At 38.6% G+C, this 61,148-nt stretch overlaps 3 protein-coding genes and 3 pseudogenes across 3 annotated transcripts; 2 read left to right on the top strand and 4 right to left on the bottom strand.

Annotated features, from left to right (window-relative positions):
* Positions 1 to 1,574: 1,574 nt before the first annotated feature.
* LOC113681383 (G protein-coupled receptor 83) lies at positions 1,575 to 7,043 on the bottom strand. The gene is made up of 3 exons (XM_089198265.1): positions 6,799 to 7,043; positions 3,779 to 3,835; positions 1,575 to 2,929 (listed from the first exon to the last, which is right to left on the bottom strand). Exon 3 carries the CDS (start codon positions 2,903 to 2,905, stop codon positions 1,898 to 1,900), a length of 1,008 nt encoding a protein of 335 aa, XP_089054391.1. The 5' UTR covers positions 2,906 to 2,929; positions 3,779 to 3,835; positions 6,799 to 7,043; the 3' UTR covers positions 1,575 to 1,897.
* A 12,064-nt stretch (positions 7,044 to 19,107) lies between these two features.
* LOC113667808 (uncharacterized) lies at positions 19,108 to 20,819 on the bottom strand (annotated as a pseudogene).
* Positions 20,820 to 20,922: 103 nt separating this feature from the next.
* Positions 20,923 to 23,621, bottom strand: LOC149050709 (uncharacterized; annotated as a pseudogene).
* A 2,561-nt stretch (positions 23,622 to 26,182) lies between these two features.
* On the top strand, positions 26,183 to 26,878 carry LOC149050708 (uncharacterized; annotated as a pseudogene).
* Positions 26,879 to 28,042: 1,164 nt separating this feature from the next.
* LOC149050707 (uncharacterized) lies at positions 28,043 to 35,320 on the top strand. Its single transcript, XM_089193066.1, has 3 exons — positions 28,043 to 28,328; positions 28,433 to 29,403; positions 35,259 to 35,320. The coding sequence occupies exons 2-3, from the start codon at positions 28,788 to 28,790 to the stop codon at positions 35,318 to 35,320; spliced, it is 678 nt and encodes a 225-aa protein (XP_089049192.1). The 5' UTR covers positions 28,043 to 28,328; positions 28,433 to 28,787.
* A 1,477-nt stretch (positions 35,321 to 36,797) lies between these two features.
* Positions 36,798 to 45,735, bottom strand: LOC113681247 (uncharacterized). The gene is made up of 11 exons (XM_089198262.1): positions 45,683 to 45,735; positions 44,925 to 44,990; positions 43,779 to 43,850; positions 42,974 to 43,045; positions 42,768 to 42,842; positions 41,586 to 41,657; positions 40,373 to 41,393; positions 39,884 to 39,965; positions 39,500 to 39,538; positions 37,725 to 38,756; positions 36,798 to 37,554 (listed from the first exon to the last, which is right to left on the bottom strand). The coding sequence occupies exons 1-11, from the start codon at positions 45,718 to 45,720 to the stop codon at positions 37,511 to 37,513; spliced, it is 2,613 nt and encodes an 870-aa protein (XP_089054388.1). The 5' UTR covers positions 45,721 to 45,735; the 3' UTR covers positions 36,798 to 37,510.
* Between the last annotated feature and the right edge of the window lie 15,413 nt (positions 45,736 to 61,148).

Genomic DNA, 61,148 nt, shown 5'->3' with positions numbered 1-61,148 from the left:
AATGTACGAGAGCGGCTTTCAAAACATAGCGATCGGGAACTACGAAGGCAATGACGTTCTGTGTATCGCAAAGAAATTAACTAAACTGGTACCTTTAGCTAGTGTGTTTGGGACTGTAAAATATACAACTAAATGAGACATAAAACCTATATTAAGCTCTCCAAGATAACACTTAATTAGACCTAAAAGCCTTGATGACTACTTCTACAAGAAACAATAACAAGGTGATACCAGAAAAACCAAATGTGCCTTTGTCCCAGAGGTACGTCAGCGAGGGTTTGCGGACACATTTACAGGTTATATTGTTGCTGCCATCCTCGGAAAAGTAATATTCCCAATCATCCTTTCCTGCTATAATAATAAACTGCCCGGCTGGAGGTTAAAAATGAAAGCGACATTTTCAAAATCAGCTCCATCCTCATTTTCCAGAGGTATGCAATTGATGGCCTCTTCTAGGAATTTGATACTCGTTTCGTCGTGTTCACTGAGACGTTCCTTGTTTTGTTTTTTTTTTTCAACCTCTTCTCCAAGAGCAATCGCGGTTATTTTCTTCGCGGGAATTCTTATTTTTTCTGGATAATCCAAAAATTATATAGATGTTATCAATATTGGGAGAAAAATTAAGATGGCGAAAGAGAAATAAAACAGTTACCAAGTCAACCCACAAGTATCGCCAGAATCACTGAGGAGTCGAACTCAAGCCACAACTACATATGAGGAGACGAGTGCTCCCACTCCACCTACGAAGGGTCACAGAGTCTCCCCCATCTCCTCGAAAGTTTTCGATGAATATTCAAGCAAATACTGATTTCCGATCTTATCAGTATGCTGGACTGCCTTGTAACGCAGCTCCGTAATTTGAGGCACCATGGGAAGGTCTGATGTTCAAATTCTTAACGAAGTCTCAGATTATTTTTTCATGTTCCCAGCTGCTTGCTCGTTTTTAAATAAAGTGCATATTTTCTTACTGTACTCTGTCGAGGGATTGCCGAGCTCCCCTTGAAAATCTCATTTTTTCCTATTGTCCCCATTTTGTCCCTATGACACTTGAAACCTAAAAAACAAAATTAACGCCCCGTTACACAGAGCTCTTACTTGGATTTCAGCTGAAACTATCAGAATTCTATGCTACAGAATTTAAGAAAACTGTGAGGAACGATTGGTTAGTATCGATGAGAAAATTATGAATGAACAAACCAAATTACTATATAGCAGACAAGTGAATTGCGCTTTTCGCGCGCGCTAATTAGCTAGATCGCCGGTAATGACTGTGAAATACCTTGTTTGACAACGCCTATTTTCTCAATATTATTAAAATTAAAAAATTTGCTAGATAGTTGTGAAAATTGAACTATATTTCTCTATACTCTTCTGAGATGTCCTCTGAGATGTCCAAGCCCCTGAATATTAGCTTCATTTTCCCTTTTCTTTTTTTCAGTTGTTCAAGATTGTATTATTTCAGAACAAATTCAGACGAAAAAGAAAGAACAAATATTGCAACCTTAAGGGAGATAGTGTGGCCGAGTGGTTAGCGCGCTCCACTCTAAACGGAATAAGACGATTCTTGGTCCATAAGCATTTCTTTTGCTTTAATTGTGTATGTCATAGCCGAAGGCTCTTACAAATCTCCTTTCAAAACAGTTAATTATAATCTGAATTAGTCAAAATTAAATTATTATCACGGAAACGGTTTGCATATACACGGAACGGTTCTTAGAAATAAGTTGCAATTATCATTTTCTCATGAAATTACTCGGATTACTACAGTAACTTTTATGAAACCGTATATAGGTGTTTGTATTATATTATATAATTAGAAATAAGCAAATCCGTTTTAAGCGAGTGTCTATCTTACAGTTACCAAATTGGTAATAAACGTTTCATGTTATGAGAGAGATTACATTCTTGATTCTTTCTGGATTGCTTCATCTTCAGGTGGTAAGACGGCATCTGATGTTTTGATGGCGAGACTTGAAGGCAACCAGCCGCTTTTTCTACTGACGATCCTTGTAAATGCCGTATTTATCTTGGTACTCAGAAAAATGTACAGCCATGGGTTAACGGCACTGTTAGCGTGTCCAAACCAAAAACACACAAAGCTGACAATCGGCTGTATATGTAGGTAAGCCTTAGATGCGTGAATGACGTACATGATGTGGACCACTTGTGGTGGGAGCCAACAAAGGGCAAAGGCACAGGTAACAATAATGAGCATCCGAACCACTCTTCTCTTGGAAGTTTCTAGTTGCGCTCGATTTCCTCTCAAAGTGTTCACTCCAGGTGCATCATGGAACCATAAGTTCCATGCAGTGATGGTATACAGAAAAGAAATAACGACCAAGGGGATGAGATAGTTGACGACGAAAAGGAGGAGGTATATTCCTTGAAGAGCCCTATCTGGATCACCCAAGATGTAAACAGATAGCGTGCAATGGGGAGAATTATTGTAGTCCTCCACAGTTTGAATAACAAGGAAAATGGACATGGAGACCAGTGACCCGATCCAAATAAATGGTATGGTTAGTTTAGGCTTTCGAAACCAAAGATGGCGGCGGAGAGGATGAACGATGGCATAGTACCTGTCGATCGCCATGAACATCAGGCAGAGGACGGATGCTGTTAAAGTGACATAGGCAATGTATACAGCACCTTTGCACATGACTTTTCCAAATACTCCCGGGATCATCCACAAACCGTCTGTATATATTGTGGAAATCGACCAGGGCATCACTACCAAGGTTACCAGCAAATCAGCGATGGCCATGTTGACGAACATAAAGCTTGTCAGTGATCTGACTTCAGGTTTCTTCCACACGATGTAGATGAGGAAACTATTCCCTGCAAACGCTACGAGCATCGTGATGGCGTAGAGGACTGTGATGATCCATTCGGCTTCTGGTTTCATCTTTAGTCCCTGTTTTTTCTGTTGCTAAAGTTGAATAGGATAAAACTGTTATTACTGAATAAATAATCAGTAAAGGGAACACCCATGGCCTCCTAAGATCTTATTTGATACCAACCTGGGGTGTGATGTGAGGAATCGATTGTGAATTCAAAGGAAACAAAATAATTTTTTTTACATTTTTTTAAATTTTATTTGAAATTTAGTTCACTTTGGTTGAGTCGATGATATTTCAGGACGTCACTGAAGCTGTGAACAGGAACAGAAATACTGGAAACAGGAAAAGGAATGCAGCAGGAAATTTTAATTTTCTCCGTAAATAACCCTAGTGAAAAAATCTTAGTATCACTTGGTTAAGCATTTCTGCATAGAAGTATTAAGTATTCCCATCCTAAAATATATAAATACTGGTCATCGTTGTTGGTTTGTCTTTATGACGAAAGTGTTTCTTATTTGTCATCTTCTCAATTGTCGTTTTCCGTCCCGATGGATAAAGATAACTTTCAGAAAGAGTTTTTTCTTATTAGTATTTTCAAATTTTCCGTACGGTTCCTACATTTGTTCGTATAATACCAATAATGAAAATTATCAGAAACAAACGATAAAAATAACATAATATTCGTTATAACTAACCTTTTATTCTCGGTTCAATATCCGTTAGAATAAAAAATAACACCAAAGATAATGTATGATATCTCATTGAAGACACCGTTGGCGCAGGTATATAACTATTTTTGATGGACTGTAACGTTATAAGTATTAGTTTGAAAACAGGAAATCAATCTGCCTATATATTCGCCTAACAAAGTCAACTTGTTTCCCTCCAAGTTATTATGAGTTAAGAAGCGTTGAACGTCTCATGGCAATTCAACGTACCTGCGATAGAATGCACTGAAGTCCGCTGTAAGCAAACAGACTTGTAGCCTCTTAGTACTAAAGGAAGATTGAAAAAAAGGAAAAATTAACATTTCAACCGCACTGATCCAAGCGTTTTTTCAGGTTGATCTAACATAAGAAACACGGTATACCTTTGGAGATCGATAATGTTGCCACCCTTTTCCAACGGTTTGAGAATTCAGTTGCCCGAGACTGATGAACTAAAGAGCTCATTTCTGATCCCTTCGTTTTTCAACCATTTTAAAATGATTTCCTATGAATATTAATCTCGGTCGCATCTCTTCTTGACAGCTGGACAGGAATATCGGACATAAATGTTTGCGTGTGGGAGTCCTCAAATTGATCTCAAATCCAACATGCCTCATATCAATTTTCAAGACACGTACAACACGGGCCTTGTCTTCCGCTTTGAAAGTCACAAAAAAAAACTACTTAAAGCTCAGTCAAGAGGTCAAACTTATGAACACCGTCTAGAAGCTATTTGTCTTCAAAGCAAGCCCTATATGAAAGATGTGAGTTGGTTACATAGAGGCAGAGTATTTTTTATGGATGTTACTCATAATTTATTGAATAGGGATAATTGTTGATTTACCATCAAATTAGGACATGTCACATGTCATTTACAGTCCGTTCCTATAAATAATCCCATTTTTGCTTTGGATCTCCTCGTTGATTTTAATTCATAAACTTGAGTATGAAAAAACAAACAAACAAGAAGGAAATCCTCTTTACGTGCAGGAATTCAAGATTAACACAAAAAGGAGATTTTGTACTTTCTCGCGAGTCTTAAGGCAGATGCTCCGTATTTTAAAACTCATTTTAGTGAGTAATTAGCCAAGTGGTCTCACGAACAGTGTGATGAAACAAAGAGAAAGTTGCCTTCGGTGAAATGAACAATTTTAATGTAGGAAAATCTAGGAAAGTGAAGGAAATCTGGGGAAATTGCGAAATTATGTTCTAAGTATGTCATTTTACTTCCTTGTGAATTGACGGTTTGTTCTTGATCATGAGCAGCTGTGAATCAATGACAGACCTTCAGTGGGCCCTGTTAGTTCGACAAAAAATAATGCACTAGGCAAATGACACGCAACTAAGTTTAATATTTTTAACAGATCCATGACCATGAAATAATAGGACGGTTCTGCAATGCGCGCTGTCATGCTAGCGGACGATGAATAAACTTTATTTTCAGAAGAATGTATTCTTGAAGCGAAGCAACCACAGGAATAAAGTCCGCGCCAGAATCAAAACTATAAATTCATATAGAGTTTTATTCGCGTCATATTTATTTTTTGTAATGGAAATCCGACATTGATTTGCCGATTTTGTCTTTCGATCTAACGCCGTATTTGAACGCCACTCAAGATAGTGCCTGAGTAAATACTTGTTTAATAGGGCACAAACGAAAAGCTCTCTCTGATGAATTAATTGATATAATTTCCAGTCATTGTTTCTTTAATTTGACTTCAAGAATCTGTAGTCAACTTTGGCCTTTATGTTTAAAGGCGCAGTTTCTACATTTCCCCAAGAGTCTCTATCAGCCTGACTGTTAATAAAATAGTTCAATTAATGTTTGATGGATGGTGCATCGACAGCGGATAGGAATAGCACTTTGACGCGGCGCTTTGCAGTTTTACATTTCCTGAACTAATTCAATTCCTAATGATTCAAATTTAGGAATACAACCTTTTTTTCAGTTTTTGTCAAGATCATGTTGCATTCATATCAAAAGAGGCAGCCAGAATATAAGTTTTTTGCGTGGCGCTATACAATAAGTATAGGAAATGCTTTTTTGAATCTTCAAAACCAGCTCCTGCGAGATAATTTGACGCTGAACAGCTAGGACCACCCAATTATTTATCTTCAGCTTTATGGAAGACAAAAACATACGGAAAGTTTCTTTGCTTTTTGTTCAGGGGCAAAAGAGAAGACTTGGCGAGAACGACAGCTATTTCAGTAAAAAAAAAAATTCTGCATGGACACTCTTTCGTTCAGATGCAAACTGACATAGGATCTTTAGCATAATAATCTATCTTAGAAGAGACATTAAATTTAAACAAGATATTGCGCCAGTTTGGGCCTTCGCCGCTAATACTCGTATGGTTGAGTAAGTGTTGGAATAAATTTGGAACATAAGCATCAGCTAAGCTTAACCAAGGCGAAATATTTCAAGTCTCCGTAGATAGAGCGGCACGTGAATCGTTTTATTGAACGTAGCATTTGTATGATTGAGGAGTCATTACGGTATCATGAAGTAGACTTGATAACAAGAAAATCCGGCTGAGAAACTAAACCATATTTCAATTATCGTCAGCGACATTTTCATTTCCATAAAAAAAGATAAGCTCATGGTATGAAAATTATAAAGAGACTTACCTACGGCATATGAGACTCCTGCTTGGATCAAATTACACTAAACGAATGAGGCTTACATCACTTACCATCCACAACTGAATCACGTTCAATGTATTTTTTGCATAGAGCCCTGTGGCTGCCTTGTTCGTTCAGTTTGAAATGCTAGCCAAAATGAGCACAGAGGGGAGAGGTTTGAATTTTAAAAGTACTGTGTAATAATAAAACTGACCTAGACACCCCTTCACGATCTGTGTACTTGTTAAGTTGGAGATTCGAGCAGGATACCTCTATTACTGTATAGTTAGTTCATTGGCAAGCTAGCGGAAGTTGTTGCAGAGGGGCTGCTCTGAGTCGCGGATTTTGCTCTTACTGTGCTATGGGAAACGAAACTGGAGGAGCTTCTAGCCATGGTAGAGGCTCAAGAAATCGGTTTAAAACAGCATAAAATTGTGCCCGTGCAGTGTTGAAATGACACAGGTTTATAAACACAGGTAACAAAACGACTCTCACGAAAACAGACAAAACCGCGCAAACCATGCACAGGGCTGCGATCTCTAGCCGTTTAGTAGTCAGCTGATACGAAAGACATTTTGCTTTAAGAGACTTAAAAAGAAATCCATTGAAAATAATAGATGGTGACTTACCCGCAGACTCTCTTGACTATAGACAACCAGCAACAGTCCACCGTCGATCGTGGCAAAAATCATTCGTAATTTAGTTCCGACTTATAACTTATCTGCGATAGCATTTTGATTTTGTGATTAATTAAGTCTCAAACTCTTCACGGGCATGTGTAATCTATATGTGATGGATCTAATAGGAAACAAGACAACGCGTGAGAAGACATTTTAAGCTCAAGTGAAATTTACAACTGTACAAAGTCCGCCTCTCTGCGCTAACCAGATGACAGTAATTGGTGAAAGAGACGGGTCCTAGCGAATTGAACTCCAGACTTTGTACTAGCTTTGACCAAACACAGACAATCACGTCCACTCTGACTCGATTTGTTATTACACTCGATAATAATTTTGTTTTTAAGCAAAGTTTGATTTTTTGACAATAACAAGTTAGCTGAATGAAGTCTTCTTTAGATCAGTTGACAAAACGAACTGGTTTGACTGGTGTACTCGTTGGTTTGAGAAGTAGAACGTTCAGTTCGATGACGAACTTGCTGGTTCAAGGCTGTCGCTCTACACTAACATCAAACCAAATCATTTACCGGCGCCGCTTGAATAAAATAATAGGAGCATCTACACAATACAGGGCCAATCTTGATGGGAAATTTGCAGTCGAATCTCACCTTGCGGACACCTCACCATTGCGACAAGAGCCCCGGTGAAACGCATCAAGAAATGACTGAATTAAACTCCCGTTTTTACAACGGACTCAGGCTATTACTGAAATGCGGACACTTTCACGCCACCCAGCGAAACACTTCACTTGTCTTTTCTCTCTCTACAGCGGACACTTAAGTATTGCGTCCAAAATCCTGACTTACACAATGCAAAGCGACATTACGATAAAAGAAAATACAGAAACCATTCTTCAATTGGCTGCGAACATGAGAATTTCCTGCTTGCGGCCGAATCTTTATCCGGTTCGTGAGGCCACGTTAGGAACTTTATGCTTGCGTAGTTGCATATTATTTCATAGGTTTAGAGACCAAATAACTTCTTTTCTCTAGTACCTCGTTATTACGGACTCTCGCTATTTCGGACACAAAATCTCCCCCGAGGTTGTCCGCAATAACGAGTGTATGTAGAGGCTCGTTTGGCTCGGCAGTGGATGAAAGAACGAGGAATAATGAACATACGTGCCAAGTCTTTGGTGGTTTTACTAGTGGCTCGTTTGACTCGGCAGAGGATGAAAGAACGAGGAATAATGGATGTGCATGTTAAGTCTTAGGTCTAAATATGTGGTGGCTCGGTTGGTTTAGCGGTGGATGAAAGAACGAGGAATAGTCATTTAATGAGCGGTCTTAGGTCTATATAGCAACTTATAGCAACGAATTTATGTCTGGAGATTGCAGGTATGGTTGAACCGTGCGAAGGAAAAGCGCTTGTATTATCTAGCGACGATCAAAGTGCTTGTATTATCAAGCGACGATCAAAGTGCTTGTATCAGACGACGATGCCTACGTGATCAATTTTTAACTTAGCTACATTAGGAGGGTTAAAAGACCTTAAAAGGATTAAAACTCTCGTGTACATCGGTTTGTAAAAACAAACATTGCATTTATGTCCGTAAACCGACGACTCTTCTGGTTTCTCAGAACAAAGGAAAAGCATAGAGACGGAATTTATTCAGAGATGTCTTCCCACTTTTTTCACACTTGACATCTTCATGTTATTCACCTTTTTCATCATTAATAGATGCATTTGATCCAAAATTCCCAATATTTAATGTTAATCTGTAGATTAAGAAATGTGAAGTTTCCAAGAAGTCTCGCTTTCAAGTGCTTGAATTTTTCAGAGACCAAATCACTCCTTAACTGGCTCTGAATAAAAAACGAACCCACAGCTAGTTGCCCATTGACAAAATGACATTTTATGTTTTGAAGGTCATGGAGGCTTGGTGAGTAGAGAAACTGTGATCAGACACAATGCACCTCTCTTACTTTTTATGCAAAAAGAAGAACAAAAACACATAAACGATAATTTTATTATCACGACTTTCAGAAGCGTTAAGCCTATAATAATTAATAAAACCATCAAAACTAACAGGTTCCAAATGGTAATTTTTATATGGAAAGGTTGTACGTGATGCAACCAACTCTAGAGATTCTGCAAGCCAACCTCTTAAAGTGTGACCGAACACCCGACCGATTTCGGATACTTACAAAATTATTCGCTGCTTGATTGGTAATACCTATGAACTTCAGATAGAGAAATAACGAAACAATTCAGAAAAGTCGGGGTATTTTCTTTCATTATCATCAATTGACTCGGAATTTTTATCGAAATCTTTCAATTTCATTCATTTATCATACTCTTTTTGATTAAAGAAACTTCACCTAATATCTCCATCATCTAGCATTTCCGTAATAATTACTAGAAACAACTGAAATTTGAAACTTTTTGCTAAAACATTTACCTCCCTCTCTTTAATAAATTCGAGAAGTTTCGTAAAGCCAGCATGGCGATCTTTTCCTAGAGGGCATAGGTACAAAAGAAAACAAAAATACGAGAAAAACTTCTATGTCTGACTGCTTTTTCTGTTAAGTGATACACCTGATAAACACTCGCTATACTCCGCCATAGCTTTGTATAACAAGATAAATTACACTCATTTGGATTAGTTTTTACTAACGTTCAATTGGAGGACAGACTCCTCGTTGGCATCCCGATAGTCAATATTTAAGCAAATAAATATTGCCGTGGGTCTCTTCAGTAGCAACTCACAGTGTCACACTAGGCTGTGCTCGTGTGGCACGTTTTTGTTCTTACAACTTTAGTCTCATCCACAAAGATGTGGAAAACTTGAAATTACGAATAGCTGTTGTTGGCATCGACCATCTACAAGTTTATTTCCTCTCTTCCCAAGATATGCAAATTATAACGTCTGATAACATCTGCATCGGACGCATAAACCAGTCAAAAACGTTTCTGGAAAAAGATTTTAGCCATTTTTCACGAAGGCGGGGCCAAGGAAATATTATAATATTATAGCCAGGTGGGGACTCGAACCTTAGTTCTTCAGGTTTTTCAGGTTTTTTTTTCTTTTTTCAGTGTAATCAAAAGAGTAACAGGATAGTTATAATGATCACACACATACGATCCTAAATAAATAGGTGAAAATTACCAATATCAAATTTGTCTTCCACTCATGATGTTTTCACAAACCTGTATTTTATTTCTCTTGCAATTTTTAAATGTTTCTTACTTCAAAAAGAGAGGCCGTCCAGTGAATCCACGATGCGTGAAGATTCAAGCATGGTGATCGATGCATAAAATTCAACCAAAACACCTTGATGACATCTTTCTTTCAAATTTTTACAGTTTCAATTTCGAATTACGTCAGTTCAAATTGTTTCATTGTTAACGTTTCTTCCTATTTAGTTTTGATTGTGTGGTAACATACTTTTTTTTATAAAAACTACTGAAAATATGTTTACTTTTTTATATGCTACTATTTTTGCGTGCAGAATGCCTACGCTATCTGCTGTGGATATTTTTTGAAGACTTATCAGTTGTCAAGATAACTGAGAAATGTTCAATTTGTTATCAATTTTTATTTCGTATGTATTGCTTGGTAACACGGTTTCACAAGACTTTCTTGTGATCAGAATTTTGGAAAATATGCTTACATGGTTAATTTATTGTTACAGCGGATTACAATGGTGTCTTATCTAGCTTTTCCGATGTGTCTTTTCGAATTCAACTAACGAAACTCCCATATCTTGTCTCCTCGTTCATTTGTAATATTTACAGTCCTGGATCTTAAATCCCCAATTGCCTTGCCAAATAAATCCCAAATGTAAAGATTTCGTTATTTTCACTGACCCGAAGACGTATTTCAAATTTTAAATCTAAGATGGCCTTCGATGGTTATTTTACAAGTTCCATCATAGTTTAGATTCAAACGTCATTCTGGAGACTACACCTGATTCAGGGTAGTATTTAAATGCAAGCAGAACATGATGCAAATGACACAAATGCTGATCACAAAATAGAATAATAAAAGTCTCTTCCTTATAAAAAATTAAGGTAAAACATTTCCTTAAAATTTCCATTTTTGATGGATGACGCTTTCCTGGTGTAAACAAGAAATGAGGAAACCCAAATTAACTGAATATTTTGTGAAGTCGAACGCCAAAACACATATTGACAATGATTGTTGATCATAGGATTATATCTTCCGCCAACAGTCTGGGTGAACGTGTCTGACATATGGAAACCTCTACTTCCCTAGATGGAGACCATGATAGTTCTAGTTGATGATGACCAAATTGTTATTTCTAGGTAATGGTGCATTACATTATGGTGCATCCAATCTAGATCAAAACATTACAGTAAACTGGAAGAATACCGCTCTTCTGACGTTACGTTATTATCTCAAGTGCATCCATAACTCGATATACGCACAGCTAAAAGCATGAGCAAATTCTTTTATGACAAACAGAGCGACAACAAGGATCTGCGTGAAGAAGCCTTTTATTGTGATAGAATGCAATTGTGATTGTTTTGGCGGGTTTTGGTTAATTCCCAATTAACAACTGTTTACTTTATTCCCCAGGTTGAACGAATTTAAAAACAACAATAAAAGCGGAAAATTTTACCTTTAAAGTTATTAATGACCAATTGGTGTCTTTTTTGGTTCCTAGGGAATGTCTTTCGGCCAAAATTTGCTGCAACTGGTCTTCCGACAAATTTGAGAAACGTGCAACTTGCGAGTTTTTTTCGGCTTTATTCTTGTTGCTTGTTGGATAAGGACCTAAAAGGTCAGTGCCGATAGAAGAATTGGGCAGTTCTTCGCTGGTTTCTTCCATATTTCAAAGAGAAGGAAAACTGCACTGCAGCTTAAAAGGACCGAAACTCTGAAGCCAGGTAAAAAAAATGCTTACGTCATCTTATTTACTCTTATTTAAATAAAGATTTTGTTCATAGCAGCTCAATGGAACTTATATAGGGCAAGCACGCGCTATGTTATAATAGAGAATTGGTCCATGCTTAGCGTGCGAAAACCGAGGTATGGATGTTCGCAGGAAGTTTAGAGAGCACGAGATACCTCTTACCAACCGAGTTCGAGGGCCGCTCTGCACGTTACGGACCGAGTTTTTTTCGCTCCGATTTATGGCCCAAGCACAAAGCACGCAGGAGCCATAAATCGAGCAGAAAAAACCAGGCTAGTACTTACAGCTAGTAGTTATGTTATAAACCAACAAAATTTTCTGAGGTATCTGCATCTTACATTGAAAGGAGGCGCGAGATGGACGAAATCCATATAGAGTGGTTAATGACTCTACCGCGTATTCCAGAATTTTGACGGCCTTGGAAATAAACTTGCCAAATAGTTCTTTCCTAAAGGACTTATCATGTACCAAACTTCATCACCTGGTTTTGGTGGTGTTAACTGCAACGAAAAACGGTTTATTTCGAGAACAGTAACAATACTCTAACTCAGTTTGGGCGGTTTATGTTACTGATAAACCACCAAAATGTATGCAAAAACGTGTATTTCACGCCACTCAACCAAACATCACTTAAGGGAGAAATTGATTCACTGAGACGTGTCGTATCTGTATAGCATAAATATAAGTACGCAAATTATGTATTGGAGATGATCCGGCATCAGAGCGAAAGGCCCCACTTTTCGCTACAAAACTTTATCGTGAAGGATCATGCAGCGGGATGCTGAATTGAATGAACTAATAATTGTGTTATTTACTTTATCAATAGGGTGCTTTATTGTGCATTTCCACAACATTTGTTGTTACTCATGATTTCTAGACAATCTATTTCCCTTTGAATAGGCAATTTAACAGTTATGTACTCGGTTACCAAGCCTTTGATTTGGAGTGAGGCTGAAGGTGACCTTGTTAACGTTGTGATAGAGATCAGTATTTAGTTAGCATAACAAAGTAATTTGCATTTGAAAAGCAGCAGGGTTTGTATCATAACAAGGTCAACCTTAGCCTTACTCCTGTTCAAAATGGACAATTGAACCCGTATTCTTGTTCCAGCACGCAGATACCCTGCATCAAGAAGGAACTGGGAACTTTTTTTAACTCGTTTGATAAGATATCTCACAAACCTCAACCGACAGTAACTTATTTTGAGACGTAAACATGGATATCCAGAAATTTTCGTTGTACATCCTATTGCTTTTCGCTTATCTGGAAGAAACATACGGCTCTGAAGGTCAGTAAGGCAGATTGCTAGAAGTTACACCTTTGTACTCTTTGAAATAATTCATAAGTGTTCGGTTGACGTCGGATGAAGAGGGTGAAACTTAATAGGTGTAGCCGTTTATAAAAAAATATATGCCAGTGTGTATTTTCAAGTCAAACAAACCTTGTGATCAAACAATCATGTCGTGCCAGAAGTTAACTAAATAAACAACGGGATTTGCATTTCTCGAAATTGCTACAGAAGAACGAATACATTTCAGAGAGCTAAAGTTCTGCATGGACTCAAGAGAACCAATTTCTATATAACTACGTTCATAAATATACTTTGGAAATCACTAAATGGCCCTCAGTAATACTAAGATCTGCATTTTGTATCCTTCGTATTTACGCCAACCAGCTATTTCCATCTCCCATTATTTTGGCATTTCACTCCAGAAATGCTTTGAAGCCTTTTATTTCGAAATCAATAGATTTCATCTTGCACAAAGGGTACTCCAAGTTGCACTTTGCACATTGTCAATTAAATACCTACCCTGAAAAACTAATCCCCACTTTCTGGCCTTGATGTGCCCCAAAAAACCTTAATGCAGCTCAACAAATTTTTAATGTTCTGATTCAGAGTTCAAATGCTTGAAAATATCTTAAGTAAATTAATGTCTATTAAAAGAAAGATACTGAATGCTCTTCTTTTTTGCAGTTTCATCTCCTTCACATGAAATAAATCATGCCAATTCATAAGTTCTCTTGGAATGAAAATGCAAAGGTGACTATAATCTTCAAGCAAAGGCTTCTGTTTGAAAGGTAATCAATAACAGAGAAAATCTGTTATTCGATCTAAATAATTGCAAATTCTTCAGTTTGAACGAAGGTTTACAAATTACGGTGCATTTAGTTTTACCTCAGATTCATTCCTACACCACACAGTTTATAAATAACAAACATTCTTACATGTAAGTCTCTTTGTCTACAAGAAAGTGTTCCAGAGAACAGAAACATGCTTGGGATTTTGAACTGATAATGATGAAACTTGTTGAAATAGATACTTGAGTGAAATATTCCAAAAGCCAGAGAAATTAACATTTCAGCCTTTTAATTTAAAATTTGAGGGGAGAACGTTTAATTCCTGCAGAACACAACTAAAAATTCGATTTCTCAATTTCTACTTTAGTTAAATTAAAAATCCAACTAGGCGAATTGGCCAATTTACATTTAAATGCTTTTGAGGCTACCTTCAAAGAACACAATCAGAAATATGAATTTTGTAAAAGGGATTAACCTTCTATTAATTTTGAGCTCTTATTTTAATCCATAAGAACCTGTGATAAGCAATCATTTTAGCAATAACACCATGATAAATCTTAAACTCATAAAGAATAATCGCCTAAATTTTGTGGTGTTCGCTGTGACTGACGAAAACAAAACAAAAAAACATCTAAGGGTGGGTGCAATTGCTATGGTAGTTCACTTGAGTTGTCCAACGGGGTCAAGGCCATGGACTGGAGGACATTGTTCTCTCCATCACCTCATTCCTCAGTGATCAGTGCTTTCAAAATATGTTAAAAAAATTAGTACGTAATGCTCCTATGTAATAAGATACATTTCATAGACATTGAATCGGTTGAAAGTTCTTTGAAGATCTCTCACCTGTCGAGCGGTTCCTGATAAACATTAGAAGTTCATCATGATAGAAAGACGTTACTTCACACATCCGATGTACAAAGTGAAGATGAGACAAGTTTTTTAGAACAGGTCACCATCATACGTCATCAAATGTAACACACCTGTCGAAATAAACTGACTATTCCGTGCAACATCGACGCAACATCGACGCTTCTACCTGCAGCAAAATGTACCGATTTGTCCCAGTAAATAAATAAATGGAGTTAGTTTGGCCCATTATATCTCCTAAACAGGCATGGTGACTTATCTTTTATAAAATTGATGTATTTTTTCCTAACAGATATTTGCAAGGAATTGAATTGAATTGAAGGGATTCAATTATTCAATAAGTTTTTTTTCAAAGGAATCACCTTAATTAATGTCTTTTAAAAGAAAGATACTGAATGCTCTCCTTTTTTCCAGTTTTAATTTATTCACACAAAATAAATCATGCCAATTCATAAGTTCTCTTGCAAAGAAAAGCAAAGGTGACTATAATCTTCATGCAAAGTGTTTCTGTTATAGTTTCAAAGGAGCTCAATAACAGAGACAATCTGTTACTTGTCCTAATTTATCCCAAATTCTTCATGCTAAAAGAAGTTTTCCAAATTAAGGTTCCTTTAATTTAATTCTTTTCAAATTCATTTTCTACACCACACAGTTTATAAATAACAAAAATTCTTTAGTCGCTCTGTCTACAAGAAAGTGTTCCAGAGGACAGAAACACGCTAAGGGACAACTGATTGTGGTGAAACTTGTTGCAAAGGATACTTTAGTGAGCCAATAAGCCAAAAAAATTACAACTTCTGCCTTTTAATTTAAAATTCCAGGGGAGACCGCTTGATGCCTACAGAGCACAATTGAAACTTAGGTTTCTCAATGTCTAACTTAGCTTAATTAAAAATCTGATGAGACGAGTTGACCGATTCACATTAAAATGCTTTTGAGGCCAACTTTGAAGAACCCAATCAAAAATTTGAATTTTGTAAAAGGGATTAACCATCTATTATTTTTTAGCTCTTATTTAATGTTAAGAACCTGTGATAAGCAACCATTCTCGCAATAAATCACCATGATAGAATCTTAAATTCATTTAGCATAATAAAATCAGTAAACAAAAGGAAAAAAAAAAACGCTCTTCTGGACCATAAATACAGTGCGGCTTAAAATGGATGTGCGAGTCCTATAAAAATAATCTCCTTCCAAACATAGCCATGCCAACTGATGTACATAAAAAAATATATTTTGTATCTGCATCAATCTATAAAGTGAAGGACATTTAATATTATAATCGATTTCTCGCCTTACTTCGTGACCGATAATGACTTGACTTGGATCACGATATATTTCGAAGATAAGATTTTGAATGTTTAAAATAATCGCTTAAATTTCGTAGTGTTCATTGTGACTAACGAAATCAAAACAAAAAACATCGAAAGGTTGGTGCATGTTAGGGTAGTTCATTTGAGTTGTCCAACGGGGTTAAGTCCATGGACTGGAGGACATTGTTTTGACCACCACGCCATTCCTTGGTGATCAGTGCAATATTTCTGAGAAGATGAGTAAGTAACGTTCCTATGTAATAAAATACATTTCATTGACATTGACTCGGTTGAAAGTTCTTTGAAGATCTCTCACCTGTCAAGGGGTTCCTGGCAGACATTAGAATTTCATCATGGTAGAAAGACGCTACTTGACACATCCGATGTACAAAGTGAAGATTAGACGAGATTTTGGAACAGGTCATTATCATCCGTCATCAAATGTAACACAATTGTCGAAATAAACTGACTATTCAGTGCGACATCGATTCTTTCGGTTCTAAATTCACGGCAACTCGTCCGCCATTTTGAATGTGGCTGCTATGAAAATGGGTCTAGAGTTAGTCTAGGCCAATCAGAAAGAAGACACTATGTTAAAAGAAATCTGAGAGCTTCACTCCGATGAATCTGGATTTTGATTTTGAAATCGGGAATCGGATTTTGCGGTAGAACATGAAACCCAAAAAGGACTTTCAACGCTGCGAAATCCATCCTCAAAGTGGATCTAAATTAAGAAATCCAACTTCGGATTTTTGGCTCTGGATTTATTAATGGAAAGCCACCATGAGGACTGATTTTTCAGCGTCGAAATCCGTTTTTTCTTTTCATTTTTTACTGCAAATCTGCATTTCCAAATTTTAATCCGGATTTACCCATCGAAAGCATGCAGGCCCCGGTTGTTCGAAAGCCGATTAGCGCTAACCCACGATTAAATCGCCCTAACCTAAGAAGAAATTTTAACCTACGATTAGTTTCTGTTCCTGAAAGCGCGATTAGCGCTATCCCAGGGTTAAAGTAAAAGTTAACTTTAACACACCTAGCAAGGTGGATTAACTCACTAATCGAAGGAAAACTTTCCCCAAACAAAACAAAATGGCCGACTTATTACTTGGCGGATTAGGCTTAATGCCGGCCACAAGAAGGAAAGAAAGGACATTTAGGCTACCAGACGACTTTTCCCTGTCCAATTGTACTGATGAAGAATCGAGAAGTCGATATCGTTTTGGCTGAGAGTCCATAGAATTTTTATCTGAGCTCCTTCGCGACGATCTTGAAAGAGATACATCTCGAAACCATGCTTTGTCGACAACTGTGCAAGTCCTTGTAGCGTTTCGCTTTTTCGCCTCCGAAAGCTTTCTTCAAGTTATTGGAGATACTTTGGGCCTGTCAATGTCATCCGTGTCCCGTATAATCAGTCAAGTTTCGCTTGCCCTTGCACAGAAACAAAGAAACTTCATCAAGTGGCCATCGACTGAAGAGGAGATACTTCAAAACAAACGCGGTTTTTTTACCAAGGGGGGATTTCCTGGGGTGATTGGCTGTGTTGACGGCACTCACATCAAGATTCAGGCACCACATGAAAATGAAAACGATTTTGTCAATCTGAAAGGGTTCCATTCCATAAATGTGCAAGCAATTTGCAATCACAAAGGTAGGTAAAATACTCAAATGTCACAATAAGTGTTCTATAAAAATTGCAAAATAACCTTTGGCAGGGAGGGTACTCCCCTTATAGAAGGTTTTAGATTGAGATTTCTAGCACACCAGCTGCTATGGGGTTGCATTGTTGGGAGTTACTAGATCGCAGTTTCACATATTCAGGAAGTGGGAGTAGTGATAAAAATTTTTTTTTTAATATTTTTTGAGTCAAATGGTATAGGTGGAGTTTGGTTTAAAAACACACATACGGAAAATTTACCAAAATTATCACACCAATATTTTAGTGACAGTATAAAAAAGTAAAAAACAAGGGAAAAAAGCAAGAAATGATGTGGGATATTTGTGAATATATTGCTCAGCTAATGACCAACAGAGTGCAACAATCAGCAGGGATTTCAAAATGATGCAGTCTCCCAAATTTCAAAAAACAAATTAAACAATGAAAAGGTTTTCCAAGTAAACTAAATATTTGTATCAGTTACCCCAGTTCATCATAGACACAATTATCGTTGTTTCTCTTTGCAGTACATTATTGTTATAAACTGAGATGAGATTTTCTACATCATAGGTAAGAACTGGTCACATAACTTCTTTGCTGTTTCATTTTAGGCATATTTACCAACACTGTAGCACGATGGCCAGGCAGCACCCATGACAGCTTCATATTTAGGGATTCAAGAATTGGCCAACAACTTAATATCCAACACCAGTCCCTGGAAGATGGTTTACTGTTGGGTGACAGTGGTTACCCTTGCAAGCCGTACCTGATGATCCCTTACCTGAATCCAGTCACTGACAAGCAGCAAGAGTTCAACAGTGCCCACAAAAGAACAAGAGTGGCAATAGAACAAGCCTTTGGCTGGTGGAAGCGAAGGTTCCATCTGCTTCATTCTGAGATCAGAATGAAGCTAGAAAAAGTGTCCATCATTATCGGAGCATGTGCAGTTTTACACAACATTGCAATTCTGAGAAAGGAACCTTTGGATGGCTATGCTGAGGCTGGTGATCAACCTAATCTTGTTTGCTTCCGGGGTCCAGAGGATGGCAAGGTCATCCGAGACCACATCTGCAACACCTTTTTCTGACAATTTTAAATTTCTGTATTTCTGCCTTATGCAATCAGTTTTTCTCTTAATTTAACTTCCCGTAAAATATAAAAAATTCATTTATATCGATGCATGTTTCGAAGAAAAACATCCCTTTACGTGAGCTCTACCCGAAAAAGATGTCCCAACGTGAAGAAAATGCTAGAATAAACACAACAGATGATTTGGAACAATTTGGCCACAAACTGTGGCAGTTTTAATTAAATCAATTATAAAAAAGTGATAACAAAGAGTAGAATATCTGAACTTATCAACCGATAATGTCAACGTGGGGCGACAAAAAACGCCACAAGCCACAAACTGTGGCTGAAGCCCCACTAAAACGAACAGACACGACAAATACAAATGAAAGAAAGAATAAAAATGCAAAGCTCACGTAATGGAGGGAAAGCAACTCTACACAAAAATCCATGTAAACTGCAGCCCATGTCTGAACAGTCCCATGTGACTAAAATCAAAGAGAGAATGCAATCCAAAAACGGCAGCCACTTGTCTGAACCCCCTGGAAAGCATTCAACTCATCGAGAGAAGTAACACGAATTACCTGAAGTGATAAAGAAGAAGTGGTCAAAAAACACTAAAACATTTAATGTAACGGCAGAAAGCCTGCAAAAAAGCAGCCACTTGAAAAACCGGCATGACAACAACTTCGCAGCCCTTGACTGAACGAAGTGGCGCCCAAGACTGTAATGGTCTATCAATTAGTAGTAAGAATTTCGGAACGTAAATAAACTTTAAATGCATCCGATTTCCAGCGGCCAAGCGCACGAATTTGGGCATCAGAAAAACCATTGTCGGCAGCATGACAAGCGCCACCAATGCGAAAACTATGGCTTTTATAGCGGCTAAGATCGAGACCACAGTACGTTAAACACCTCTGAAGTTCTGTGTGGAATTGATGTAAAGACACAGGCGAAAAATCAGCGTTACAGAAAAGTGGACCTGACCGATCGCCGCGAAGCCTAGTATACTGCAAGAGAGCAGTAACTGGGCAGAGAGAAGGAACGTCTTCTCGAGCAAGCAAAATGTTAAATGGCCTTTTGGAAGGGTTGTGTTTGTATTCGGAAATGCTAATTTTCGCAATATGGGGCAGGCCGTTACAAGTCAAAAAGGTCAAGCTGTGATATTGAACAACTGATGAGCCCAAATGCGTGCTCTTGACGACAAGTTCGCCAATGCGAAATAGACCATAGAAAGCGACTAAAAATATTGTCCCAAAAAGAGAACGTTGCCATGCCGAAGAGTTGGTGAAATCCAGAGACCGAACAAGTTGATGTAACACAGGCTTCGTCACGGGAAGACGAACGTCTGCAGCTCGTTGCCGACTTAATGCTGTCAACAACTTTTGAATTAAGAAAGATTTTGTGGGGTCACGTAAGCCCTTTAATTTGTGTACATAAGAAATAGCCGAAAGGTAGGAGTTTATTGTAGAGTATGCCATCTTCCGAAAAGAGAGGTAAGAAATGAAAAGTGGAATACAATTTGGAACTAAAGGTAAAATGGGATTTTCAGACCCTTAAAAACGACAATAAAATTGGCGGAAAACAGCCCAAGCGCGTTGATATTGACGCCTGGAGCTATCTGTCAATGCACTCCCTAAGAGGCCTCTTAAATTAGAAACCAACTCTCCGGCATCAGGTTCTCGGGAACTGGAGTGGGGAAATCGTCTGCTTCCGGTGATAATTCTTTGAACTTCACAACCTGGAAACGTGAAAGATAGTCGGCACGAGAATTGATCAACCCCGGAATATGGCGAGCTTGAAACAGAATATTGTGCGTAAGGCAGCTTAAAACTAAATCCCTAAGGAGAACCATAATAGAGGCGTCCTTAGATGTCTGCTTATTAATAATGTCAACAACGGCGGCGTTGTCGCTAAAAAACAATACACACTTAGCACTTGACGTTCGAATGGCGAGGGATAGAAGGGCGAATCAAGGAATTTCTCCTGGTTATAACATAGCAAACTCCGCCCTTACTACCGATTGGTTACTGTTCGTACCTGGTACAAACCTCCCAACGGGTTATCATATAAACATGCCCCGACATAAAAAACATTATGTCTAGACATAATGTTTGTCTATATGCATTTAAGGTGTTTCTGGTTGAAAAAACAAATAAGTTTGACTCGAGAATCTGTTTTATTACGTCAAAATACATTTTGAGAACAAAATACATTGTGTATGTTTTATAATAAATTATACGAGAACAACATTTGCCCAAAATATTTCTTTAAGAGGACTTATTACACTATTCTTCCTTTAAAATGAATCGGTGTTGGGAACTACAAAATTTGCATTTAATGCAGTTGCGAAGGTTTGGTTTGCATTGACCTGTTGCTCCAGAAGATGAATTTGCATTTTCAATTTTCAACGTTTCCTTCTGAGTACACAGGCATTCGCACTGCATTTTTAAAACATCGCTATTACTTATCCTTTTTGAAGGCTTCCTCTGTTCATCAGCCTTGACTGGTGAAGAATGCATGTCTTCATTAAGGCTCAGACAGTCTTCTTCAAACACAGTCTTCGCAGACTCTGCCGGTAAATGAGCATCTTCTCCTACAAAATATTTCAAGCACAATTAAGGTTTCACTCAGGCTCAAAAAGTGTGAATTTAGTTTTATGCATCACATAAATGAAATAACAGAAGGAGCATTCCCCCCCCCCCCCCTCCCGCAAGGAATCTGAGGCTTAAACATGTAAAAAATTAATTATTCAATTTCATAAAATGAATTTGTGTACTGGTAGACTTAACTCAGTGAAATCATTTACGAAAATGCTTATAAAATCTGTAAATCATGTACCAAAAGTTAAGCTTATTTTAGACAGATAAAGGGGAATCAGAGTTAATCGACGACGAGAACCGTACCACAGTTTAGTGATCGAAAAAATAGGACATGATAACAGGTACAACAATAAATTATTTCGTCAATCACAAACATAAACAAAGTTGCGTCAAAACGAAATAATAAAAATTAGTTATTTATACATGTAAATAGCCGATCGTAAATATTTGAAGAACACTCCTTAGTACAAGATAAATAAAGAAAAAATAGGAGCACTTTGTCTTTGGCAAGACGAATTTTAACCAAATTATAAACTGTATCCAAGACATTCTTCGAAATCAAAGGTTTTTGTCTCACTCCTCAGATCGCTTTCCAAAATGACGGAGCTATGCAATCTTCGACATATGAATTAATCAAGTGAAGCTGAAATTTATATATATGTCTGCTAAATTACTGACAGTCCGTCATGAGCGTTCGTCTATATTCAGCTTAAACAGGGTTTAATCGAATGCAACCCTATAAATGCCGCAAAAGCAGCAAACCGGTTTGGAGTTCTCCGTAGCAGCCTTCGCTTAGTGAAGTACACTCATGAAATGTGACGGGATAATAAACTAAACAAGGTAAAACTTGATTAATACAGTTACGGATCTTGGAAAAAAAAAAAAAAACATGCAAACTTATCTTTTCCTCCCTTGTGTCCGAACATTTCGTATGCTCAAAGACGGGAAAGCGATTGATAAGCTGAAAACCCCGCCGAAACAACATGGCCGGTTGACTGTCTACAATTTTAAAATTTTTGGTTACCTAGAAACAATAGAGAATTGTTTACAAACCTGTCTCAAAGCCAATCAAACCGCTGAACGCCGGCGTGTCCTCAAGCACCTCAATAATCTCTTTGCTGGCAACACTCGGCGACTTTGGAGGCCGACCACCTCCAGTTATCTTGGTCTCCCTCTTGAATTCTGCAAATTCTTTCTTGGCGATGCTATGGAGATTTTTCCACTTGTCTTTTACCTCCGTGATTGTTCGCTTGGCTGTTCCGACCGCATTTACCGCTTGGGTTATTTCTTCCCATAGCATTTGTTTCTTTTTGTTGGTCACAGCATTCGTTAATTTGGATTGGATTAAATCGAGATTTTTTTTGACACTATCGGTGATGACTTCTATCTCATAAACTGAAAAATTCTGCTTTCTTTTTCTGTCTTTCGTTTGGTTTCCACTTCCATGTGCACTCTCCCTTTACGCCATTTTCCCTCCAATTTTTTTTTCGCGCGTAGCCGCGTAGCTCTTAATAACCCGTTTGACTGGTTTAACCTCAGCTTAATCGTGGGATAGTTAATCAAGGGATAAATCTGCTTTCAGGAACGTTATTTTAAACCTAGATTAGCTATCCTTGGGATAAGAAATTTAATCGTCGATTAACCTCTAATCGAGGGATAATTTAATCGGCTTTCGAGCAACCGGGGCCAGAACTTTAAAGCCGTTTCTCCAATATTCCACACGTACTCGCAATTATTTTGGACTCTTTTGGATAGAAATAATATTTTTTTTTAAGCCAACAACTTTAAGGCTTTTCGACTATCTTATTAGGGCCATCATCGGCAGCGAGTTTCTTCAAAATTGGTTCATGCATGTCCAGCCTACGTGCAGCCGTACTTGGCGGGGGGAGGGTACGGCTACACGTAGGCTATTCCATGTCTCCACTTTCTGGGAAATTTTCTCACTGACAATATCACTTGAAATAGTCAAGAGAAAACAATTGCCTTTATCTTCTTTGAAACATCTAAATCATTCTTATGATTCACTTTCAACAAAATGCATCTAAGTGATGTACGCAGATAAGCCGATAGACACGATTTAAAAGAACCGATCCAACTATTGTAGAATAACCTCTTTGATGATCATTGGTTTTATGACGGCAGTGGAAAGGCAACAATACTGTCTATTCTTCTTAAGGGAACTGTTACCGAGTGATTTCTTCCTTTGCTTATAAAAGTGTATCGAAAAACTACATCTGTACTACCGTGTTTTCAGATTTCGAAGCCAAAAGAATTCAAGAGGTAAGAAGTTGACTACCGACGCTGCCATTTTCAAAATTAACATGGTAATCTGGCTGCAAGCTATCGACTCGCGGAAACCACATCGAGCGGTTTACAAGTAGCTGCTGCTCTGACCATAAAAAAGAAAAAATCATTAGTCGCATCAAAAATATATATTTTTTGTAGCATCTAATTGTTAAGGCAGATCATCAATGGGAGACAAAGCGTGGTCAATGTCATCATTTCATAACGATGTACTTCTCGCTTGCTGAGATGAAAATTATATGGTTTTTGGAACTGGTGATGGAATTTCCATTCAGCTGATGTCCTTATGCTGGTAAGAGAAATCTGAAAGTCACAAAGCGCAGTCAATGTCATTATCCTATAATAATGTACTTCATACTACCCGCTTACACGAAAATTATATGGTTTTTAAAACTGGAGATGGAATTTCCATTCAGCTGATATCTTTAAGCTGGTTAATGGAAATCTGAAAAGAAAAATCCCTCATAACAGCGTTCCCCTTCATATATCTTCAAACGCAAACAAACAATTTAGAAAGACAATATGAAAGGAATGATTCTTTGGACAATGCTTTCATGTAGTCGTAGATTAAGCAACGAACCAAACAAGCCGGAAAGATTAAGTTGAGGAAGTTGTACACAAATGAATGAGGGTGCTACACATGAACCAAAGTCGACCAAGAGATCATGAAGTGATAATGTTGATTTATTTATTAATTCAAATCTCTTTTTTTAAACTCTGACGATAGGTAGAAGAAGTTTCTCACATTCAGGCTCATATTGAGCCGTCTTGACCTCCCACTTTCTCAGCAAAGTATTTCTCCAAATCCTGGTCATTGAAGTTTTCTAGTTTTTTCGTCGATATTTCGGAGAGAAGTTTTGTCTTTTCCTCCCCTATGGTATGTTTTTGGTATTCACGTAGGAAGTGCGTGGTCCGATCAATTAACCAGTCGCTTTTTTTTAGAGACCTTGAACTTGACAATTGGGTCGACATGGACACTATTTCGAGGTTCAGTTGAGTTTTTGGTAGCATGAACGTGTGTAATGTTACGTGTCATTAATCTAAAACCTGTTGACCCATTAGTTAGCTAGGGGGTAATCTGATCGGCCATTCGTGTCCGACTCTCGATACAGCTTGTGTAGAGTTTCCTGCTGGAATTAGCTTTGAATGAAGCGGCAGGTAGGGGATGGTGTGGGAGGGGGCCTGCTTTTTCCCCACCCCCTCCCCTTTTGCTGTTTTTCTTCCCGCTATATTATTTCTCTCATCCTCGACGTAAGAGCCTGAAAGGTCAGAGGCGATTGTCGCTTTGGCAAACTGTATAGCTTTTCTTCATCACAGAAAAAATCAGGTATGAAAAAGCTCAGCGATATTGAGTTTTCTTCTTCGTACCGAAAGGATTCCATTTAGCGCCCGGGGTGCTTATTTACTCTTAATACCTAGAGGGAGGGTGCTTATTCGAAACAGGGCGCTATTAAGGGACACGGCATTTATTTAATTTTTGAGAAACACTAAATGGTGCCAAACAAAGCTTTGATGTTTATTTGAAAAGGACCAAGAGGACTGGTGAAAGGACATGCACTCCCCGGATTTTTTCTGGCCAGAACGAACAGCCAAGAAATCGTAGTCGCAAAATTTGAAGGGGTGATCATTCGTTTGAAAGAACTGTGCACACACATGGACATTATAGTTGAGAGACTGAGACAAAGACCACTCTTTTTGTATAGTAATGTTTGAAATAAGCAATTAAGCAATTAAAGGAGGATGAACCACCTTCGATCTGAATGTGTAGGTACACTAACAGTATTATCGCTGAAACAGAATAGTGCCGCTAATTGGTATAGGGGCGCTTATTGCAATGAGGGTGTTTCATACTCGAAGTCCGATGTACGTTACTGTCGTGTTGTTGTCTTTGCGTGTAACGGTGGCTTGGTAAATTACTGATGGTTGCAGGCAGTTTCCGTCGAGCGGGCAAGCGTTCTTTTGTCGGCAGTTGCGTGTCTTGTTATTAGGGACCTTAAGATCCGAGGACGGCGGATTTCTACGACGGCGGGCGGAAGTGTGAATGCGTGTTTACCTACATCCGGTAGCCGTTCCCCGTAAATTCCTGCCGTAGCTGTGTTGTCTGCGACGTCAAAACAACTAGTTTGCCGTTTCGTACAAAACGTGCCGTTGATTACAGTGATTTTATAAAATATCATTCATAATTTTCGAATATTTTGCTCATTATAGACTCAATAACATTTTTAATTCGTTTGCCTTCTGGGACCTGATTTTCGAGAAAAAAACATGTTTTTTTTTCTTCTTCACTAAACAAGTCATGGCTGCAGCCGACACGAGTGCCAAGAAGATTGCTCAATAAGTTATCTTATTGTCTTTTCTTTACGTTTTTAACAATGAATGTGGTGAAACTCAACACGACGCTTAGTAAATGACAATCTCTGGATTATTTGTGTTTGTGAAAGTGTCTTGCATATTTGGTGAACAAAAAAGGGTTCTACTTGCATTAAAAAAAAAAAGACAAACAACATGCAACACAAACAAAAAGAAAATAAGTGTTAACATTTTATTTTTATCTTTAGAACCAACATGGAGTGGACTGAACAATATGACCATATTCTTTGTCAGGAGATTCTCGTTCTTGAACCATTCAAGGCAAAGAAAAGAAGCATTGCAAGGGGCCAAATTTGGGATAACATAGCGAACAATCTGAACATCCTTCAACATCCCCAGTTCCAAGTGACGAAGCGATCTGTCAGAGAACGATATACGCTTTTGTGCGACAAATTTAGAGCAAAGATGCGAGATGAAGAAAAGGCAAGTGGAATAGATACAGATTTGAGTGACGTTAAAAAAGCACTTGAGGAGATAGTAGAAAAAGAAGCTGTGGTTGAAGAAACAGCGCAAAATGACAAAAAGAAAGTCGATAGTGCCAAAGCAGCGGAAATGAGATACAGAGCTCTAGAGAACCTCGGCGGGTCACAGAAAAGACAAAGGAAAGATGAGGTGGAGAATGAAACAGCAGCAAGACCAAAACGTCGAAGAAGTGGTAGTGACACGGTGGCATATTTTCGAGAAAAGAACGATCTCATGCAGAAAAGGAAAATGGAAGAAACGCAGCTACAGAAGCAGCGACTGGAGGCTGAAAGTAAGAAGGAGGAGCAGTCCAAAGAGCAACATTAGGATCTGATGCAGGTCATGCTGCAGCAAACTAAACAGCAACAAGAACAAATGCAAAATTCTCAGAAGATGTTCACGCTAATGCAGCAGTCTCAATTATCATAAAACTTCTAGAAAAACGAAACTAAATCATGGCCTGATTTTGTACTGTGCAAGATGAATGCAGTTTCCAGCAATTTCAGAAATATGTTTCTTGATTTTGTTTTGTACACTTGCTTTTATTTTATTGTTAGGTTTTCCATGTTATATCAGCTTCATGTTCAGGCTTTTTAATTCAAATAAACTTGATTAAAGACTTAATGTTACAGACACTGGACGTTTTGTGTTCCTGGGTTCAGGAGTGTATGATTCCACTGAGCTATTCTGTGATAATCTTACTGATAAATTGTGTCCACCACAAGGCTAGAAATCATACTTAGCTCTGGAACTGGGCGGCCAAATCGTGGAATTAAATCACCGAGTCTACATGGGTACGCAAACCTTCGAAGTGCGATACACAATCCTTCAATTCCATCGCATATTGTTCCTTGGTGACATGTAAAGTAGTTAGGAAGATGTAGGGCCTCAGAAAGGACGGGAAGTTCACTCTTACAAAAACGAAACTCGGATAAACACTCACTGTCATCCATAGCATTAAGGTCAAATTTCCCATAACTTTCTTAAGGAAAATCTGGGTTTTTGGATGTGTTAACATCATAATGAAGAAGGAACTCGTCTTATGATCTATCGTCATCATCAAAATGATTTTGATGACGGACTCGTAGAGAGCGACTTCAAAACAAGATACAGAAACCACACGGCATCATTCCGCCACGCTAAACACAGAAACTCCACCGAACTTAGCAAGCACATCTGGACGCTCAAAGACAACGTCATCGAGCACTTTATTTCCTGGCACATTCTCTCATCATACTCGCAGTACAACAGCTCAAATAAAAGATGTAATCTCTGCCTCAAAGAAAATTCCTAATCATCTGTCGACCCGAACTATCGACACTAAACAAACGTAATGAACTTGTGTCTTCCTGCCGCCACATAAACAAAGCCCTCCTACGCAACGACTAAACTGTTAAATTTCGCGCTGCATAAATTAGATTATATTGTATATAAGCGATGGTAAAGATTATTCTCATTAAACCCCCTGATGAGTGGGCGACCACGAAACAGACCTGTAGGGATGAACTTGTAGTTTATTTGTCTTTTTCCTCCCACAATATAGGCATGGCATGGCTTAAGTGATCCCACATGTGTGAGATCACTTGGGGTGGCTTTACTGCCTTACCTCCATCCTAGCATCAGCACTGCACTGATGAGGCCCAGAAGGCCGAAACAGTACTGAAAGCTTCTCGGCCTCTTGGGTAAGGTTAAAAGGCTTATGAAAAGTTTATTTTCCTTGCTTTTGCAGCAATTGGTCAACATGGACAGCCAGGAAAGTGAAAATATCAGCCAGTTTACTACAGATAACTCGACAGCGAATCCAGGAGACGTCGTAGACGCAAGCGTGGTAGAAGGTTCACAGTCCTGGGGCGCAGACGTGGAAATCGAAATCCCTGAGGTACTAAAAAATCTGGAAAATAAGGGTGTGAAATTTCAGGCCGTGCCCTTTTTAAATGCTCCTAGTCAAAGTAGAATCACGAAGGATCGCTCTATTTATTTTAGCGTTGATACAACCGTCACATCGCAAATAATTCTCGAAGCTTTTGATGCGGCAGAAATCGATATTGACGCTATCACCGGAATCCAGAGAAAGGCGTCCAATAGATCTTGGATCGTGACTTTTAAGAGCCGTGCAGCTAAAGAAGCCGCTCTTGAAACACCTTTTGTCGTGATTGCCGGTCTCAAAGTGTTCCTGGGCGACTGCGAAAATCGTTTGGTCCTCGTCAAGATCCATGAAGCCCCCGCTGAACTACCCGACACTGCCGTGATTGGCCGACTCAGCCACTACGGTCGTGTCCTTTCATTTCGGCGCGACAAAATTGCACAACATATCGAGAATGGAGTAAGAACGGCTCGAATGGCGCTACATCGAACTATCCCTGCCAACATCAACATAGCTGGTGAACCTATCAAAATATGGTACCCAAATCAGCCAAAAGCTTGCCGGAATTGTGGAGCTACTGACCACATGGCCAAAGACTGCTCTGCAGTCCGTTGTTTTAATTGTGAATGCCCTGGGCATCGAGCTCAAGAATGTAAAGACTCGCCAAGATGTTCCGTTTGTTTAGCGGACAACCATTCCATGCCTCAATGCCCCTTCCTGCTCTTCAGCGCGAACGTCGATAGTGAGCCAACGCCACCTAAAACTGAAAAGGAAAAGAAACAAGAGCGAGCCCAGCGCGCCAAGGAAAGAGAAGAAAGGCAGAAAAAACTACAACAACAGAGAGAACAACAGCGACAACAAGAAGAACAACAGAAATTACTAGAAAAGCAGGAACAGCAAGAACAACAGAAACAACAAGATCAAGAGAAACAACGAGAACAACAACGCGACGAAGGTAGAAGAGAACGACCAAGAGAACGAAGAGACGAGCGAGGGAGGGACGATCGAGAAGAACGAAGAGATGACCGGAGGGACGACAGAAGAGGGAGAGATAGAAGCGATCGAGATTATTATCGCGGCCGCGATGACCGCGATAGATCTTCCCGCCGTGACTACTCTGGCTCCGAAACTGATGATGATGGATGGGAGAGAGCTAAACCTAGGAGAAGGCGGTACAGATATTAATTTTTTATTTATATACAATGAGTAAGCTTAAAATAATTTCTCTAAATGTGCGAGGACTCGGGTCCTCCAGTAAAAGTCGAAAAATTATTCAAGAATTAAATTATTCAAACTGTGACATAATCCTTTTACAAGAAACACATGTCTCATGCAAAAAACAAGCGGAGGAATTCGAAACACTCTGGCGCGGCAAATGTCTGTGGTCCTTCGGGACTGGCAGGTCTGCCGGTGTTGCCATCCTCTTTTCTCTAAACTTTCCAGGCAAAATTATCCGTTTTTTGACCGATTCCGAAGGAAGAATATTGAGCTTACTCATTGACTACTATAATTCTAAACTAAATTTAGTAAACATTTACTCTCCCAATAATATTTCGGATCGTAAAAGTTTTTTCTCTTGTCTACACAATTACTTTCTCCCCCAAGGGGACCTAGTGATCGGGGGAGACTTTAATTGTGTGGACAATGTCCTAGATAAATTAAATTGTTCCGCCATCCTATTGTCTGATCAAAAACTTCTCCGATCCCTTTGTGCTGACTTCTCACTTACAGACATTTGGCACAAAAACAACCCGCGCAAAGTAACTTTCACCTGGTCTAATAAAGACCATACCCAGGCATCTAGAATTGACCGCTTTCTCGTCGCTAAAGGCTTAACCCTAGTAACGAAATGTAATATTCTTCCATGCGTATACGACCTATCCGATCATGACTTTGTAAAAATTGAACTAACGACTAACCCTTCTAATCACGGTCCTGGAATTTGGAAGTTCAACAGCTCTTTACTCTCAGATGTAGAATTTAAAAACATTATGTCAAAATCGATTAACAACTTTAAGCTTAAAATCCCCGAATTCGCCTCCCTTCGCGAATGGTGGGATGCTCTAAAAATTGAAATCCGCAAAACAAGTATTTCATACTGTATCCGTAAACAGAGAACAGCAAATGCCAAAAGAATCCTAATTACTAAGCAATTAACCCATGCTAAAAACGCTTTACATTCTAATCGCTTAAATAACCCAGGTGTAATTAGCGATTTGGAAAGCCAATTGTCCTCTCTGATCTCGAAAGAAGCCGAAGGAGCTAAAGTCCGCTCCCGAGCACAATGGTTCGAAGAAGGTGAGAAACCAACACGCTATTTCTTCCGTCTGGAGAAAAAACGAGCTGACATGAATAGTTTTGAATCTTTTTTTGACGAGAACGGTGTTCTCAGAAATTCTCAGAATGATCTTGAAAGAATTTTAACCAATTTCTATAAGAATTTATTCACCCAAGATCCTCTTGATATGCGAATTCAAACTGAAATAATTGACGGCCTCGAATTTTCACTGACTGATTATGAGCGCAATCTATGTGAAGGCCCTTTTTCTAATAAAGAATTACTTACTGCATTGGAAGGCCTTCAGACCGGCAGGTCACCCGGTTCTGATGGTCTCCCAACAGAATTTTACTCGTGTTTTTGGAACGATTTGAGCGAATCTCTCCTTTCTGTTTTGAACGAGGCCTTTCTTGCTGGCTCCCTCGCGGATAGCCAGTACGAGGGCCTCCTACGACTCATCCACAAAAAAGATGATCGACGCCTCGCAAAAAATTGGCGCCCAATTTCCTTGTTAAACACTGACTACAAGTTAGCATCTAAAATCATCACTGAACGATTGAAAAAAGTCATGAACTCCATCGTGCATTCAGACCAAACGTGCGGCGTGGTCGGCCGCACTATCTTCTCAAATTTGGCCTTACTTCGTGATGCCCTCGACATGATTGACAAAACTAATGAACCGGGTATTCTCATTTCCTTAGATCAAGAAAAAGCTTTTGACCGAGTTGACCACGAATTCATGATGAGAGTATTGCGTAAATTTGGTTTCGGCCCCTCCTTTTGTGGGTGGGTCGAACTATTTTATTCTAAAGCCTTCTCTAGAATCATTGTTAATGGCTCCCTGTCCCCCCCTGTCCACTTAAGAAGAGGGGTGAGACAAGGATGCCCATTATCTCCTCTCCTTTATGTGCTAGTTTCAGAAGTATTATCAACGCAAATCCGTAATTGTAAAGATATTGAAGGTTTCCTGCTCCCCGGAGCAGGGGGCCTTCAATATAAAATATCCCAGTACGCTGACGATGCTACTTGCATCTTAAAATCCGAAAGATCTCTTTCTTCACTTCTCCGAGTCGTATCAAAATTTGAACAAGGATCTGGCGCTAAACTGAACACGTCCAAATCTGAAGCAATGTGGTTAGGAAAATGGCGAACTAGAATTGAATCTCCCTATGGCCTCAAATGGGTCACTAAAATGAGAGTGCTTGGTGTTTACTTCTCAAACGGCCTCGTCAATGTCGACGACGACAATTGGCGGGCCAAATTAGACAAACTAAGTTCGGTTCTAAATCTTTGGAAACAAAGAGACCTGTCTTTTATCGGTAGGACCTTAATTGTAAATACTTTAGGCGCAAGCCGTTTATGGCACGTTGCTAAAGTCATCCCCCCACCCCGTTGGGTGCACGATAGCTTTAAGTCGATCATTTGGCCTTTTATCTGGAGAGGGAAAATGGAAAATGTTAGTCGCGATCGCTGTTGTGCGCCCCCATCATCCGGGGGCCTCAACGTCGTTAATTTTAAAGCTAAGTGCGCTAGCCTGCGCCTTTCTGTTTTTTCCAGTTTAAGAGATGACTTTGGCACATCCAAATGGCATTACCTAGCTCGATATTTTTTAGGACATAAGCTAACTATTCTAGATCCCCGTTTTTCTTTTCCCACCAATTCTGCTCCCTCTTCCTTCCTTCCTTCCAATTACTACCGCCTTTGTCTAGATAATTTCCGTACCTTGCATCAGAAAACTGGTGCCTTACCTGATTTACTCACCGGTAAGAATTTATATCTTTTGTTGCTTGACCCCGTCTGCGTTGCACCCCGGTGCTCCGGTTTTTGGGCGTCTGCTATGGACCGCCCCATCAATCGTTGGGCCTGGGTGTGGCGCAAGTCTCGCCTAAAGCTAATTGAAAACAAGAAGAACGATCTAATTTGGCTATTGATCCATAGAATGATCCGCGTAAGATATCTCCTTAAGTCTTGGGGATACATCAATAATGACAAATGCGCGATCTGCGGAAAAACGGAAACTATTGAACACTGCTTCTTGGGATGTCCCAGAGTTGTGAAAGTCTGGGACCACTTCTCCCCCCTTTTCCGTGCTCTACTCGACTCCCCCTTCTCTATCTCCCCTACATCTATCTACTACCCTTTTTCCCTAGACAAATCTACCACCGCTATATCCTTATCTAACTTTCTCAAGGCAACCATCATATATTGGTGTTGGCTTGCCAGAAATAAAGCTACCTTCGAAGGTTCTCTTTTGAGCTCCAACGCGATTATAGACTTAATTAAGAAAGATGTCCAACTCAGAATTCTTAGTAACGACACTGATACCTTAAGGAATTTTTGGTCTTTTAAAAACGTACTTTGTTCGGTCGACGCTGGTAAGCCCATCTTCTTCCCCTCTCTTGCTCCCCCCTGAACCTTTGTATATAAGAAAACTTGTTAAATCTCGCCCATGAGGGGTGCTTACTCCGGGCTACAGGCCCGCGCGCTGCTTGCGCCCCACATGGTCTGAAATATCTCTTTGTAAATAGTAAATAGAAAACTTTTAAATAGAACTTTGTTACCTCTTACAGGTGGGCGCTTACTCCGGGCTGTTATAGCCCGTGCGCTGTTCGTGCCGCCTGTGAGAGAAAATATCATTAGTTAATTGAGACCTGTAATTACCTAAATAACTCATAATTTAATTCGAATACTTTAATCAATTAGAATTGTAAATAGATATCATTGACAAAATAAAACTGCCTGGTCTCCAGGCTTTTATATTAAAAAAAAAAAAAAAAGTACTGTCTGCAGTTAGATATAGCTCTTTGGCATATAAAGCTTTGCTTTCATGTCCAAATTGAGCACTCTACTAGGATGAGTCATTGCTGCTAGCATTATGCATGCTCACTAGTTTTTCTAGTTTGAGCACTCTGGCATGGCTTAAGTGATCCCACATGTGTGAGATCACTTGGGGTGGCTTTACTGCCTTACCTCCATCCTAGCATCAGCACTGCACTGATGAGGCCCAGAAGGCCGAAACAGTACTGTCTGCAGTTAGTTATATATATATATATATATATATATATATATATATATATATATATTATACGTATATATACACATATGTATACACATGTGTATATGTACATATGACTTTTACAAGTTACCTTTGCTGAGTAAATGTTTGTACCAAACTTACTATCAAGCTATTGCTTTCACCTTTTCTTCGTGCGGAGTATTTTTTCCTCTCTTGTAAGTCTTTATCATACAGATAATATTTCTTTTATGTGTCTCGTTACATATATCAAAATGTGCTCGCCATAAAATTATTTTTAACTTATTTGATAAATTAAATATCATGACAAAGAATTCGAAGTTGAGGCGCTAAGGCCCCACTTTCAACAAAATTCTCAAAGCAACACATTGGAAAACCACAACGGTAAAGAAGAACTTTGAGCAGTTATAAGAGAAGACACTTTTGAAAAAGCACCACAGAAACAGGGCAAAGCCTGATCGCTATACTGAGTTCAGGACTTTTTCTTCACCAGCGACTTTCCGCGCTAAAGAGTTTAAACCAATATTGTGCTTGCTATTGTGCTTATTTTGAAATTCAAGTGTCAGCCGATGTAATTCCGCCAAACCTCTTCCGGTTAAATTGATCATTCTAAGAAAACATACCAGTCACTTAGTGTCACCCCAACAGAGGATCCTGAAAGTAACCCTCCGAAACATTGTAAACACAGCAGTACTTGGATTCTTTTGACAATTCAACCTAGAAAACTGCCCGAGGATGGGTATTTCAAAACAACTTTACTTCACTTGATTGTTCAACCGCGTCTTAGTTGACTGCAGTCACGATTTCCGCTTGTTTCTCCTGGGTGGGGGTGACGGAACGGAAGCACGGGATCGTTTCCCGTACAGTGGCTAGCTAGTAATCGAGTCTTAAAATGTTTCACCCTAATTCTTCCTGCGTACGACTTAACGCTTATGTCTGTGTAAGGGAGGTTATATTCATCGATCAGATGATCAAATAATCATTCAAAATATACAAGAACATTTATTGCGATGAAGGGACAGGCGGATACCAAGATCCTGAAATTAGTTGATCATTAACTACAAGCGAACGTCACCGTTGTTGTCGTGCTTAAGTGAAGTAATCGCTCTCGACCACAAAGTAGCACAGTTTGTAGCCATACGTGAAATTCAATTTCTCAACTCCAAGTCCCTCCAGGAAAATACTCTGAACGTCACTACTATAGAAAGGCCATTTATCTGTTCTACCGAAATCAGACTATCACTTTGACCGGTATCTCATGATATAACGATGACAACGGTAGGTTCAGAGCCTCGGAATAAGAAGCTAGCACCATGAAAGATCATGATGGGAAAATTATCCCCTGATGAGGTCATCTTTCCCTATGCTGTGGCTAGTAATTTCCTCTCTAAAAGAAATTAAGCTATTGCAACTCACATGAAATGCTTTAAACGTCATCTTTTTCCCCTTTGTTTGATGTGAGTACATGTGTGACTGCGTTTGCGTCGTCAGCGAGTTTCAGGCTAGACTTGTGAGACAGAAAAAACTCCACACACACTAACTGTTTACACGTATCGTTTCGTTTCAATGAAGAATTTAGGCATTTTTTTTTATTTGTTAACTCATTTATTCATTTACCAATTTTATTTTTCAGAGCACGACTGTCAGGATAAAGCTCATCATCCGCAATGTCAGAAGGGGAATGTCATTGGTTAATGTCATAGCTTCTCTGAAACTGTCTCCATGTATTATCCTGTTCCCTGTGGTGCTTGTTAGGAAGTGTTTGTGATCGGTTTGTGTGCCCTTTTAACTAACCAACTAATCATTCTAGTACAAGAGAATAAATTCTTGTGTACTGCTGTTGCTTTCAATTGCCTCAGCTTCGAGTACTTAGCTGAAAGCAGTATCTCACTAATTCATTAAGACAGGCATCTTTTGTATGATATTCGACTTATTTAAAGGGATTAGAATTACTTTGTAACGAGCACATTTTAATCATGGTTCTTTATGACTCGGTAAGCGATGAAAAGTCATGCAAATGAGACAGTTGCAAACAAATGCGTGTCAAAAAAGGCGCTGAAAATAATGACTCTATGCAGTCACAGAGCAAGAGAACACAAGTACAAGGAAAAGGGTAGGCCTCACTTACTTATAGTAACAAGTGTTCTTCAGAAAGTTTCAGTAAAAGTTACTCGGGACTCCCATCTGTACAGTACAAAAAACTTAACGACGCAACGACGTTAAACGATGCTCAACGACGCTTTTAACAAAGCTTGTTGAAGAAACACTTTCCAAAAATCCCTAACCAGTGTCTTTGCCTGAACAATTACCCGCAGAGATATGGGTATTTGCACATAACCACCATGTGAGAAGGGGGGGGGGGGGTCTTGATAATTATAACTGCTATAATATTAGGGGGATCACGAGATCATTAGAATACTAAGAGCCTTATGGGGGGGGATTAGATTGTGACATAGCCTAAATACTCCGACCTACCACCCCCTCGCTCCCACCCAGGCGATAAGCAATGACCGGTCCCTGATGGTGAAATCTGTATCTCTCGGATGAGTCTATTTCCAAATGTCTGATGTCTGCCGACTACTGGTTCTATCTCGCGTCCAGACTTGCCTATTCCATCAGAAAACCGTCAGAATCTGTTTATGAGTATTGGACGTTTGTGGTTTTTTAACTGGTCATTTGATTGGAGAGAGTATGTCCAGGAGACAAGTGTTAGTACTAAACTCTACAACCAAAAAGCCTAGAAGGTTAATTCAGATCATTACTTTTTCAGCGGGGGAATGGAAAATGTTTGACTCTCTACGGGGTGAGGAAGAGCGGGATCCTGGTGGTAGAAATGATATTAAGCCGGGGATTTTCACTGACTCTAGGAGGCCACAGCGCATGACCTTCATTCAAAATTTATGGAGATACAAGAAAGCTTGTTGATAGAATCTTTACATTCAACCTCTCCGACCATTTCTGTGCTTGAATTTCAACCTTTCTCTGGAGCCCACGTACCGTATTATTGGTTGATCAGTCAACTGACAATCTGATTCAACTTATTTTGAACAATCTCGCAGCAACTGAATTGATTTCCAGCATCAAAGGTGATCTTCCAGTTATAATATACTCTTTACACTATTGAACTCCAAGATGGTTCAATTACTAAAAGATAAAAAGTGAGAGCTAAAATTTTATCTTTTTTTTAATTAGGCACTAAATGGCTTGACAATAGATCATGAAACATTTCACACTTTTATAACATTCTCACTTGGGTTTCACCCCTGTGATAGTTTTTTTCTTCTACTTTTGTGCAAGCTCCTAAAAAATTTTAACTTAAATCGTAGGTTAACAACAAAGGTGAATAAATAAAGGGGCAAGATGAAAATACATTATCTGACCTGTGCACTTGATATATGTGTGCAGTGGAGTAAATACAATTAGTGGCTTAGCATTGTAACAACAATGAAGCCACCTACTTAATAACATGCTAGGACTAAAGTCCATAAATAATGAGAAATATATGCCCCTGAATGCTGAGTAAATGGTTAAATCATGTTTAGAAGTACTAATAAACCTAATAATGTTGAATTGAAATCAGTTGCGGAAACTTCTGACGACACTTGAAACGCAACACGGCCGTAAACAAGCTTTCACAGTTATCTATTTAGCAAACCATACTAATTTTCTTTCTCGTGTAGCTGTTTGTACTTGTCTAAGACAACTCAGATGATCAAAAAATGAAAACAAACTTTGCGGGCTCGCACAAGTCACTGTTATATGAGTTATTCTTTAATGCTCTTGGTTAAGTAAATGCATCATTTTCATGATATAACGGTATGTAACCTTTCTGTTACTAAAACGATAACTGGAAATAAAAAGGACTTGATGAGTCAATGCTAGCAATCACAGACGTGTATCCAGCACCGCATCATCTTCTTCGTATTTTCCTGTTGAGTAACAAAGCAACTCATTATCATGATACTTTAGTTAACATTAAAACAAATAACCAAGAGTTTTGGAGTAATCAAGAAATATTTCCTCTACCCAGCCTGATAAGCGAGAAATTAATCCTCCAAAACTTTGAATTTTGGCGAAAATAGAGGGTGGCAAAACGTACCTTGGTCCATAATCAGCTGCTGTTGTCGTGAGGATTTATCTTCCGTTGACTCATCACCCTGCTTTTGGGAGTCCCCACAAGCTCCTTTTGACTTCTCGTCTTCAAGTTGCTTTTGCTTGGGTTTTTCATGCTCTCCTTTTGGTTTATCTGTTTCCAGTTGCTCTTTTTTAGGTTCCTGACTCTCTCCTTTTGGTTTTCCTTGCTGCAGTTGGTCTTTCATAGGTTCTCCATGGTTTTCTTTTGGTTGTTCATAATCCAGTTCGACTTTCTTAAGATCTTCATCGTCTCCTTTTGGTTTTTCTTGTCCAATTTGCTCGAGTTTAGAATCCTTATGGTCTTGTTCTCGTTCTTTTTTATCACAATCAACATGCTGCTTTTCGCTTTCTTCAGGGTGTTCTTCTTGCTCCCGCTCATCTTGTTTATTTTCATCTTGTTGCTGTTCACTTTCTTTTTCATTTCTTTTCGACTTTTTCTTCTGTTTACTCACATCCTTTAGTTCATCAGGCTCTGCATGGTCGACATTCGGTTCTTTTTCTTCTTCTTCTTGTTGAGTGCCCTGTTGTTTGGACTCCTGGTCGTCTCCTTTTAGCTTTCGCTCAGGTTTTTCATCGTCGTCATTTAGCTCTTTTACTTCTTTGTTTCCCTTTGAATCTGCTTGATGATCTTGTTCAAATTCCTGCTTTGTAGTGGGTTCTTTCTGGTTATCTTTTGGTGCCTCGTTTCCTTTAGATTCAACGTGCTGCTGTTCAGTGGGTTCTTCTTCGTCTTGTTCACGTTCAGCTTCCTGCTGTTCAGTCGCTTCTTCTTGGCTTTGTTTCGGTTCTTCGTCTTGTTCACGTTCAACTCGCTGCTGTTCAGTGGCTTCTTCTTTTCCTTGTTTTGGTTCTTCGTCTTGTTCACGTTCAACTTGCTGGGATTCAGAAGGTTGTTCATTCTCTTTGCCTGATCCTGCATGGTGCTCACCATCTCCTTGTTCTTCTTGCGACTCATCCTCACTATCGTCAGCGCTCCCCACTTCCTCTTGGTTTTGTACTGTGTTCAATGAAATAAACACAAAAAGGAAATGAGGTTAAAAAGTGTTTCCTCAGGTGGTTGTAGCTAGCTAAATCGCCAAATTTGTTATACGAGCTACATCGTGCTTTTTGCATTTGGTACCTGCATCGTGTAACTTCTCCGTCCTAAATCATTTACGCTCCGCTTTTGCTCTTTCCGAATATCTCTTTGTGGCTTTGATACCTTGCTAAAACCATTCTTTGAAAAATTTTCAGGGTCGACCGAGCAAGTAGCCTATATTGCCGTGCGTCTGTTCACTCATACATCACAGATGACGTCGGAATGTGGTAACATCAAAAACGTGGTGCAGTGGACTCAGCCGATTAACTCTCTGATGTTCTTAGCCCATTTCCATTTTTTATGTGAGTGACTTCTATTTGTTTTACGACATAAAAAGCGAAATATTGTTGGTGGTGACAAAATCTATAAGTTTTCCCTCCACTGAATAGTAATTAAGAATCAGTCAAAGTAGGATTAAGTATATTACATAAAGAAAAATTACAGTCACTAAATTGACTCAAAATATGGTTGTCTGTACACTTCAGACTGGACGCTAAATTACTTTTTACGCGTTTCTTAAACTAGTAAAAAGGTCGAACCGCATCGCTTCAAAGTTACATGAATGCTTTTCTTTGGCTTTTCTGTTTCGCTCTTGGTATTAGAATGCCAGGTGTTGCGTTCTGAAATGTGTTCTGGTCTGTGGAGAAGTGAATGGTGCGTACCTTCTTCGATAACTCTCATCTCTATTCCCTGATCTTGAACTGACGGAAAAATACAAGCAAGTGGACAAAACATCAGCAATAACAAAATTATTCATTCATGAGGTAACGCCTTTTTTTATCATTTGAGGTTGAGTCTACCTATGTGTTTACATGAAATACACTAGCTCGCGCGCCACTAAATATACACATCTGTTTGTTTCTTATTCATGCAGGTAACCAAAAAGTATCTCTTGGCTTACGAGCCGATCTGATTAATTAACCCACGGTATATCTGTTCTTAAACTTGTTTTAAACGTTACTTTATAGCATGAAACTAAAAAATTAAAGAACGAGAAAAACACTCCCCAGAATGAAGAAAGATTATTTAAAAGTGTCAAAAATTACCTTCAACATCTTGATTTCGGCCGAGTTTTGCCACCAGATAATCCCACAATGGTTGGAGTTTGGCTCTGAGGACTCCTCGGACCTTAATACATCGAAATAAAGCACGAGGTTATAATCAGTAAATGGTGCTTCCTCACCAGTTTCTGAACCCTTCGAGTCTTTGATTTCCCCACAAATGCAAACTACGTTTGTGCAGCTTTCCAGCCACTCTCAAACCGAGTGCGATACAATGAAAACGTGCACATTTTACATACAGAAGAGAGTTCTGAGGCAGAGGGATCCCAGAAATGGCGGAAATCAAGTTTACCAGCTAATATAAAATACGGTAAAACACACTTCTTGACACTTCTTGGCGGTTCGTGTTCCACTTATTTATTCTTGTCGAATTTAGATGTAATCTGTGATCTGTAAGGGATGATATAAATGCAAAATTTAACTTATTGGCTGTATATATATTTTTCCAACTGTTCAAGTTATTAGTACATGTACCTGTGGGGTAGACAAGGTGTAGAGAATGGGATTGATGGCAGAGTTAACTGGCAGAACAAAGACTGCGATCCAAACTGCGAGGTCACCAGGTGTACGGAAGGATTTTTCCAAGAGAGACCTCATTCCAATCGCCACAATAGGCAGCCAACTGACACAGTCGGTAAGAACAATGAAGAACACTCCTTTGGCGAGCGAGGCCTCCCTCTTTAGATCGGCTGCCCTTGACTTGGCTTTCATTCTCCTCTCTCTTTTGCTCCCTTGCTTAGCCATGAGCCTGTTTGATGCACAGGACTTATAGATTATCATCGCATATGCCACAACGACCAAGAGCACAAGGGTAAAGTTTAAACCAACAAACATGGCAACAGAGTACTCCCAGCCCGACGGCTTATCAGTGGAAAGCTGCAATGGCAGACATACAACTAATCTGCCATAAAAGTGATGACCTTTCTGGCGACTACCGAAGTAGTCAAAGCCCACCGTGGGAATAAATGCAATTATGCCACCAACAATCCAGATAAGGAAGCACAAAAGGTGCGTAACCTTAAGTGAGAGGGACTTTCCACAAGAGGGGAACACAACATTTTTCATCCGGTCGGCGGAGAGCAAACAAATCGTCATTACAGACACCTCACTTGACAACACGGCAATGGCACCTGTTATCTGACATGTCAAACTTGAACGCCAGTAATAGTCATGCAAATAATACTCCCCTGCCCAAATGGCATCCACCACACCTATAGTTATGAGGTAAACACCCATAAGTCCATCAGACCCAGCCAAATGTATCAACATGATGTACTGTATCGTGTTTTTCTTCTTCGTCTCCCTAAACACCAACCGCCACACAATGACAAACACAGCACCAACCAACGACATAATTCCAATCACCCAGAGGCACTCCCTAGGAGCTCGATTTCTGAACAAAGTTTCACAACTGGCAAAGCTGTCGACATAAGCAAAGTCGCAATCTGCGTCCTCCTTCGTCAAATGACAACACATCAGGTTGCTGTCTACAGTCCTACGGTTCATAAAAATAATTCAAATGAACAACAAGAGGGAAAAAAAGACAAATTTGATCTGTCACAGGATCTAAACTTTTAAGAAAATGAAAGTGTGATAGTAATACTCTAATTACAGTATAACTGAGCACTGGCAAATGAAATTTTTCAATTTTCAACTCCTCGCATCCAGAATATTCCACTTGACTTACGCAGTTATTAGATTATTCATGTTTGAAAAGAAACCCTCCGGTAGTTCTCGCATTTCGTTGTAGTGGAAGTACCTGCAAATTTAACTAAAGACATTCAGGCAAACTTTGCTTGCTAATTCTCGATTACATCGACAACTTAAGTCTATTAATCACAACCACTACAAATTCCTCGAATGTTATTGGTGCATTCGCAGCTTCATTTTTCACTAATCATTCTGTACAGTTGTAATAGGACGGTGTAATCGGACAGTTGGCTGTAATCGGTCAACTGTAATCGGACAGTTGAAGCAGCCAATCGTACTAAGTCTACTCAGCTAATCCGCCAAGCACAGAAATGATCGAAATAATCATAGCAACAACTAATTATTCAAAGAAAAACTAGGGAATTTTCAAAATGGAGGAATTTTTAACTAGAGATATTGTCTCCACTGGAGATATTTGTTTTTTAGTTGTATTTGTTTTTTCGGAAATTGAAATGGCTATGATTACTTGGTAACAGGACTTCTTGTTATCCAATTCTGTCTGTAATCATACTCGTGATTAACAAATCGGACTCTCACCTCGCGATCGTCTGATTTTGTTGATCACTTGTATGATTACAGACCGAATTGGACTCCACTCTGTCCTATTACCATTATGTATTAATCAGTTTTTCGGCTCTCTCTTTTTCCTTTTCTCGCCCAATTCTCAACAACTATTTGATGGAAAACTGACACCGAATACGAATAACTCGTCATTGAGCGTGTAAAACATACTTACACAAGCTATGCCGAAGTGCCTTTATTTGTTATATTAATATGCTGTTAATCCTCCAATGAGCACCTGGTGCACTCGTTTCAAATTAAGGCTGAAACGGTGGGTCCCCCATTACCGAGAGGGTACTTTATGGGGTGGGGCCCTCCCTTAAGTTTTTCCCAAACTTTTTCTCGTGACCAGATATGATCATCCAAAGGAGTATAACATTTGGGCGCAAATAAAAGTATAAATTGTGCATTAGTGTATAAAGCCGATCCTAACTTCTAGTAGCGGCACAATGCTATCACTTGTCCATTCATTGAAATGGGAAATGGGCGCTAATCCGTAAGTTTGCGGCACGTGTAGGTCGCACCAACGATATCTGTCTCCCTTGAACTCGAAGTAGTTTGGACACACTTGGGATATTATCAGTTTACTCATACTCACAGGAACCGAATAGTTGGAGCGACATCTTTGAATTGTTCATTGGTAACGGCACGGATATTGTTAAAATAAAAGCTCCTAGAGAACGATGAAACAATGAAAAGTGTAGAGCGTCAATTGACAAGCATCAAGGTATAAATTATAACAACACTGGACAGAAAATTAGCAAAGAATGTTATTTAGAGGAAAGTTTAGAGACAGATACTTACATAGAAATCATGTTTTTCATGCCTTTAAAAACTTCACGCGGCAGGTAGTCGATATTGTTTTCATAAACAGCCCTTGAACAAAAGAGAGGACAAATTATTATTATCAGAAATATAGAAAAATTTGGAAGAAAACTCGTATTTACATAAACTTCCTTCCTATCTTTATTGACTGTTAAATGCCCTCTCCCCACGATATCTTCAAAAGCTATCCGATTTTGAAAAAAGTAAAAAGGTAAAAAAAAAACACAGCCAGAAATGCGTAAAAGTTAGACTGATGTGCAGTTTGCGGTTACCTTGCTGAAAATGTCAAAACTAAGCGCATGCTTATAATTGGACTACTTTAAAAGCATTATTCCATTTATCTGTTGAATTTTTTGGGGAATTCCTTTATCTCTAATCTACTTCTTTTTCTGTCTTTTCCGAGAGAAATCCGAGGTGGTAGGTGCTATCTTGGATGACAGAGCATCTTTTTCAGAATTCTGCTAAACTTTCTGAGCTTTATCCAATCAAAGTACATTGGCTTAAAAATTTAGCGGAACTTTGGGCAAAAGTGGTGGGAGGAGGAAAGAAAGGTCTATTCGCTCTACTGACCCTCTTTAAAACTACAAAAATATTGAATACTTGTACTTTCGAGAATTACTCCTTCCTTGTTTTTGCAGTTGTATGTTCTCCGACCAAGAGTAAAACAAGGAAGCTGAACAATTCGGCGAGAAAATGAATATCAATTAAAGTTGGTTAAATACATATTTGGTCAAGAATAGTTACTTGTGCAGTCAGGTATGATTTCTATCGAATGTTTACTTACAGTTCTTCCAGTTTGGACAGGCCTTGGAACTGATCAGGTGACAGGGCTGCGAGGCTGTTGTTATACATGTACCTACACAATAAAGTGCACCAGGCGCTCGGTATAATTAGAGTCTTCAACGGGGGGAGGTATTTATTGACTTTAGTGGTGGTTGGCAGCACACAGCTGCCTGCGAAACTCAGAGGTCCTTAAGTAACCTTGACCCAGCTTTATCTTTTAAGGACCTCGAGACTAATTTTGTCCTGAACCCTGTCTCATTTTATAGAAACTGTTTCATCCTTTATTAAAGTCAGTCATGTTTATAATCGAAACCTCCTTCATAAGTGTATTAGTGCCTTGGTATTTGGCAAACTGTTTTAGTGCTAATCAGTGTGCTCCAACACTTCCTGAAAAAACGTCCCATAAGTGTATTAAGACCAAAACGTTGCTGCGTGCACTGCGACAGAAACAATTAATTCCCATCATATTACGCCTTCACCGAAAGAACTATGCTGGCCACCATGAAAACAATGGTTAAACCTTGGTAACGCTATTGTGAAATTTAAATGAATGATCGGACGTGTGCCCATTTACTTTTGCAATCAAGTTAAAGCGCGCATTTGTAATCGCACCACCCGGAATTCTATGCTTTTAATTAAAACAACCCTTTTCTGGAACATGTCGAAAAGCTTACAGAAAAATGTTTGTTAAAAACTGGAATCCATGGATCCTGTATTTTCATTTAAATCCCAAATCATCTCAATATTGACGAAAACGTTTTAATAGCCGGTAAACAATTTTTTCAGAAAAATAACAATTTATCATTGAAATTTGATTTAGGTTAATCATCAATCAGCGATCATTTCTAACGTAAGGGAAGGGTGTTATTAATGTATTGTACAGGATGTGTTGTGTTATATTTTGTTCTATCACCTTAAATATTTGACTCTTGGTAATCCTTAGTTGATGGCATCTCTTTCCAAAGTAGATGCATATTTTTAACTTTTAACTTACTCAATTAACATCTTTTAATAAACTTTTATGTCATAAGAAGATGCGATAGAGAGAGTCCGTACCGAAGCTGATTTTGGCCAACGCTACCTTTAATTAATGCTCATTATCAAGACACTTACTGAACCAGTTACATTACAAATGTGAATCACTTACAATATTTCCAACTTGGAGAGATTTTTGAACCTTGGCAAGCGCTGAAGTTTGTTACTGGAGAGAAAGCTAAAGTAATATATAGAATGAAAAGAAGTCAGTTGAAATAGAATTTGAGATTCTTGGAAAAGTTCTTGTTCTCCCCGAATAGGGAGGACTTTAACTTTATTGAAACAAAACCCAATTGGCTCTGGCAAAGCTATTTTGAGGAATTATAAAACTTGACACATTTCTGCTAAGTACATAAACTGTTTACTTCTGGTACTGAGAATTTAGGTAAAAGATACCATTTGCACGTTCATTGTTAACATGGGCGTTTTCATATCATGACATAACTTTTCAGTACTGATGCACCAAACTATATTATGTCACTTACATCACAAATCAATCTTAACAGAGTTCCTTGGTTACTCAGCGAAAAAAAAAAAGATAGTCAGAAGTCACGTGAAAATAAAGGCTGTGTGAGACAATTGAATTTAATATTGACCTCTTTCTTTCAATTGTTCTTGAAGATCAACTCCACAAAAGTTATCATTATATAAAGCCAGTACGCATCTTGAAATAATCACAAAATCTAAGTTCGCGCAGCTCTGTTTTCAGAATGGTCATAATGCAGGGCCCCACTGAAGAGCACCTTTTGGTGAAGTGGGCTCCCTGCTAAAATATTGTTATTATTACTATACTGCATAAGTTTACTTTAAGCTCTATGAAAAATTATACATTATAATTCCCTTTGCCGCTTAGGGCTGAATGCCACTTACAGCCTTTTCATCTTAGTGAGGTTGCCAAAAACATCCATGGGTAGACGCTGAATTTTGTTGTTTGACAAATTCCTTAAAGTATTTATTCAGATAACAGTAAACTAAATAACAATTCACGAACTTAAATCCTACTTTAAAAATGTGCTGAAAGCCCGCTACTTAAGTATTCTGGTATGAGCTAAACAGGAGTCAAACGAGCCAACCAGTTATACACCGCAACGTGTTTTTAGATTTAAATTAGGCGAATGGAGACATTTGCAATACCCCTGACCCCACAAAAAATGGCCAGAAATAACCAATATGCAGCAGATTCACTCAGTGAAAAAAAACTCCATGTAGTAAACCGTGAGACGCTTCGTTTTAGACAATAATCAATAGTAGGCCCACCGAACGCATTCTGAGATCCAAAACCAAATAACGCTAATCATTGAATCAATTCATCCGATAGCGGATCACGTCGAAGCAGACATAAGTAAACTTTTTAAGTGTTTAAAGGCCACCATTATTAATTATCTATATTTAACCTGAAAGTTTGCTTTTCTTTTTTGTTTCACAACCAGTTTTACTTACAGTTCTGTCAGGTTGGTGTTATTGCTAAGTAGCCCTCGAGGCAAAAACTGCAACTGATTGTAGGACAAGTCCCTGGCAATAATATAAGCGGGGAGCGAGGTGAATAGAACAAGTCAGAAGTTGCAGTTAACAAACATTTTAAAGTAATGGGATAAATGTTCTTAACTAAAATTAGTTTTCAAGTGCTATAAATAGATGTTATGCCCATTATATGGACATCGACTTTATTTGAACCGTATCGGGAAAATGATCTTGATATTAGTTTCGAATTTGATCTTTCCATCGAAAATTACTGTATCTCTCGTCGAACAAAAATTTTTTCAACATTTTTATGGTTTGATGTGACTCTGGTTTAGAGATTTAATGAATGTAACCGAGAAGTTACAATTCATAGACCTAACGCTTCGACACTCCTGTCTAGTGCCTTCATCAGGGGCGATCTAATCGCTGCAACAAGAGGTCCTTTTATATGCTAACTAATTAGCTGCCTTTTTTTCTTACGAGGTGTAAATAGGCGTCTGGTAGTAAGCCACCATCATCACGATTTAAACGAGCGTGGGTGGAGTCGATATGCCAGGCTTCCAAACAAAGGCACTGGCGGTAATGCCGATTGGTGGTGATAATTTTAGACTTGTCCCACGCTTAGTTAGGCATGTGTGCTCCAACAAAGCTAAATTTTCTTCGTCATACTTTGTGAAAAACGCCACTGACACACTCGCCTGTGTCTCTCTTTAAGTTCTAATCACAACTTGACGTCATCTGCGATCTATTACTAAACAGACCCACGACAACATCTATTCTATTTATTTATATTAAAAGTGGAGAAAGTGCTGAGAAACCATTCCGGTTGATGGTCGTTTTCATGGGGGCTTGATGTTTAAATTTCTAGACAACGTTTAAAATTAGAGGCTCACAAATTTTTGATTGAGTCTCTCTGCACTTCCTTCCCCCCTCTCTCCCCATCCCCTTCCCCACCCCCACCACAGCGAGCTAGTCATTTAACCGGCTTTATATTCCCTGATAGACCTGTCCCGATCGCGCTTGGCAACTTTTGAGTACCTTTTGAGGTTAGGAGCAATAATTTGTGCCTTTCTGAGCAGTTTTTATGCACAAGATAGGTTTACAACACATATGAAGCATGAAAAAACAAACGATTTCATTGAAAACTTTAAGAGTTTTATGGTTTAGACTCTGAGAATGCAATCAGTAGAGCTAATTTCATTCAATTCCCTCATATCGTTCGGCAAAGCGTCTAATGAACCATGTGTTTTGTTCCTTTAAACTTAAGACTTTATATAAATTGGGCCCATATTTGCAACTAACTCTTTAAAGCAAAGTTTCAAACTATTTTTCTTGATCTATGTTAGCATTTATAATGAAGAACGAAAAATAAAGCTTTCAATGAACGTTTATAGATGAGGAGTATCGAGAAATTAAGGTGGCAACTTTTAAAATTCAATTGGTAACCTTTTTGAATTTTTTTAGCAATTTTTTTTTCAGAATTTTTTTAACGATCCGATGAGCAATTTTCCAACGAGTACAATTGACAGAATCCACTTTTATCGCTGAAAAGTGACCAGTCATCATCATTAGATGTTCAGTGATTTTTTTTTCCAAATTTGCGAAGCTTGATAGATATAGTCAATAAATCAGTGCAATGTTTTGAATTAGTCGATAACAGTTGGTCTCATACAAACGCAATGTACTGAATAATGATATTTTAAAAAAATTTTTAAAAAAATTTTACTTACAATTCTTCCAAGGCAGACAATTCAAAAAATATTTCGCGTGATAGCTTTTCTAGCTGATTGCCGCTCAACCGCCTACATTGGGGGAACAAGAAAATATTTTAAATTGAGCAAAATGTACTTATTGCATTATAGTTTGTATGGGTAATCACATGACTTTACATTGAAGTTTGTTTAAAAAGGCGTTTAAGTAAACCCGAGTAGATTTTTCAGACGAACAAAAGCCCCTTGGATTAGTGCAATTTTTAGTATGAAAAATTAATGAGTGATATAATACATAAGAAAGAAGGAAAAAAGAAGATCAAAATAAGTGAAATTTTGACACCGCACCCTGCTATTTTATTTAAATGCATCAAAATGATTGGCCGAAATAGATTACAGCCTTTGTTAAATTCAAACTTTATCAAGACTGTCGGCTGTAAGCTTGGAAACGTTTGCAGACTGATTTTGAACCATTAAAAAACGTTCTGAAGAAAATTCATAGTGCAGTAGTCAGCAAAAGTGACTTGAACTGGTCTATCGGATTCACCCTCGACTATAAAAGCTTAGCGTTCATCAGAACTCGACCGTCGCTTTCAAACATTAGGTGCGCGCTTTGAGCGGCCAACCATGAGAGAAACTTTTAGTCGATTTTTTAGTAGATAAAGTGGCTGCATCCCTGGTGAAATTCAGAGACTTCAAACCCAAATTTGAAAGCAGAAATTGGTTTTCCATCGATGCTGCTCATAATGGGCCGGCTCTTGCACTGTGATTCGTGACCTTTTCCACCCTTTCTTTAAGGCTACTACCCACCACAATTGTTTTCATATCATGTTGCATCACCGCTGTATTTACGCTCAATGGTTGGCTTTTAAAGCAGACATACTCATTCAAAGATACTGAGGTAGAAAGGATCGGACCATTGCATATTTAGTGGTCTTAACTCGACAAACCGCTCAAAGAGAGTTACCGGAAACCTTTTTCCACCAACTGATACTGTAAACAACCGTGGCTGGAAGTCTATGTTCTTACTCTAAAGCCCGCCCTGTCTCGTCTTTTCTGAACCTCCTGTAAACGACACGAACTCCACGCTTTGTCATTTTTTTCATAGTTAAATAATCTATTTTCATTCCATGATGCTCTTTACGGCCTTGGGAACCAAAAAATAACATTTAAAGCTACCACATAGAAGAAATAAGAGCGTGTGGAGTTTTAGAACCTAAATTTTTGCCTTCCATAGCACCTCTTCTTCCTCTTCAGTAAAACTTGACGCTTTATGCGGACGTTTGCCTATACCGCATTGGCGAAGCTGCTTAGCTCTTTTCTCTATTGGAGAATTTCCGGGAAGAGTGGAACTCTTCTGCTCTTGTTATGTACCACTCGTATTCTTGTACATCTAATTACCTGTCGAGTGTGGCTATCATCCCTCTTAGGCTATCTAACTCATATTCTTAACCATTCTTGGTTTTCGAAACTTTCAAGTGATTTGTTTAGCTCGCTGGCTCCTTTTTTCACGATTCCGTTGTCAATAGTTTTCGCTGTTTCAAACCACGTTTTCCACACATTCAGCCAAGAAGAAGCTCTCTTAACTGTGACTGCGTTGTTTTACGGACTTTTCAGGACTACCTCCATAGGGACGATCGTGGAATATAACCCACGCTCGGGTTGTTAGGAATTTTTAGCCCGGTTAAATCGGATGAAATCATTTTAGATTATTTTCTTCGCCTTTCAACAGGTCCTGTGATCCGGAGCGACTCAAACAAAACAAAGGTCCGCAATAACGATTAAGTAATAGATGCGATGTGTCTTAAATGTTTGTTAGTCCACTCAGTGAGTAATCGACTCTTGATCAGAGATTGCAATTGACGCTGAAGCCCACTGGTTATAGGTGAATGTGCCACCAGAATATTCGGGTGGTTTAAGTAAACAACTGAAACGAGCTTTCCATGCTGAAATGTTGGTCATTTCTTTAGTTCAGGTTTTATTAATATATGTATGAGCGAAAAAAGTTTCCGCCGATTAGTCAATAAACAATTTTAGTACCACTCACAGATATTTTAGCTTATCCTGCCCCACAAACAAGTTTTCAGGTAACTTTTTAATGTTGTTGTTTCCCAGCCACCTGTAAGATGCACAATTCTTTTCTTAGCTTCAATCTGTCACGCCATGTAATTAGTTCTGTCGCTGAGAGTAAGCCTTGAATTCTACCTACAGTATACTTTCAACAAGGACAATTCTAAGTATACATTCATTGATATACGGTAATAATGAGATTGATGATTCCAGCTTTTTGAGATATCTACTCTGTGGTTTCAGTGAAATCCCGTAAATCATGATGGAACAAGGAGATGAAACCTGAAGCGATCTTTAAATTTCTCCTGAAAAAACAACTTCTTTGAGGGCGATAAGCGATAAACTATTTATCTATCTATGAGAAAGAGTGTTTTCGGGGGGAAGGGAGGCGGGGAAGTGGGTGTGAAGCCCCCGTCTTTAATCATTTATTCTGGAAGATTTATACTAGCACTTTCAATTTTTTACATCCAGTTTATGAATTGGAATTCAGTTTCATTTTTGAACGAAACGCTAAAAAAATGTTTGGGAAAATTGAGAAATCAATCCAACTCAGCAGCCGTCAACTGTCTAAAGCTTCAAGATCAATTACTTACAGATCGTACAACTTGAAACCCTGGAATATATCAGAAGGAAGAGTCTCCAGTTTGTTGAAGTCCAGGGTTCTGTGTAAAAAGATATCGACATAAGGAGAGCACCGGATACGTCAGAATCATAAGACGACACAACATTTTGGATTTTGAAAGTCCAGCCTTAACAATTCGTCCGTCATCTTCATTAAGTCCAATTTTTTTTTGAATCGTTTTACTCATGCACTTTTTCACCTTTAGATTTTGAGATGATTGAGCTTAGATGTCAGAAAAAATGTCGAAACATTTATTTCAGAATCATTCTTTTTTTAGAATGCTATGTGCCTTCTGACAGCATGGATGACCTCTAAGACTTTCTAAAGTCAGTTTTGAACCTACAGAGGACGCGACAACGGGCATAATTGTGCCAATAAAAAAATTCTTGAAGATATGCTGTTAACGGCCCTTCTAGGTGGCTTAATTATCTGTTTCAAGTCCGAACTGCAAGAGGTGCATGCGTTCTTGAACGCCCCTTGCTAACCAGTACAGAGAACACCTGTAACGTTTTAAGAGAGAGGAATTTTTTCAGAAGGAGGTGAGTAAATGATTTCCTGTAGCCTGAAATGTAAATAAAAGGATCTGTGTGGCATATCCTGACCCAGTTTTAGTTCTTATGAAGAGACCTCTGCGAGTTTCACGTCCCATATAAATTTGCTTTCCTGACGTTCGCAAGTACAAATCTTTTGAGGGTTTACGGTTAATTTTTTGGCCATTGGATGTTTGACCGTTAACTTCAATGAGAGGCTATAACTCGAACCTCTGAGACCTCAGGCTCATCTGAGTGACTTTTGAGAATAACAACGAAGACATGAGTCAATGTATAAATGTCTTATTAACGTGACGAAGCAAAAAAAACCTCTGCTGCTCTCTAATAATGGTCGAAATTTGAGCTTATAATACTACGGGAACATTTGAAATTTGAATTTTACATCAATCACAATTACATCGACAAGAATCAGATTTCTGAAAATAAGAACGAACTAAATTGACTTGAAATTAGCAGTTTTGGGTGCAACATTGTTGTCCGATGACTTATTTAACATTGGGAAGGAAAACGTTGCTCGAGGAGTAAACACGCCGAAAAAAAATTCAAAATGATACTACTCGATTTATCAGGGAAATATTAGCAAGAACTTGTTTCTTTTCTTAGAATCAGGTCGCAATTTTCATTCTTTTTTTAAAAAAAATGTTAATTTGCAATTGCTTGAACTTGAACATGTCTCGCCAAATAAAAAATTTAATATTATAACGGATGGGTGTTGTAGTACTAGTGAAATTTATCTACAGTTTAATACTCAGTGGTTTAAATCTTCAGCCCCCGTGTTGGAAATGTTTGTGTTGCCAAATGCAGTAAAAACCTTCAGCGTTAGCATTATCACTCATCTAAAGTAAAATGAAAATCCAAAAGTACTTAACTTACAAGTTTTCAAAGTTTGGCCGAACCAACCGTCGAGGTAGCTGAGCAGAGGACAAATTCTTTAAGTTGTTGTTGTTCAGGAATCTGTATCGTCAACAAGGAAACAATAGTAATAAAATTTAATGGGTTGATTTGATTTCCTCTGGTGCTGTTGATATAGACTTAAAACACAGACTGAAACAAATGCAGACCCCGTCGACTGTGGAATAAAACACGAATAGTTGAGTCATTATGATGAGAGATTTTCGGTATCTACGTGTAACTGAGTCGAGCAAAGACTGATTGGCTTCTTGTATTCTCCTGGCGGATGGAGTTTATACGAAATATATTTAAATCAGAAAAGGAAATTAGAGAGAAAACGAAATTCTGAAGAGAAAAACTACACGTCTTTTAGCGCTCCCTTTTTTTTCAAGAGATTAAAACTTACTGCCAGACATCACTACGAAAATCACTCTCATGTTCAGACTTAAAATGCATATAATTCTTACGAAAGCCTCCTTATGAAGAAAGTTTTGATATTTTAAGCAATATTTGGCACAAACAATGCCTAACGCGAGTCTAAATTGAAGTTTCCTTTTCTCCTGCTTTATGGCTATGACGTCAGTGATACTATGAGGTTTTGGTTCGGAAGGAAAATTAACCAGCTCGATTCTGATCTGTTTGACAATTAATTTCTGTATAAAAACTTAGATTAAACGCGTTATTCCCTGTCTGTCTCATTAGGTTTCCCTCTGTCCCCTTAGTCGCGCTATTGTCTTCTGTTCAAATATCTGGGGGATGGTACAATGGCCGACATTTTTGCCAGAGTAATCAAAATAATTCAAAATGGCGTTTAATATGGGTTTTCGTTAAAAAACTCGCTCTTGTTTCAATATTTTATGGAAGTTTTTCTTGAAAACTGGAGTTAAAATAGCGATGCTAAGTTTGAAATGAAAAACAAAAACATAAAACGAAAACAAAACATTGGCTTTGAAAGTCTATTGTATCCCTAAGACGCAGTCTCCCTAAAAGTGGTCCGGTGCATTTCCGTTCGAAAAATCGATTTCTTTCACTTTGAGTTGAAACTTCCCATGAATCTTTCTCGTAACCCATTCACACCAAAGCTTAAACATGTTTTTAGAGCTGTTTTGTTGAACACCACCGAAAATTGTTTTCTTTATAGAAGCTGCTTAAACCAAAGTTTGTTGACTTCAAATGTAACACATTGAAAATACAAGTTAGCGATTACTTAATTCCTATGGATTCAAACCTATGGAAAATTTAGCAGGTAATTTAGTGTTAACAACTGAGTTGTAAACGTAAATTGGCCACCAAGCTTTAACCCCTTCGTCAAAACAATCGACTGGTTGAACCACCTTAGTTTCTTAAAATATTGAAAAACAAATTTTGCCGAGGAAAATCGCCTCAGCGTTCAAAGGCCCGCTCTCAAAACTCAGCCTTGAGGAATTTATTTTTCTCCTCTTATTTAGATCAATCCATTAAGAGAACAAAGCACGTAATTTCTGCCTTTTTCAACGGTTTTTTTTTAACACCGAAAATTAATTTTTCAGTTTGACAACTTTAACACAATTGCAATTTTTGTGTTGAAAGGATGACTTTTCCTACTCATGTTTACTACCTTAGGCGGTTGGATGTTTTTAAATAAATGATGAACACAACCACGCATGAATAAAGGGGGTAAATTTCTTAAGAAACTGTAGGGCTACATTGGCGGTAGAGTATAACAAGATGATTTTGTGTTATCAACTGAGTTGATAACGTAGATTGGCCACCCTGTTTTTAAGTTTCGAGCGCTAGCCCTTCGTCAGAGCGATTGGAGGAATTGTGGGTTGTGTGTGGGTTTATATGCAGAAAATGGAGTTACGTGGGGAAATGGCGACGAGAAAACAAGAATAAAGTAGTTGAATGAAAAACGCTCGTTAATACCGTGGGGATTAAGAGTGCCGATATGGAAGAAAAATTTCTTTTCTAGAGTTTAGCGGCTTTGCCTAGTTGTAGTGAAGGCCGCAAACTACTATATGCTGTTTAGAATGATTGAAGAGATTAAAGTGTCTAGCAACTGATGCCTCCTTGTCATTTCTTTCTACGTCGCGAAGGTGTTCTCGGAATCGGTCACCGAGTCTTCTTCCTGTTTCACCAATGAATAATTTTTTGCAATAAGTGCAAGTTGGGCAGTAAATGACATTGGCAGAGGCGCACGTAAAGTGATCAGGGATCTTAATGGATCTCTTGGATCCCGATATTTTCTCTATATTATGGATGAAAGGACAAGTTTTGCATCGTGAGTGAGCGCATTTGAAAGTTCCAGTAAGGTTGGTCTTGGTTTGAAATGAACTTCTGACCAAAAAGTTGTATCTGTTTTTGTCGCGTTTGAATGAAATAAGTGGAGGTTGCGAAAACATAGTACCAGTCTCTGAATCGTTTTGAAGTAATCTAAAGTTTTTTAGAATGATAGATTTAACTGCACGGTTGTGAGGGTGAAATGAGAGAGTGAATGGAATGCGTCCAGTGTTTTCCTTCTCAGCCGTTTGTGGTACTGACTGTCGATCAATTAGAGTTGGGCACGGTGGTGGTCCGCTTGAATGACAGAAACAGGATAGCCACGTTCATCGAAAAACTGGCACATCGACTGGCTCTAATTACTTGAGTGGGGTAAATCTATCATTACTCAAAACTAGTCCAGATCTATTAAAGGTTTAAAGTGCGAATGTTCATTTCCATGTAAATCTTTAGGTAAAAGTGAAGAACAGTTCCCACAAGATGCTATCGGCCAGCTGTCGGCCAACAGTCGGCCGACTGTTGGCCGTCTGTTAGTCGACTGTTGGCCGTCGGCCAACAGTTGGTCGATCGTCGGCCGACAATTGGCCGACAGACGGCCAACAATCGACATTTTTCGTTATGTTGCAGAGTTAAGTGTCGGCCGACCGTCGGCCGACAGACGGCCAAAAGTCAAATTACCGTATTTATTCGATTAAATGCCGCCCTCGAAATAACGCCGTCCCCGAATAAATTACATGCTGCATTTTTCTTAGCAGAAATATTGATGGGTACCGCCTTCTAATAAACGCCGCAACATGATGCGGCGTTTATTCGAATAATAGACTCAAAAAGCTCACAGTGATCATTGCTTCGATTACAGTTGAGTGGACTAGACACATTTTTTTTAATGTACCATCTAAAAGAACCGTTAGTGATATTTTTTTCGTCGTTTTTCTTATGCTACTTTTTAAGAACAAATATTACAAAACATCGATCTAAATGTCGGTGTATAGGTTGGAAAATCTCGACTATGAGCGATATCGAGTTTAACTAATCAAATACTTCAATTTGTTTGTAGGTAGTCATTTTGAGACATGGCCATAAACAGTTATTTTCACAACATCATAACACAATATTTGATAAAGAGGAGCAACCTAAACAAAAGCCCTATATAACCTGTAAGAATGTTCTACTTACAGTTCTTGAAGGAAAACCATTTCAAAAAAAGCTCTTGGAGGCAGATGTTCCAGTTGGTTATAGGACAAGTCACTATAAAAGAGAAAACAAGATGAACCCTTTATCATGAAATTTCAGGTATGCGTGACTTAGAGACAGAAATCATCATAAGTAAATGAATTTTCTGGGGCTAACGAGGCTTTGAGGTTAAGTTAGAGTAAATTTGAGTTAAAAGTTTTTCTGTGCGGCTTGTCAATTCCCTGAGGGTGCAATCTGCACCCAATCTCAGACAAAGCCTTTCCTTTCCACGTAGATTAATACTGGTAATACTGATAGATAACAAAAACCAGTAGAAGCTTCATCTGCTCTCTTGATAGGAATCACTTAGCTCTCCCTTTAATGTGAAATTACTTCGAAGTTTATCACAGGGGAGTGGTGCATCTTCAACACTAGTAGACGAGCTTATTACTTAAGTTAAATTATTGGTGAACATAAACAGAATCACCTAACAGAGCTTAATCACAACACGATGCACATGTTTTCACTTCTTTGACTGTCATATCATTACTCCCAACTGAAAGCAGCAGAAAACGATCGTTCATCGAAGGTAAGGAAAGACTGCGGCTGGGTACGTTAGAATGTCGCGATAAAGGAATTCATCAAGCTCGCGCTCTGCCATTTCAACCCCTGTTGAAAAGCTTTTTATACTAAAAAGAAAGTGCTATGCACCAACATCCCGTGAACGAAACAAACGGTGCGACAAAAATTGATAGGAACAAAAGTTGGAGCCGAAACTCTGCATCTTTGACGTATTTTGTGTGTGACATTGTGAAATCAGAAAAATTTTGCTTCAAAAGATATTGGCATTTTTTACTGGAGTTTTGCGAGTATTTTCAGCCAACCAAATGAAATAGATATTACAGCGATGTGATAATTTGACTGATGTAAGCATATACTCAGCCATAATACCTACACCTTTTAGCTTAATTTGGAAAAGAAATTGAATCGTGGAATTAAATTGAAGACTGAATGCAAAAACCGTGCTTCCCGTAAATCTTAAAACGCAAGAAAATGATGCTCCAAAAGTGAGGAACAGAAAGTTGTCAAATAATTAAATTTGCTCGGAGAGGATGAATTACAATCATGTCAATAAGGACAACAAGTGCAGTGCGGGAAAAGAGCCGGCAGACTATGAACGGTTACAATGGACTATGAACGGTTACAATGGACTATGAACGGTTACAATGGACTATGAACGGTTACAATGGACTATGAACGGTTACAATGGACTATGAACGGTTACAATGGACTATGAACGGTTACAATGGACTATGAACGGTTACAATGGACTATGAACGGTTACAATGGACTATGAACGGTTACAATGGACTATGAACGGTTACAATGGACTATGAACGGTTACAATGGACTATGAACGGTTACAATGGACTATGAACGGTTACAATGGACTATGAACTGAAGCGTTATTTGTCGAAGTTCACCGCGCTAGCTGCAGAATTGCGGGAAAGAAAAGAGAGCGACAATTAAATAATAATAAGAAAAAATCAAGTTGCGCTGGAAAAAGCAAAGAAACAAAAACAGCTTCCACAACTTTTCCTGGGTAATGTATATGGATCAGTGAACAGATTGAAAAGATTGGTGTTTAGGTAGATACCATTTTAAAAGAAAAACTTTTGACCTCTCCCTTTATCGTCTGCCAAAGGATTACGAGATTGTCACAATGCCTCTCTACGAAACCGTTGGAAATTAGAGTAATTTAGCATTATCGACTGCGGAGTTGCTAACGAAAATTAGCAACCATAGAGAGTTTCAAAGCTGACGTTTTGTAAAACTTTTAACGCATTGTAAATAAATAGCCAACAAGTGTGTTAAATTTGTAGAATTTCACCAAGTGTTATATATGTGAATTCCTCTTGTTTTGAGATAGATTGACTTAATAATAAACGTATTGCAAAAAATGATCTTTCTGGACATATGGATCGGAGTGAGTTTAATGATGAATCACCTGAGTGATGGTCGAGTCATGGCGATGCTGTAGATTTGGTGCCAACATTTTTCTAACTGATTGCATTCTCAGATATATTGAGTCACTGATACGATGTAGGTGATTTAAAGTAATTTCAGTCCTAGTCACAAAATAGTGAAAGAACCTTTAGAGAACTGTAATAATTCTAGTAGCAGGACTTGGGGCGGATCCGGATAACAAAAAGCGATAGACATAACCGTAGAGGGCACATTAAGCTTACGCGTACGATGAAGTATCTTTTTTTTTTCTCAGTGCGTGAGTGGGCGGTTTTCTGCAAATTTTGTGATCTGATTGGCATCAAGAGTGGGCGGTATTCTTCCATTCGGCCGGCTCACACGGTACGGTATCCGATCCGTTGCGTGTTGACCGCTTAGTGCGCCTTGCAGCATTTATAAGCAAATATTTTGGTCACGACATTTAGCCGATAATTAATAAGTAAGTAAATTAATTAATTAATTTTCTCTCTTTCTCTTTCTCTTTCTCTTTCTCCCTCCCCCCCCCCCCCCTCTCTCTTTTAACTCACTATGGCTTCCTCTAGAAAACTGGTTCCGAAATGAAATTTTGTGGTAGCAAATTATGAGCGAACGTCTGAGTGGACCAAGTGAAAATCGAAAAATGTGGCGCATCGTATACACTATAGTGAACTAAGAAATGCGGTAAAGTTTTTTTTTTTTACTCAGACTTTATTCTTGTAAATTTCCTAACATTGAAACGAGCGTCGGTAGCCGTAAAATGGCGGAAATCAGTGCTCTGAGTAGCAAAAAGCGCAAAAGAAAGCAAGCTTATATCAAGTTGATAAATTTGTATCGGAGGGATGGGAATTGTTCAAGTCTAAAACGGGATTATTTCATTTCATTTGGAGTCCACGGAAAGCTTTGGAAAATCCCCAATGTTTCCAAATATAAATATTGCAATTCGTTACAAATTTTCAATGAACAATTTCCCCATGCGGTATAACTCAGAATGAGCTCAGGTTAAGCTCGTGATAAGTGGTAATAGTGCTGTTTTCGAGGATTTAAAGAATTAGTTCGGGGTTTTTCATTTCGCACGGATTGAAATAATTTCAGCTTTGCGCGACAAACGCTTGAGTGTGTTACATCTACACTAGTATCCGATTGCTGCCCGTCTCCAACGTCTTTGGCACAAAACTGTTGACCACCCAGTATAGATAATTGAATTGTTCTCTTTCAAGTCCACAATGAAGAGTTTTTTCAAAAAAACGTGTTCGAATATGAAAGAAAAACAGACACTTCCCGCTAGCATACGGAATGTGTTATAATGAACAATTTCGCCATGGGGAATGGATGAGAATTTGAAACGAAAGCTGGGATTGAAACCAATCTGCCGTCGTTGGCCATTGATCAAACCCGAATAACGACCGAATACTGCGTATAGTCGCGAATTGTGACGAGTAGTAGAAATAAATGAATTAATAATGAGATAAAAATAGAAGTAGCCGTTTCTAACAGAAAGTAAAATGATGTGAGCCTAGAACAACGAAAGCCTCATGAGCTGATGAGGCAACCGGCGCACATCGCTTTCTTGCTAATGAATTCATACTTGGGCGTAGATCTTAATACTAGGATCATGCATTATCAACATATTTGAAAAAAGTTCAAGGTGTGATTGCTACGAAGACGTCGATAAGCTTCTCCAGTTAAAAACATCAAAATTCATTTGGGGCACAGGCATTCCATGCTGTCGATCTGTGGTATTAAGTTACAGTAAACGACTCAATTTTAAAACACATACAACGAACACTTTCTTTAGTAAGAGATCCAAAATTAGGCTCCGCAAAACACGACTCCACTCTCCTTCAAACTCTGTCAGATATCTTTTTAACATAAGCTGACTTAATTCGGCCCGTAAACGAGCTTCGATTCCAACTCCGTCAGATATCACAACAACTTATCGAGGAAAGTAACTTTTGTTCATAAAGATACCAATCTACATACTACAAAAAATTACCTTCGAGTATGCTTTCAAATTCCCCTGCGGCGGATAAAGAATACTTGATAAATATAAGACACTTTACAGTGCAATGTGTTATAGAAATTCTGACACTGCTGTTGAACTAAATCTGTCAGTATGTGCCTCGACCATGTACCTGAACTAATTTCGATTCACCAGAAAATTATCGATATCCTACATATTATCTTGGCCTTAATTAATTCGGCCCGTAAACAGGCTTCGATTCGAACAGTAACACGCACATTAACTCGTAAAGGAAGACTGCGGTGACATCCGTGAATAACAATAAATTGCACAGGAATCCCAATGAAGGTCAACAATGAAAAACATAAGACTTGATTGATATGTTCTTCAACGCCTTGACCTCGGACACCAAGAAAATGTCACGCTATTGTCACACAAGCTACTAGAGAAGAAGGCCACGCAAAGCGCACAGTATCTGTATACCAAAGCTCATTCGCAGTAGGTTAGGCACGAGTATGTACTCTTTTGAGTGTCTTGTTTTGTACAATAAACGGCCTCGTCAGGTCACTAGAAGACCGCAGTTGGTAACGCGACATGACATATGGGGGCGCCTGACAAATAGGGGAACTTGATTTAGTCACTTACCGAAAACTTGACAATCAATGTATATACCAATATTTGTCACTATTCGCGACTATTCGTCACTATTCGCTACTATTCGTCACTATTCGCCACCTCTCGTCACTATTCGCTACTATTCGTCACTATTCGCGACTATTCGTCACTGTTCGCGACTATTCGCAATATTCGGTGATTATTCGGGTTTTATAGCCAGCCGCCGTCGTTGGCTACGCAAGGCTACCTTACTCTATTGATTTCCTGATCGAACACGGTGTTAACTGCAAAATGTTTTTCGAAATTCAGGATTTAACGATGAGGTGCCCAATTAGATTATGTCGTGACTCAAATGACGATGTTGCAATTTTCACAAAGTTAAGCCTGGTCTTTCTGTGCGGAAATTAAAAGGTCCAAACTGATTTTTAATCCTCGAAAACCACACTATTTCCACTTACAAAACATGCATTTGAATTTACTTACACTGACTCTCTTTGCCATTCAAAACTACACATAGGTAAATCTTTGTGAATTGATCACCGATGGAAGTAAATAATACTTTCCGTAAGATTACTGATTGTTTTTGAAGAAAACATCGGCATGATAGTCATGTTTCAAAAATTTCTTGGAAGCCTTTTTAATTACCTTTATCTTAACGCAAACAAAAATGTTTCTGTGAAGCCTCTCTTTTAAGTTTGCATAGCCTCTTTTTTCTATACTATCTACTCGCTAAGAAATTTTTCAGTTTGTGACAAGCATTTCGTTAGGTGTTTGAAAATAATCAAAAATTCTATTCACCAGCCTAGGTCGGTCCGTAGCATATGTATTATATCAGTTAACGATTATATTCAGTAAAACAGAAATTCTTTTGACAAGTTTTCCAACCAAGTAAACTAGATAAATTACCGAGTCACGTGAGGATGAATGCGCCCGAAACCAAATGAACTGCCCATAGCATAGAAAGGCAACAATTACACATATCCAAACCGCAGTACTTAAAATATGACCGCGTGCTGAAGAA

Source organism: Pocillopora damicornis, chromosome 2 (genome assembly GCF_964200805.1).
Source record: "Pocillopora damicornis chromosome 2, jaPocDami1.2, whole genome shotgun sequence".
NCBI lineage: Eukaryota > Metazoa > Cnidaria > Anthozoa > Scleractinia > Pocilloporidae > Pocillopora > Pocillopora damicornis.
This window is presented reverse-complemented; position numbering and strand designations above follow the sequence as displayed.

Bases quoted from the DNA above. Each gene is read 5' to 3' on its own strand.
- LOC113681247 (XM_089198262.1), bottom strand. From the start codon at position 45,720: ATGGATGTTTTTGGCAACCTCACTAAGATGAAAAGGCT. The intron at 43,851-44,924 runs GTAAGTGATTCA...TTTATTGTGTAG, and splicing joins CTCTCCAAGTTGGAAATATT to GTACATGTATAACAACAGCC. The intron at 39,966-40,372 runs GTACATGTACTA...CGATGTATTAAG, and splicing joins ACACCTTGTCTACCCCACAG to GTCCGAGGAGTCCTCAGAGC.
- LOC149050707 (XM_089193066.1), top strand. From the start codon at position 28,788: ATGGCGCTACATCGAACTATCCCTGCCAACATCAACATAGCTGGTGAA. The intron at 29,404-35,258 runs GCGATAGATCTT...TTTATTTTTCAG, and splicing joins TTATCGCGGCCGCGATGACC to AGCACGACTGTCAGGATAAA.
- LOC113681383 (XM_089198265.1), bottom strand. From the start codon at position 2,905: ATGAAACCAGAAGCCGAATGGATCATCACAGTCCTCTACGCCATCACG.